This window comes from Mytilus galloprovincialis, chromosome 11 (assembly GCF_965363235.1).
Source record: "Mytilus galloprovincialis chromosome 11, xbMytGall1.hap1.1, whole genome shotgun sequence".
Lineage (NCBI taxonomy): Eukaryota > Metazoa > Mollusca > Bivalvia > Mytilida > Mytilidae > Mytilus > Mytilus galloprovincialis.
The window spans coordinates 30,066,961-30,139,049 of record NC_134848.1 but is presented as its reverse complement, the minus strand read 5'-3'; the positions used below and the strand labels follow the sequence as shown (position 1 = coordinate 30,139,049).

Sequence of the window (72,089 nt, the reverse complement as noted above, 5' to 3'; positions counted from 1 at the left end):
GCTTTTATATAAGCTTTGGATTTCAAATATTTTGGCCACGAGCATCACTGAAGAGACATGTATTGTCGAAATGCGCATCTGGTGCAAGAAAATTGATACCGTTAATTTTATTAATAATGATTTTTCAACATTTTACTGTATTTTGATATTTTTTTTGATAATTGTATTAGATGTAACAATAAATCGGTCATTTGATCAAGATAATTTTCTATTATGTATTGATAATTGTATTTGAAAAAACATGAACCAACCACAGCATTGACAATATATTACATTTTCAGTTTTACATTTTCAGTTAATGTTACCCCTTTTTTTTTAAAATAAAACATTAAGATGTTATATTAAATAGAATGTAACAACAAACCTGCTATCGGTTTAATACGGATTTTTTTTTACATTTAACTGTAAATTTGACCAAATATTTTTATTATTGTATTTGATATTACCTTAAAGCCGTCTTTTATTACAGATGTTTTATTAGATGTACTGAAAGTTGTATCAGATGTAAAAATGATCCAAACACAGCTTTGTTGAAAATATTACATTTTCAGTTAATTAACCACTTTTTGTATAATTGATTAAGATGAAACCTTTGATCGAACATATTTTGTAGATGGTTATAAAGAATGTGACACCAAACCTGCCAACGATTTTAATAATGATTTTTCTACATTTTACTGTAAATTTGACAACTTTTTTGATTCTTGTAATAAATATTATGTAAGTAGTCTTTAATGAAATGTTCATAAAACTATTAAGTGTATTTTCCTGTGTATTTTTAATAGTTACTAGAACACACCAATGATATCGCGGGTCCGTGACTGAATTAAAGTATTTAACTATGCGCAAGCCTTATTTAAGTATTAGTATTGTCATCTGATAAAGTCATGATGATTATAAGATGCACAGTTTTCTCTGCTTTCAAATCTAAATCTTTCTGTTTGAACCCGTAGAACTGGAACTTATCAATCATTGGTAATATTAATTACTTGGAAAACAAAAGGTCCTGGAACAAATATGGAATGGAGTATGTTTTAACCAACAGCATTGTCCTTTATTAGTTATAAATAAAGTTGAATTCTTTGATTCGCTGTTTTACATCATGCCCGCTAACAAATTGAAAACTGTACCTATACGCTTTATTTTTAAGTATTCCTATTGTTATCTTAAAAAGTCTTACTGATTAAAATACTATAATAGGTAACAATTTGACAATTTAGTAGGGCCAAAATTAAAAATATGTTTGTTTCCCCTCCCCCCACCCGGGTCAAAATATTATTTTCCACAAAAAAATCAAAATTATTTTTTTCCTGAAAATAATTTGTTTCCATTTTTGGAAAGTGCTTGAAAGCAGAAGGATTGATAATCTAAATAAATACACTCAAATTGAGCACAAACAACTGATAAGTGGCCTGGACTGGACAAATCAAACCATTCATGTGACCATGCAATGACAAGCACGTCCAGTAAAAAAAAAACCTGCCTTCCTGGTCTGTTTACAAAGGGTAGACCCGGGGAGGGGAAATACGTTCAACGTATCAAGGATGCGCTATAGCAGTGTCATGAAATCAATATCGTCCCCACCTATCGATAGAACAACGGCAAATGGTGATGTTCTCTGTTGCCTATAGCCTATAAATTTGACGTAATCTGCTGGCATACTGCTGTACCTGGTGAAGGGTCGGCATCGTACGGCCATCAAATGTCTGGACTCATTCTGTCCTGGATGATTGAGCAACAGATCTGTGAAATGGTGTTGTCCCGAATTTGCTGCGAAGCCTTCTCACGAATGAGTGACCACTACAATTTCTTTTTGCGATAAGTCTGTAAAGGAAGACATTTTTAATTTTGTATACTGTTCCAATATGTAAAAAATTATATCATTATACGTTTCGCTAAGTTTTTTTTCTATTTGGAGAATCAAAACTTGCATTTATTGGTCTGAATCGAAGCCACCAGCTATCAATTGGTTAACTTTTTTGACTGATGAGTCTTTTGTAGACGAAACGCGCGTCTGGCGTATATACAAAATTGAGTCCTGGTATCTCCTCTGATAGAACTCTTCTGATATAAAAGCACACATGGTGTACACAGAAAGTATATACAATGGAAGAAACTTGGCCGACGATAACAGTGATCAACAGTCAGGGTGTTAAAACATTGTGGTCAGTAAATAACCATGTCCCTCTTTAGCTTTAAAAGCTCAGATATGTGAAGGCGTAGGTGAAAATACCCACTGACTTCTTTGTCCTCAGAATTTTAGTCTAAGTAATTTAAAAAATATATTTTAACATTAACTGAGGGAAATATCTTGATACTGATTGCAAATTTAACTATTCAAATAGTAACTCAACAGTCCAATCAGTGTCCTTAAAATTTTAAGATGTAATTCATGACGATGCAAAGATCACTATTGATATTGTTTGTTTCTGCTGTACAGGAGCTAGGATTTTATGATTATACCCCAATGGTGAATGGGGTATAGAAATATGGTCACTTGGTATTCTCCCGACCGGCAGTAAAACGCTTGCCGAAGTGGGGCGTCCGTTTGGCTGTACGGGATGTATCAAGTTCGCAGTCACGTCCGGTCAGAAGGGGGACGTTAAATCCGATGCCTCGTGTAAAGAGAGCGCCACGCTCTTTGCACGTCAAGAACCCTTGCAACAACTCTTTGAGGGGCCTGTAGGTGGCCTGTTGCAAGGCAACATTTCTGTCCCTATCCAATATACCCTCATTTTCAAGTGGCAGTCCAAATTTCCCCGACCATTATCCTAGATGGCCTCTATTACAACAACCTACCTATTGTTAACTTGTTCTCGTCCTGAATATGCATGAAATATTTGCCACTGGACGTTAAGCAACCAACAATCAATCAATCAACTTTATGATTATATATTTGTTGGTTATAACTAATACTATCTGTCACCCATTGTTTTGGCGCCTAATCTAATCAGATGTGTATCATTAAATGACATGCATGTCTTCAGGTCAATCTTCTCTGTCTCGAAAGTAGGTATGACACTTTCTAAACCTAGTTTTTTCATAATGGTGGTTTTTTCCGTCACCATTATTCATTTGACCATCATTTATCGGACAATTTTCTACCCAAAAGGTGACTGGGGAATAGAAATATGGTCACTTGGTCTTCTTCCGACCGGCAGTAGAACGCTTGCCGAAGTGGGGCGTCCGTTTGGCTGTGCGGGATGTATCAAGTTCGCAGTCACGTCCGGTCAGATTGGGGACGTTAAATCCGATGCCTCGTGTAAGGAGAGTGCCACGCTCTTTGCACGTTAAGAACCCTTGCAACAACTCTTTGATGGGTCCGTAGGTGGCCTGTTGCAAAGCAAAATGTCTGTCCTTCAAGACCTACCTATAGTATTTATTGTGAACTTGTTCTCGTCCTGAGTATGCATGAAATACTTGCCACTGGACGTTAAGCTACCAACAATCAATCAATCGGACAATTTTCCTTTACAGATCTTAGATCAGCAGTTCAACCGTCACCATCATTCATCTGACCATCGTCTTTTCCAGAGCTCAAATCAGCAGTACAACCTTCACCATCATCATTTCCAGAGCTGAAATCAGCAGTACAACCTTCACCATCATCATTTCCAGAGCTCAAATCAGCAGTACAACCTTCACCATCATTCATCTGACCATCATCATTTCCAGAGCTCAAATCAGCAGTACAACCTTCACCATCATTCATCTGACCATCATCATTTCCAGAGCTCAAATCAGCAGTACAACCTTCACCATCATTAATCTGACCATCGTCTTTTCCAGAGCTCAAATCAGCAGTACAACCTTCACCATCATTCATCTGACCATCATCATTTCCAGAGCTCAAACCAGCAGTACAACCTTCACCATCGTTCATCTGACCATCATCATTTCCAGAGCTCAGATCATCAGTTCAACCTTCACCATCGTTCATCTGAACAGCGTCCTTTCCAGATCTCACAAGCAGCAGAATAATGAAGGAAAAAAAAAAACAAAACGTCAAAACATGACTAAGGCTAGAGTCCTAATCTCAAATGTAGGTCATCACTTGTGAATGCTCAGTACTATCCAGGGCACATCCATTGATGAAGTTTAATTGATGCAATATATTTAGTTCCAAAAGAATATCAGAACATAAACGCAAAACTTAACCAGAGCAGCTCAGGCATAAATTGTATTTAAAAGGTAAAGTCACAAAAATACTGAACTCAAATAACAAAACGCATCAAAAACGAATGGACAAGAACTGTCATATTCCTGACTTGGTACAGGCATTTTCAAATGTAGAAAATGGTGGATTGAACCTGGTTTTATAGCTAGCTAAACCTCTCACTTGTATGACAGTCGCATCAAATTCCATTATATAGTCACCGATGCGTGAACAAAACAAACAGACATAATAGGTAAAAATGTCAAAAATAGGGGAACAGCAGTCAACATTGTGTTATCATCTTAATCACTATAAAAACAACAAATGTAACGAAGAAGCACAAAAAAGCATACATCAAATTAACATCCTCATTTTGATTATATTATACGATTATATTTGTCTATGTAAAATGCACCCATCAAGGAAGGAGGGTATGGGTACTGGTGTAAAATTGCGCGTTTGAAATTCGCACAGGTAGACATGAAATAATTTTGTCGTTCAAAGTATGACGGGATGCATAAATACAGTCACGCAAAATAGATATAACAAACACTGACTTAGCAATTAAAGTCATTATGCTAAGTTTACACAAATGAATGTGAAGAATTGGGATTCCATGAGACGCATAAAATTCTTGGCATCTCAAGGCATAGTTGCAGGATAATTCATTTATTTGGAACTATATGTCATGTCTGTACTTCCCTTTTGGAATCATTATTTTATCATCATTTTCTAATTTAAGTTCACGGGTTCGAAATGATTATTAATGAACTGTGGATAAAAAAAAAAAACTTTTAGGCATGCTCAAGCTTTTCTGGTTCCATTATTGAACGATGAAATTGTTTGCCTTTTCGTTCATAGTGCATGTAAAGAGGCATATTGCATAGCCTCGTCAATCTTATACATTGTTAGTCCAGGTATCATATTTTGAAGTTAAGAATATTTTGCGCGTGAACAGTTATTTTCACGACAAAAATGTCACGTACAAATAAAGGCAACAAAGCGTCACAATACAGTCGTTCTTTTCTTTTCGTTTTTGTTAACGTTAATACTGCAAATATTGACATTAAAATGTCCAAAATGTTACTAATAATTGCAAAGTGAGGGAATATACATCCTTCAGTTATACTGCAACGGATATTCTAGATAGTATCAACAGATTTGACTCACAACAATATTTGATTGAAAAGACTTTCTGACGTTTGTTGTGGACATCGAAATAAAGATTGTTCAGGAGCACTTAAATACGTATCGTATGTTGTTTTTAGTTTAAGAAACACTTTTGATAATAAATACTTACAATCTAGTTGTTGAGCTCGGTATATTAGATGGAACTGTCGTAAGAGATCTGTATCTGCACTCGTAAGAGATCTGTATCTGCAATCAACAGTCTTACCCGAGCAACTACATGAGGTAGGGCATCCATTGACGGTGATGCAGGATGGATTTAAAAGTTAAAATGTCTAATTGTACTTGCATTTCTACCTAAATTTCCTTTATTTGTAAAATCATTTTGATTTTTTTTCTCCCCATAATCTGACATAGGTATTTGGGGGAGAACATCAAGGGGGAGACCATTCACTACTATTTTTCCATATCTAATCGTTTTTTCCCACTGCTTTTGCTAAAAAAAAATATAACAAACTATTTACTAAAATACATTTAAAAATTATTTTTGTTGAGCCTTTGAGTGAATACAAAAAAGAGAGACAGTGATCCTACATTCTGTTTCGTCAGCGTCCACAAATTCTGATTGAATTATCCAAAGAATGGTAAAATTTGTTGAAAAATGTTGCAAATTTTCAATAAACGTAGTTGGTTTAATTTTACTTATAATACAATTGTCTATACGTATAAGAAAATTATCTTGTTCAAATGACCGATTTAAGGTAACATGAAATACAATTATTATAAAGTTGTCAAATTTACAGTATAATGTGAAAAATTATTATTATACCGATGGCAGGTTTAAAACATATTCTGTACAATTATTTATAAAAAGTGGTCGATTTCGGTTTTATCTAATACAATTTTCCTAAAAATAGTTAAATTAACTGAAAAATGTAAATTTTGAACGAAGCTGTGGTTTGATCTTGTTTATATCTGACACAAATGTTAGAACATAAAAGAAAATTATCATAATCAAATGACCGATTAAAGGTAACATCAAATACAATTATAAAAAAAAGTTTTCAAATTTTCGGTAAAACATTTAAACTAGGTCCTACCATTTGTTTATCCTTATTATTATTTGTGGTAATTATTCAAGATTTTTTATCTTCCTTACCTGGCCAGATAAAATGTTTTTCTCAAAATTCAGAATCAAATATATTATTTCCGGAAGTAACATGCCTGTAAAATGGTCGGTCCGGGACACATGTTTTATTTGAATTATTTGTTAGATTTTCAGTTTACATGAAAGAGGGACGAAAGATACCAAAGGGACAGTCAAACTCGTAAATCTAAAACAAACAAACAACAGCACACATGACACAACATAGAAAACCGCCAAAATGCTTTGTTTATCTTCCGTCCGATCCCTCAATGAAAGTGGCAAATCTTCTATGTACCGGACACCCCAAGGGTGACTGGGGTATAGAAATATGGTCACTTGGTCTTCTCCCGACCGGCAGTAAAACGCTTGCTGAAGTGGGGCGTCCGTTTGGCTGTGCGGGATGTATCAAGTTCGCAGTCACGTCCGTCAGAAGGGGACGTTAAATCCGATGCCTCGTGTAAAGAGAGTGCCACGCTCTTTGCACGTTAAGAACCCTTGCAACAACTCTTTGAGAGGTCCGTAGGTGGCCTGTCCCTATCAAATATACCCTCATTTTCCAGTGGCAGTCCAAATTTCCCCGACCATCATCCTAGATGGCCTCTATTACAACAACCTACCTATTGTATTTATTGTGAACTTGTTCTCGTCCTGAATATGCATGAAATATTTGTCACTGGACGTTAAGCAACCAACAATCAATCAATCTATGTACCGGAAGTAGTCCGAACTCCTAACTCGCTTATTACACATTTTTGTGAGATATGAGTAATATCGTCACAATCATCTTCAACAAAATGTGTTTTAGTCGGACGCTGCTTAGGGTAGACTTTCCCTTGCTGTGTTTGTTGCTTTAATTTCGGCATTTTTTCGCTAAATGTCCCTTCTTATCGTAAACATAACACTTTGAGTCTTTCCATTCATTATCCGTTGCATGAGATTCTCCACATCGATAAATAAACTCGTCATAGATACCAGGACTAAATTTTATATATACGCCAGACGCGCGTTTCGTCTACAAAAGACTCATCAGTGACGCTTGAATCCAAAAAAGTTAAAAAAAAAAAAAAAAAAAAAAAAAAGCCAAATAAATTTCGAAGTTGCAGAGCATTGAGATTCAAAATTCCTAAAAGTGTTTCCAAATACAGCTTAAGTAATATATGCCTGAGGTAGAAAAGCTTTAGCATTCCTCATTACGAATTGTAACTTTGTGCACATGCTTAGGTTCCTGAACTTGCAGATCATGCAAAATATTGAGGTACTTCTAAATTCACATGAAAAGCATTGATAAACACATTATACAATGTTTTAATATATAATAGTGTTTAAAAGTTTATCATGCTTTGCTTTTATGCACTTTTCTGACAACCATCCAATTACTTTAACTGTATTTCAAAGCAAACCCGAATATATTCATGCACAGATATCCAAAAATGCAATTAAAATCCCATGAAGTTTTTCGGAAGAAAGTAGTTAAACTGGTCTCGAGCATCAAATCAATATCTAACACACGAGTCTGCAGCAAAGATTGCCAAATCAGTCGTACATCCATTAAATCCTGTATTCACAAGAGAGTTTCAGACAACATTTGAAGATTCTATGACCGAATCTCTCAACCTATCACCTAGAGAGACTCCTCAAGAAAAAATAAAATAAAATAAATCAAATTCTTACAGAAAATTCAAGATCAATAAACTATTCTAAAAAAAAAATTCTATCATCCGGAAAATCGTATGCTCAGTACGAAAGGGAAAGAAAAGATGAAGGACAATGTAGACAAATTAAAATAAAAATATATTAATAATAAAACTATTTATTCACAATAAAAAGATTGAAAACACTAAACGACGTAAGGTATAAGACACGTTCATTTACTTGTTAAAACCGGATAATATGCACGCGCTCTTTTCCTGATCCGACTTTGAAATCATGTTCATTTCTGTGTTTCAAAATGAACCCGAAAAGATGGAATGTTATTAAATTTTCAACATTTTTGACTAGCACAACCTTTTAACCTGATAAAAATGGTTTTAAATTTAGAAATTAAAATTCAGCGATGATCAACCTAAAACTGGCTGGGGGTTAGATGAATTCTCGTTCGTATTGTAATATGAGGAAGGTAAAGCTGTGAAAATCGCTTAAAAATTTCTCAAGTACTAATAATTTAACAAAACGGGTCAGACCCCCAGCACTTTTTAATCACTGTGAGGTATAGTCTACACACTGGTAAAATTTGGAAGGTATTGGTTGAGCGGAAAAGGTTGTGCTACCGCCAAATATTGGCAGTGGTTTCCGTCCTTTCAATTTGATGATACATCCAGACCCAGCCAAACATAAATTGTTTAACAGGTCATGAGGTCCAGTAACAAATATTTTTTACAGGACCTACTTATTATCACCGGTTAGCAGCGAACTTGCTAGGGGGGTCTGGGGGCATGCACCCCTGAAAAATAAGATGCAAAATCCTGCATTCTGAGTGCTTTGACTATGATAAATGAAGTAACCAAAACTATTATCCTGTACTACACTTTTGCATGTTTAATCTCATTTTTTAAGACTTTATTTAAATTTATTCCTCTTTAGCATAATCAAGTATTTTATTTGAATTCGTGGATTCATCCTGCACTTCATAGCTGAAATCATTTGCACACTCCTCATCTCCATACACAATGTTTATTAAATTAATGATTGTTTCTTCTTGGATGCTATCTTCAGTCCATACACAATGTTTATTAAATTAATGATTGTTTCTTCTTGGATGCTATCTTCAGTTTCAAGTTCTACACCCCCCAAGGGTGACTGGGGTATAGAAATATGGTCACTTGGGTCTTCTCCCGACCGGCAGTAAAACGCTTGCTGAAGTGGGGCGTCCGTTTGGCTGTGCGGGATGTATCAAGTTCGCAGTCACGTCCGTCAGAAGGGGACGTTAAATCCGATGCCTCGTGTAAAGAGAGTGCCACGCTCTTTACACGTTAAAAACCCTTGCAACAACTCTTTGAGGGGTCCGTAGGTGGCCTGTTGCAAGGCAAAATTTCTGTCTATCCAATATACCCTCATTTTGAATACTCTATGTACTTATAAATATGTTATTATTATTTTGAGGACTCTCAGGAAGATTAGTTTTAACTAATGGGATCATCCTCTTGAAATAAAGATTATTTATTTATTTATTTATTTTAGATGGCCTCTATTACAACAACCTACCTATTGTATTTATTGTGAACTTGTTCTCGTCCTGAATATGCATGAAATATTTGCCACTGGACGTTTAGCAACCAACAATCAATCATCAATCAAGTTCTACAGGGTCAGCTTCAGCTTCTTCAGATGTGCCATCTTATTGTGTTTCGTCTTGTTGTTTTTGACTTGTGTTGTTAGTTTCTATTGTAGTGAATCCTTCTGTGACCTTTTGGTTTAAATGATGTTGCCTATTGCAATAAAGAGAAAATGTTTCTTAAACACACATGAAAAAATGGCGCATTATTGTCATGAAAGTTTAGATACCAAGTTACCATGGACTCTTTAACAATTGATAAGGACTACGTACAATATAGCCAGTTCACTGAGCTGTAAATGGTTGGAAATATAGCAGTTTGACAAGTACTTATTTTGATAATTGAAAAGTTTAAAGTATTTCCTGAACAATACAACGTGATTAAAACGTATAGCTGATTTCACAGAGTTATCTCCCTGTAGGTAGTAATATATGTACCATCTTACTGTTTAGTGTTCAAACAACTAGTAAATATTGAATAGACTAAAAGTACACAAAATTATTATAGTTGGTTGTTTTTGAAGATTCAAATATATTGAATTTTGGTGAGAAAAGTATATATTTTGACATGTCGAATTTTTATTAAGGATGAGTTTTATTATTTAAAACGTAATACAATTTTAAATCAAGGATTCATAAGCTATTTAACAAATTGCTTATTGTTTTACATGTAGATGATATATGAAATGAAAAAGGTCATTCTGTAATTTGATAAATATTAAAAAACTTTAGCAGCTTACATCTTCAAGCAATGGATAAAAATATATCAATTGTTTATTACATTTGAAAACAGTTCATTGTATATGTATTCAGAATTAAAGTATTTTCTAACAAGACAGTTAAAAAAATGGTTGGTAGTATGTAAACAATGAATTTAAGTAAGCACATTTTAGGATGAGTTTAAATTTTGACTGAATATGTTCAAATTGTCATCAGTGTTTTGTTTTCTTACAGTTTTTAAGTATTTTGAGCTTTGTATAACAATTTAACACGAATGTGCTTTAAAAGACAATCAAAATCACTAACTTGAGATGTCTAACATCCATACTACAATGACAATAAAAAAAATGTTGTCTTCCTGACAAACGACTAAAATGTTGTCTTCCTGACAAACGACTAAAGACTACATAAATGTAGTGTAAAAGTCATTGGACATGTTCACTTGAATAAGTTTCTTGCATAAAGTTGTAGAACAATTTTACATGTATGTGCTTTGAGAACATCAAAATCACTAACTTAAGATATCTAACATCCATACTACAATGACAATATAAAAAAATAATCTGTCTTCCTGACAAATGACTAAAGAGTATATAAATGTACTGTAAAAGTCATTGGACATTCTTGCACAAAGTTGTTGAACAATTTAACATGAATGTGCTCTATAAGATAATCAAAATCACTAACTTAAGATGTCTATCCATACTACAATGACAATATAAAAAAATGTTTTGTCTTCCTGACAAATGACTAAAGACTATATAAATGTACTGTAAAAGTCATTGGACACGGTAACTTGAATAAGTTTCTTGCACAAAGTTGTTGAACAATTTTACATGTATGTGCTTTGAGAACATCAAAATCACTAACTTAAGATATCTAACATCCATACTACAATGACAATATAAAAAAAATAATCTGTCTTCCTGACAAATGACTAAAGAGTATATAAATGTACTGTAAAAGTCATTGGACATTCTTGCACAAAGTTGTTGAACAATTTAACATGAATGTGCTCTATAAGATAATCAAAATCACTAACTTAAGATGTCTAACATCCATACTACAATGACAATATAAAAAAATGTTTTGTCTTCCTGACAAACGACTAAAGACTATATAAATGTACTGTAAAAGTCATTGGACACGGTAACTTGAATAAGTTTCTTGCACAAAGTTGTTGAACAATTTTAAATGTATGTGCTTTGAGAACATCAAAATCACTAACTTAAGATATCTAACATCCATACTACAATGACAATATAAAAAAATAATCTGTCTTCCTGACAAATGACTAAAGACTATATAAATGTACTGTAAAAGTCATTGGACACATTAACTTTAATTAGTTTCTTGCACAAAGTTGTTTTTAGAATGGCGTCTTTTTTAGATGGTGTAAATATGTTTTTAAAGAAATGTATAATGCAGCTGTGCTATGCATCTTCCAGTATTTTTGTAATTATCAGATACTAAAATTTAAATAAATTACACATATATGAATAAGGATTGTCTATTTATATTTCTAAAAAAGGTTAACAGGTAATGATATTCATGCTTTTTTAAGAAATTTGGTACAAAAATGGTTAAAAGCGAATGTTTCTTCTAGAAAGAATTCTTCCATTTTGAGATGATCTTTAAGCAGTTCTTCTTTAAAGTGTAGTGTACAAAAGTTATTAATTTGACTATTAAAGATTGTTAGTTTAGAGGGTTTGGTTATCTTCAAGTTCATCTTCTGATTCTACGTTTAATGTAGCAGTCAGACAGGAAACAAAGTTGTCTGTTTTTTGTAACATTTTGCAGAATGTGCATCTATTGTACTTTTCTTCTGTTATTATCTCTGGCAATTTTCTTGTACATGATTTGCACATATAACTTTGTGTTATTTTAATTTCTGTTACAGTTCCAACAATAGTTGTTGGTATTACAGCAGCTGTTGCTTCATACTCTACAGCATTATTGAGATCTTCAGTTCTGTTGATCTTTGTGGATTTGGTTGTTGTGAGGCCATAGTTATTTTATTTTTAGTTTTACGAATCCGCCGACCCTAACTTTTGCCGAATTGGAAAAAAAAAATAAAATTGGAAAACACCATTTTTTTTTAAATTTTTATTCCGCCCGCCGCGGTGCTTTGCTGTAAAAAAAATGTTTGGTTTTTAGTTGTATTTTTTCGATCCGACTCTGTACAGCGCTTGAAAAAATACGATTTTACGCTTAGCGATCGATGTTAGAAAGGGCTTGAATGTTTTTGGCCACCATGTCCCAGTGGTTCTGTATAGTTGTTTTTGATGTTGATCTTGCGGTAATCAAGAACAAATTTGTAAAAGGGGAGTCTGGTACATTTATTGGCCAAATAATAACAAATGAACTTAAGGTTTAAGTGAGAAGCCAATCAAGAGTGCTTACGGCAGTGGATCGTATTTGCTTGGACAGGGCCATGGACATGGTGCGATTAGGTCCTCCACAGAACTTGACACGCATGTGCCGGTCGGAGTTATGTCATTGTCATTGTCAGGGAATCCTTGTCCTGTGAAAGTCTGATGGAGGTGACTTATTATGCAGGTATGTAGTTTTAAATTGGAATTTCATCAAGATGAAAAGCAATTCTTAAATATGAAAGTATGCAACATTTGTGTGTTGGTGAAATGCATGAAAACAATATTTATAGCTGTGATTTTGTAGTAGTTTCTATATGAGATTGTTTTCTTACATGTGAAAAAACATATAAGAGGCCAAAAGCAAACAGTGCACTCTGATTGAATCTTAGTTTCAATACTTAGGATAGTCTGTCCAACTTTGCCCGAGGATTTTAAATTGTTTTATTACAGAAGATTAACCTGTTATAGCATGTCTACTAGTTAATTGTACTTACTAGTACCTTGTGATTTTAAAGTAACTCTTTCATGTCTATCCACATTCTGGTTGAATTTATTTAAAATAATGTTCAGCCTTAACAAAGATATATAAAATAAGCTTGATAAAATGTGTCGGACATGTTATTCAATTGCTTTACATGATCGTGTGAGTGTTATTATTTGGTCCCGTGAGGTTGATTAGATGAAAGGGTTAAGTATCGGTGAACACTTATTCAGACTTTCTCAAAGTGAGAGGGTACCAATTCAGAAATAAGACAGTTCTTGTCCATTCGTTTTTGATGCGTTTTGTTATTTGACTTTGCCATGTGATTATGGACTTTCAGAATTGATTTTCCTCTAAGTTCAGTATTTTTGTGATTTTACTTTTCAGCTAAAGTATTCGTAAAGTCAATGGCAAAGGTTCAGGTACAAACTATACAAAAAAATCTTATCAGAGGCCAAATTAATAACTGTCATAGGTGATGAATCTACTGATAAAGCTGTTCTTGAATGTGATTTGCCAGGTCATGCTCACAAGGCTTTAATATTCTAGGAGAAAGAGCAGTTGATAGAGCAGATGCAGAAAACATTGTTAGTGGATTTACATTAATTGATGTTGGAGCTAAATTAAGGAGAGACTAACCAACATTAATATCTATTGAAAGTTGTCACCAAGATGCAGCTAAACACAACGGTTTCAAGGTGCTTTTTGAAGGCATGTATAATTTTTAACCGGATTTTTGTGACAAAAATGTCGGTTATTGATTTGGGGATGTACGGCGGTCGGGCGGGCGGCAACCAAATGTTGTCCGTGCATTTACTCGTGTACCGTTCAATCAAAGCTTTTCAAATTTTAATATGTTGTTACAGACAACAAAATGAAGGTCAAGTTCAATAATGACGATTTTAACTTTTACCGTTCAGGAGTTATGGTTCTAGACATTTTCTAAAAAAAAAAATGTTCATTTACCACCTTGTTTAATGGTGCTGTATTCAAGGTTGAGAAAAGAGCTGATTTTTCTGTCAAATCTGTAAAAAAAGAAAAATCACAAAAATACTGAACCCAGAGGAAAATCAAATCTGAAAATTTCTTTTCACATGACAAAACACATCAAAAACGAATGTACAAGAACTGTCATATTCCTGACTTGGTACAGGCATTTTCAAATGTAGAAAATGGTGGAATAAATCTGTAAAGAGTTCTTGATTCTGAGCTGGTTTACATGGCTCACTAATATCAGTATCTTTCGACAATGAAAAAATCTTATTTCTTCAATTTACCCATTGCTCAAATCTGATACTTCATTCAAATTTGAATTTTCAAAAGTTTCCATATAATTTCCTTTTGTATAATTTAATTCAATTTACTGTGTACTTTATTTAACCTTTTTAACTTTTTTATATTCGAGCGTCACTGATGAGTCTTATGTAGACGAAACGCGCGTCTGGCGTATATACTAAATTTAGTTCTGGTATCTATGATGAGTTTATTTATAGCAAGTTATTCTCGAGAATTATTCATTAAGCTCTCCGAAGTTGGGGCGTCCGTTTGGCTGTGCGGTATGTATCAAGTTAGCACTCACGTCCGGTCAGAATGGGGATGTTAAATCCGATGCCTCGTGTAAAAAGAGTCCCACGCTCTTTTGCACGTTGAGAACCCATGCAACAACTATTTGAGAGGTCCGTTGGTGACCTGTTGCAAGGCAAAACTTCTGTCCCTATCAAATATACCCTCATTTTCTAGTGGCAGTGCAAATTTCCCCGACCCTCATACCGAATGGCCTCTATTATGACAAGACCTACCTATTGTATTTATTGTTAATTTGTTCTCGTCCTGAACATGCTCTCAAGGACCTAAATCGTTCACCTGTTTTTCAGAGAAGACTTTTAAATGTTAGAAGACTTGATATTTATATACAACTATCGATAAACCGTGGTCGAATTTATTGTAAAATACAATAAAACAATCAATAAAAGCGACCGAATTAAGATAACATCTTATACACATATATAAAAATGGCTGATTTTAGGTAATTTCTAATACAATAGTTATAAAAGGTATTACTTTATTGTAAAATGTAGTTTTTTAAAAGATTAATAGAGAAAATGACCGATATAACGTGTTAAACATTATCTATATAAAAAAAAAAGTGATTTAATCTTGTCAGAATTAATTAAAATATAAATTAAGAACGTAATCATTTCAGTTAACATTTAAAAACAACAATTTAAGGTAGTCTAGTATTTTATTTCATTGAAGAACCTTTTAAAATTTAAATACATGGAGGAGTTATCCAAATACAGACAATTAATATTCAACAATAAGTGAAATATAAAAATATTATTAACTGTTAATTGTTAAAGCATACATATGCAGTTCTGTATACATGTAACAATGATAATGTCATAAAGGGTCCCAACCTTGACCTTTGACATACAGCTTGCCCGAAATTAAACTTATATTATCAAAGGTGTCTTTCTTATGCATGAAGCTGTTTACTGTGTAAGTTTTATGAAATCAATAAAGGCATTCTCAAGTCATGCTCTGGAAACTAATTTAAGAACAACGAACAGAGAAGTTCAATACCTCCTCTTTTGCAAAAAAGAAGGAAAAATAGTATGGTCTTGGCTTGGAGATTACATTATCAATTGATCCAGTTGTTTAAAGAAGTTGCAATTATAATCTTGCAGATAACTTATTTACATCTAATGGCTTGCATGACTGGCATTGTGGCAACCGCCTTGGATGCCGATAAATAAATAAACTCTTCTGGCTCAAAGAACCCATCAATAAACTTTTTTACACAGTAGGATTTGGATTTGCCCTTACAAATTTGTATTAACCATTTACGGGGCACTGCTACATCACTACAATGCGTTATTTTTTATAACCATTTGGCAAATTCTCCTCAGGTGAAATTATAACCTTAAAAAGGAACACATTATTATATGTATATGGCCAGGTCGGCAAGAGTTATATATATATATATATATATATATATAAATTGATAATATATTATATAGTGGTGTGAGCTGCATTATAAGTAGAAAACATATTTTCAAATGCTAATAGTGATAAAACAACATCTGTTTAAATCTGTTGACATGTAACATTTTTTTACATAAATAAGGCCGTTAGTTTTCTCCTTTCAATTGTTTTACATTGTCTTATCGGGGCCTTTTAGTTGTATAGAAAGTAACACCAAACCTGCCAACGGTTTTAATAATGATTTTTCTACATTTTACTGTAAATTTGAAAACTTATTTAATAATTGTATTAGATGTTACCTTATTTCGGTCATTTGGTCAAGATAATTTTCTATTATGTATTGACAATTGTATCTGAAGTAAACTTGAACCAAATTAATTTTTATTACAAATATTATATTTTTTTAGTAAATTTTACACCTTTTTGATAATCTATTCTGATGGTACCTTAAATTGACCACATTCTAAGGATAGTTGTATAGAATGTAACACCAAACCTGCCAACGGTTTTAAAAATGATTTTTCTACATTTTATTGTAAATTTGAAAACTTTTTTGATAATTGTATTACATGTTACCTTAATTCGGTCATTTGATCAAGATAATTTTCTATTATGTATTGACAATTGTATCTGAAGTAAACTTGAACCAAATTAATTTTTATTAAAAGCAATAAAAAAAAATTAGTAAATTTTACCCCTTTTTGATAATTTATTCTGATGGTACCTTAAATCGACCACATTCTAAGGATGAATGTGTAAAATGTAACACCGAACCTGCCAACAGTTTTAATAATGATTTTTCTACATTTTACTGTAAATTTGAAAACTTATTTGATAATTGTATTACATGTTACCTTAATTCGGTCATTTGATCAAGATAATTTTCTATTATGTATTGACAATTGTATCTGAAGTAAACTTGAACCAAATTAATTTTTATTAAAAGCAATAAAAAAAATTTAGTAAATTTTACCCCTTTTTGATAATTTCTTCTGATGGTACCTTAAATCGACTACATTCTAAGAATAGTTGTATAGAATGTAACACCAAACCTGCCAACGGTTTTAATAATGATTTTTCTACATTTTACATCCCCAAGGGTGACTGGGGTATAGAAATATGGTCACTTGGTCTTCTCCCGACCGGCAGTAAAACGCTTGCTGAAGTGTGGCGTCCGTTTGGCTGTGCGGGATGTATCAAGTTTGCAGTCACGTCCGGTCAGAAGGGGGACGTTAAATCCGATGCCTCGTGTAAAGAGAGTGCCACGCTCTTTGCACGTTAAGAACCCTTGCAACAACTCTTTGAGGGGTCCGTAGGTGGCCTGTTGCAAGGCAAAATTTCTGTCCGTATCCAATATACCCTCATTTTCCAGTGGCAGTCCAAATTTCCCCGACCATCATCCTAGATGGCCTCTATTATTTCAACCTACCTATTGTATTTATTGTGAACTTGTTCTCGTCCTGAATATGCATGAAATATTTGCCACTGGACGTTAAGCAACCAACAATCAATCAATCTACATTTTTCTGTCAATTTCAAAACTTTTTTAATAATTGTATTACATGTTAACTTAATTCGGTCATTTGATTAAGATACATTTCTAGTATGTTTTGACAATTGTATCTGAAGTAAACTTGAACCAACTTAATTTTTATCAAAAGTATTATATTTTTTTAGTAAATTTTACCCCTTTTTGATAATTTATTTTGATGGTACCTTAAATCGACCACATTCTAAGGATGAATGTGTAAAATGTAACACCGAACCTGCCAACAGTTTTAATAATGATTTTTCTACATTTTACTGTAAATTTGAAAACTTATTTAATAATTGTATTAGATGTTACCTTATTTCAGTCATTTGGTCAAGATAATTTTCTAATATGTATTGACAATTGTATCTGAAGTAAACTTGAACCAAATTAATTTTTATTAAAAGTAATTAATTGTTTTTAGTAAATTTTACCCCTTTTTGATAATTTATTCTGATGGTACCTTAAATCGACCACATTCTAAGGATGAATGTGTAAAATGTAACACCGAACCTGCCAACAGTTTTAATAATGATTTTTCTACATTTTACTGTAAATTTGAAAACTTATTTGATAATTGTATTAGATGTTACCTTATTTCAGTCATTTGGTCAAGATAATTTTCTAATATGTATTGACAATTGTATCTGAAGTAAACTTGAACTAAATTAATTTTTATTAAAAGCAATAAAAAGATTAAAGTAAATTTTACCCCTTTTTGATAATTTATTCTGATGGTACCTTAAATCGACCACATTCTCAGGATAGCTGTACAGAATGTAACACCAAACCTGCCAACGGTTTACATAATGATTTTTCTACATTTTACTGTAAAATTCAAAACTTTTTTAATAATTGTATCAGATGTTAACTTAATTTGGTCATTTGATCAAGATAAATTTCTAGTATGTTTGACAATTGTATCTGAAGTAAACTTGAACCAACTTAATTTTTTTTAAAAGAATTATATTTTTTTAGTAAATTTTACCCCTTTTTGATAATTTATTCTGATGGTACCTTAAATCGACCACATTCTAAGGATGAATGTGTAAAATGTAACACCAAACCTGCCAACGGTTTTAATAATGATTTTTCTACATTTTACTGTAAATTTGAAAACTTATTTAATAATTGTATTAGATGTTACCTTATTTCAGTCATTTGGTCAAGATAATTTTCTATTGTGTATTGACAATTGTATCTGAAGTAAACTTGAACCAAATTAATTTTTATTACAAATATTATATTTTTTTAGAAAATTTTACCCTTTTTTGATAATCTATTCTGATGGTACCTTAAATTAACCACATTCTAAAGATAGTTGTATAGAATGTAACACCAAACCTGCCAACGGTTTTAAAAATGATTTTTCTACATTTTATTGTAAATTTGAAAACTTTTTTGATAATTGTATTAGATGTTACCTTAATTCGGTCATTTGATCAAGATAATTTTCTATTATGTATTGACAATTGTATCTGAAGTAAACTTGAACCAAATTAATTTTTATTAAAAGCAATTAATTTTTTTTAGTAAATTTTACCCCTTTTTGATAATTTATTCTGATGGTACCTTAAATCGACCACATTCTAAGGATAGTTGTATAGAATGTAACAACCTGCCAACGGTTTTAATAATGATTTTTCTACATTTTACTGTAAATTTCAAAACATTTTTAATAATTGTATTAGATGTTAACTTAATTCGGTCATTTGATCAAGATAAATTTCTAGTATGTTTTGACAATTGTATCTGAAGTAAACTTGAACCAACTTAATTTTTTTTAAAAGAATTATATTATTTTATTAAATTTTACCCCTTTTTGATAATCTATTCTGATGGTACCTTAAATTGACCATATTCTAAGGATAGCTGTACAGAATGTAACACCAAACCTGCCAACGGTTTTAATAATGATTTTTCTACATTTTACTGTAAATTTCAAAACTTTTTTAATAATTGTATCAGATGTTAACTTAATTTGGTCATTTGATCAAGATAAATTTCTAGTATGTTTTGACAATTGTATCTGAAGTAAACTTGAACCAACTTAATTTTTTTTTAAAAGAATTATATTTTTTTAGTAAATTTTACCCCTTTTTGATAATTTATTCTGATGGTACCTTAAATCGACCGCATTCTAAGGATGAATGTGTAAAATGTAACACCAAACCTGCCAACGGTTTTAATAATGATTTTTCTACATTTTACTGTAAATTTGAAAGCTTATTTGATAATTGTATTAGATGATACCTTAATTCGGTCATTTGATCAAGATAATTTTATATTATCTATTGACAATTGTATCTGAAGTAAACTTGAACCAAATTAATTTTTATTAAAAGCAATAAAAAGATTTTAGTAAATTTTACCCCTTTTTGATAATTTATTCTGATGGTACCTTAAATCGACAACATTCTCAGGATAGCTGTACAGAATGTAACACCAAACCTGCCAACGGTTTACATAATGATTTTTCTACATTTTACTGTAAATTTCAAAACTTTTTTAATAATTGTATTAGATGTTAACTTAATTCGGTCATTTGATCAAGATAAATTTCTAGTATGTTTTGACAATTGTATCTGAAGTAAACTTGAACCAACTTAATTTTTATCAAAAGTATTATATTTTTTTATTAATTTTTATCCCTTTTTGATAATTTATTCTGATGGTACCTTAAATCGACCACATTCTAAGGATGAATGTGTAAAATGTAACACCAAACCTGCGAACGGTTTTAATAATGATTTTTCTACATTTTACTGTAAATTTGAAAACTTATTTAATAATTGTATTAGATGTTACCTTATTTCGGTCATTTGGTCAAGATAATTTTCTATTGTGTATTGACAATTGTATCTGAAGTTAACTTGAACCAAATTAATTTTTATTACAAATATTATATTTTTTTAGTAAATTTTACCCCTTTTTGATAATCTATTCTGATGGTACCTTAAATTAACCATATTCTAAGGCTAGTTGTATAGAATGTAACACCAAACCTGTCAACGGTTTTAATAATGATTTTTCTACATTTTACTGTAAATTTGAAAACTTTTTTGATAATTGAATTAGATGTTACCTTAAATCGGTCTTTTGATCAAGATAATTTTCTAAAATGTATTGACAATTGCATCTGAAGAAAACTTGAACCAACGTAATTTCTATTAAAAGTAATTAAATTTTTTTTTAGTAAATTTTACCCCTTTTTGATAATTTATTCTGATGGTACCTTAAATCGACCACATTCTAAGGATAGTTGTATAGAATGTAACACTAAACATGCCAACGGTTTTAATGAGGGTTTTTCTATATTTTACTGTAAATTTCAATACTTTTTTGATAATTGTATTAGATGTTAACTTAATTCGGTCATTTGATCAAGGTATAGTTTTCTAATATGCATTGACAATTGTATCTGAAGTAAACTTGAACCAACTTAATTTCTATTAAAAATATATTTTTTAGAAAATTTTACCTATTTTTGATAATTCAATAAGATGTCACAGTATATCGACCATATTCTACAGATAGTTGTATAAAATGTTACACCAAACCTGCCAACGGTTTTAATAATGATTTTTCTAGATTTTACTGTAAAATTTCAATACTTTTTTGATAATTGTATAAGATGTTAACTTAATTCGGTCATTTGATACAGGTAATTTTTAATATGTATTGACAATTGTATCTGAAGTAAACTTGAACCAAATTATTTTTTATTAAAAGTAATTAAATATTTTTAGTAAATTTTACCCCTTTTTGATAATTTATTCTGATGGTACCTTAAATTGACCACATTCTAAGGATTGTTGTATAGAATGTTACACTAAACCTGCCAACGGTTTTAATAATGATTTTTCTACATTTTACTGTTAATTTGAAAACTTATTTGATAATTGTATTAGATGTTACCTTATTTCGGTCATTTGGTCAAGATAATTTTCTATTATGTATTGACAATTGTATCTGAAGTAAACTTGAACCAAATTAATTTTTATTAAAAGCAATTAATTTTTTTTCGTAAATTTTACCCCTTATTGATAATTTATTCTGATGGTACCTTAAATCGACCACATTCTAAGGATAGTTGTATAGAATGTAACACCAAACCTGCCAACGGTTTTAATAATGATTTTTCTACATTTTACTGTAAATTTCAAAACATATTAAATAATTATTGTATTAGATGTTAACTTAATTCGGTCATTTGATCAAGATAAATTTCTAGTATGTTTTGACAATTGTATCTGAAGTAAACTTGAACCAACTTAATTTTCATTAAAAGTATTATATTGTTTTAGTAAATTTTACCCCTTTTTATACGACTGCAAAATTTGAAAAATTTTTCGTCGTATATTGCTATCACGTTGGCGTCGTCGTCTGCGTCGTCGTCGTCGTCCGAATACTTTTAGTTTTCGCACTCTAACTTTAGTAAAAGTGAATGGAAATCTATGAAATTTTAACACAAGGTTTATGACCACAAAAGGAAGGTTGGTATTGATTTTGGGAGTTTTGGTCCCAACATTTTAGGAATTAGGGGCCAAAAAGAGCCCAAATAAGCATTTTCTTGGTTTTCGCACTATAACTTTAGTTTAAGTTAATAGAAATCTATGAAATTTTGACACAATGTTTATGACCACAAAAAAAACGGTTGGGATTGATTTTGGGAGTTTTGGTTTCAACAGTTTAGGAATAAGGGGCCAAAAAAGGGCCCAAATAAGCATTATTCTTGGTTTTCGCACAATAACTTTAGTTTAAGTAAATAGAAATCTATGAAATTTAAACACAAGGTTTATGACCATAAAAGGAAGGTTGGTATTGATTTTGGGAGTTTTGGCCCCAACAGAATAAGGGGCCGAAAGGGTCCAAAATTAAACTTTGTTTGATTTCATCAAAATTGAATAATTGGGGTTCTTTGATATGCCGAATCTAACTGTCATGACTGTGTATGTAGATTCTTAACTGTTGGTCCCGTTTTCAAATTGGTCTACATTAAGGTCCAAAGGGTCCAAAATTAAAATTAGTTTGATTTTGACAAAAAATGAATCAGTTAGGTGTTTTGATATGCTGAATCTAAAAATGTACTTAGATTCTTGATTATTGGCCCAGTTTTCAAGTTGGTCCAAATCGGGGTCCAAAATTAAACTTTGTTTGATTTCATCAAAAATTGAATAAATGGGGTTCTTTGATATACCAAATCTAACTGTGTATGTTGATTCTTCATTTTTGGTCCTGTTTTCAAATTGGTCTACACTAAAGTCCAAAGGGTCCAAAATTAAACTTAGTCTGATTTTAACAAAAATTGAAATCTTGGGGTTCTTTGATATGCTGAATCCAAAAATGTACTTAGATTTTTTATTATAGGCCCAGTTTTCAAGTTGGTCCAAATCAGGATCTAAAATTATTATACTAAGTATTGTGCAATAGCAAGTCTTTTCAATTGCACAGTATTGCGCAATGGCAAGAAATATCTAATTGCACAATATTGTGAAATAGCAAATGTTTTTTTAATTAGAGTTATCTTTCTTTGTCCAGAATAGTAAGCAAGAAATATCTAATTGCGAAATATTGTGCAATAGCAAGATTTTTTTTTTAATTGGAGTTATCTTTCTTTGTCCAGAATCAACTTAAATCTTTGTTATATACAATATACAATGTATATTCACTTTTTACTACCAACTGATAAATTAAAATAATCTTTACCATTCAGTGATAACAAGCAGTTTTTTTACATCTTAATATTTTATGATGTATTTAAATGAGTAGTTATTGTTGCAAACTCCATTAGAAATTTTAATTGAGATTAGTTTTTGAATAAGGGAAAGGGGGATGTGATTAAAAAAATTGGGTTCAATTTTTCTCATTTGAAATTTCATAAATAAAAAAGAAAATTTCTTCAAACATTTTTTTGAGAGGATTAATATTCAACAGCATAGTGAATTGCTCTAAGAGAAAACAAAAATTTTAAGTTCATTAGAACACATTCATTCTGTGTCAGAAACCTATGCTGTGTCAACTATTTAATCACAATCCAAATTTAGAGCTGAATCCAGCTTGAATGTTGTGTCCATACTTGCCCCAACCGTTCAGGGTTCAACCTCTGCGGTCGTATAAAGCTACGCCCTGCGGAGCATCTGGTTGATAATGCATTCTGATGGTACCTTAAATCGACCACATTCTAAGGAGGATGTGTAAAATGTAACACCAAACCTGCCAACGGTTTTAATAATGATTTTTCTACATTTTACTGTAAATTTGAAAACTTTTTTGATAATTGAATTAGATGTTACCTTAAATCGGTCTTTTGATCAAGATAATTTTCTTAACTGTATTTACAATTGCATCTGAAGAAAACTTGAACCAACGTAATTTCTATGAAAAGTAATTAAAATTTTTTTTAGTAAATTTTACCCCTTTTTGATAATTTATTCTCATGGTACCTTAAATCGACCACATTCTAAGGATAGTTGTATAGAATGTAACACTAAACCTGCCAACGGTTTTAATGATGGTTTTTCTATATTTTACTGTAAATTTCAATACTTTTTTGATAATTGTATTAGATGTTAACTTAATTCGGTCATTTGATCAAGGTATAGTTTTCTAATATGCATTGACAATTGTATCTGAAGTAAACTTGAACCAACTTAATTTCTATTAAAAATATATTTTTTAGAAAATTTTACCTATTTTTGATAATTCAATAAGATGTCACAGTATATCGACCATATTCTACAGATAGTTGTATAGAATGTTACACCAAACCTGCCAACGGTTTTAATAATGATTTTTCTAGATTTTACTGTAAAATTTCAATACTTTTTTGTAATTGTATAAGATGTTAACTTAATTCGGTCATTTGATACAGGTAATTTTTAATATGTATTGACAATTGTATCTGAAGTAAACTTGAACCAAATTATTTTTTATTAAAAGTAATTAAATATTTTTAGTAAATTTTACCCCTTTTTGATAATTTATTCTGATGGTACCTTAAATTGACCACATTCTAAGGATTGTTGTATAGGATGTTACACCAAACCTGCCAACGGTTTTAATAATGATTTTTCTACATTTTACTGTAAATTTGAAAACTTATTTGATAATTGTATTAGATGTTACCTTATTTCGGTCATTTGGTCAAGATAATTTTCTATTATGTATTGACAATTGTATCTGAAGTAAACTTGAACCAAATTAATTTTTAGTAAAAGCAATTAAATTTTTTTAGTAAATTTTACCCCTTTTTGATAATTTATTCTGATGGTACCTTAAATCGACCACATTCTAAGGATAGTTGTATAGAATGTAACACCAAACCTGTCAACGGTTTTAATAATGATTTTTCTACATTTTACTGTAAATTTCAAAACATATTTAATAATTATTGTATTAGATGTTAACTTAATTCGGTCATTTGATCAAGATAAATTTCTAGTATGTTTTGACAATTGTATCTGAAGTAAACTTGAACCAACTTAATTTTCATTAAAAGTATTATATTGTTTTAGTAAATTTTACCCCTTTTTATACGACCGCAAAATTTGAAAAATTTTTCGTCGTATATTGCTATCACGTTGGCGTCGTCGTCTGCGTCGTCGTCGTCGTCCGAATACTTTTAGTTTTCGCACTCTAACTTTAGTAAAAGTGAATGGAAATCTATGAAATTTTAACACAAGGTTTATGACCACAAAAGGAAGGTTGGTATTGATTTTGGGAGTTTTGGTCCCAACATTTTAGGAATTAGGGGCCAAAAGGGCCCAAATAAGCATTTTCTTGGTTTTCGCACTATAACTTTAGTTTAAGTTAATAGAAATCTATGAAATTTTGACACAAGGTTTATGACCACAAAAGAACGGTTGGGATTGATTTTGGGAGTTTTGGTTTCAACAGTTTAGGAATAAGGGGCCAAAAAAGGGCCCAAATAAGCATTATTCTTGGTTTTCGCACAATAACTTTAGTTTAAGTAAATAGAAATCTATGAAATTTAAACACAAGGTTTATGACCATAAAAGGAAGGTTGGTATTGATTTTGGGAGTTTTGGTCCCAACAGAATAAGGGGCCCAAAGGGTCCAAAATTAAACTTTGTTTGATTTCATCAAAATTGAATAATTGGGGTTCTTTGATATGCCGAATCTAACTGTCATGACTGTGTATGTAGATTCTTATCTTTTGGTCCCGTTTTCAAATTGGTCTACATTAAGGTCCAAAGGGTCCAAAATTAAACTTAGTTTGATTTTGACAAAAAATGAATCAGTTAGGTGTTTTGATATGCTGAATCTAAAAATGTACTTAGATTCTTCAAGTTGGTCCAACGCAGTGATGTTAAGGCACTTTACGAGAAAAATACGTTAAAAAGCATATTATTTTTAAACAATTTTAACTTAATATTGCCAGAAAAAGATTTCTTAGCAGCGGTAATAGTGTTAATCATTAAAATCTAAATTTAATTTTTCACGGTTTGTTTACATCAAAAGTGAAAGTAGTCACGTGACCCGAGCAGCTACTGAAGGTGTTTATTTCATTTTAAACTCAAAAGTCCAGCGTGTTGCTGGAACCTTTCAACAAAAAATAAAGCATCAATGAAATCGTCTGAATGTATATTTTCTGAAAAATGCTATCCAAAGTTTAAGCTATACTGACAAAAGGTACAAACTGGTGTAAATCTGATGAAAAGAGGGATGTTTTTACGATTTTCCACGTTAACACCACTCGTTTTCATTAATATCAAGATATTTACGTGTTTGGATAGCAATTATCTGTTAAAAGAGACATTTCTCGTTTAAGAATGGTTACAATCCAGTAATTCTGTCTCCGGGAACACGCTGGACTTTTTAATAGTATTAATCGAGTTTTATTGTGTATCATTTCAGGGCCATTATCAAACGCTTGAAAGACGTTGTATGAGAACACCTTGAACATTTGCGGACAGATCCAATTTTCCGGATAAGTGTAAATACCGCGAAAACTTGAATTGATGGACAGTTTTGCGCTTTTAATACAATGTGTTATTTGTATTTATTTTTATTGTTTATATATTATATTATTTATTCATTTGATGTAGTAAACTTTTACTACTGCCAGAATTGAAAAAATAAATATTTTTGTGATCAAATATTTTTTCTGACAAGTCCAAGTACGCTTTTAGGGGTGCGATCTTTCAATACTTTGTAAATTATACCCGATTTTGTGATATAAAAGGCATCAAGTTGATAAATTTTAGAATAAATATTCAGATGTACAAATTCTAGTGTCCCTCATTTTTCATTGCCCTCTTTTAAAACTTCATATGGCACTTGCTACCTTCGGCCCCTCCTTGTATAGTAGAATATTATTTCCAGATTCATTTTTGAAGAGGACACCTCGAAATTTTCCACCAGCATATTTTGTTTAAATTTCAGTGTTTAAAGTTTAATTGATCGACTTAATTTCACAAAAATATTTATATTTGGCTTAGTTTTCCATCATTTGTGGAGAAACACCTACCTTATTCCAACCATACCTTCATTTATTCCTGAACATCAAGTTTACCTGCATCACCAACAGAAAGGTAATGTTCTGCATTTTTCAAATGAAAAAAATCTTCAACAAACAATCCACTCTCCAGTATTAAGTGTGGAATAGTTCATAAAAAATTCAGGAATTAAAACACAGGAAATGTAATGTTCTGCATTTTTTAATTCAAAAAAATCTTCAGCAAACAATCCACTCTACAGTATAAAGTTTGGAATAGTTCATAAAAATTCAGGAATTAAAACACGGGAAATTTTTGTTTGGAAAACAGGGGGAGTGTGTGCGTGTTCCAGAATCACAGAATACAAACACGATTTGATTTTTAATTCCTATCAAGGGGTGCTTCAGAAAATACTATGTCCCAACCAGGGACCGCACTAATTTTACACCCACCGCCCACAAAAATAATAGTAAATAAGAAGAATACTCCGTTTGCATTTAAAAAAAACCAAAAAAAACACCAATTATCCTTCCCTCGGGATGACATAGTATTTTCTGAAAAAAAATTTCTCTAAAAAGAAGTGGCCGTAAATTTTCAACTGTATTTGGATGTAACATGTCTTCTGATTGGCTGACGTTGTTCTGTTAATCAGCCCATAGACAAAATTTACCAACCACGCAAGGGCTGTATAGCCAGTCAAGTCGTTAATAACTTCCATTTGGCATAGACATAGTTTTGTCATGTGACTGTGATCTTCATCAACGTCTTTTCATGATTTATTCTGGTTAAAAATTGAATTAAGAATTAAATTATAGGAAATGACTAACTATATATTATTTTCTGCCTATTCTAAATGGCAGTTAACACTTTACACGTGTGCACCACATTTTTTTTTAATGTTATTTCTTCATAGACAAAAAAAAAATATAACAGTCATTCCTTAAATAAAGGGAGTTGAAGGTTTGACCCTGCCAAATTCTGTGTGACTGTTCTCAGTCAGGAGCCTGTACTTTAGCAGTTGTCTTTTGTTGCTGTACATCATATTTGTTTTTCATTCATTATTTGTCATTTCTGGGCTTTTTAGCATAGCAGACTATGCGGTTTTGTTTTTTTTTCTCATTTTTGAAGGCCATACCTTAAGTAGCTAATTTCTGTGTCGTATAAATGAAGATTATGAAGATTACATTGAGAATGGAAATGGGGAATGTGTCAAAGAGACAACAAACCGAACATAGAACAGACATAAAAGTTGTTTCATCATGTTCATTGGCATTTATATCATTTAAATTTTTTATAAATGCCTTACAACTTTTTTTTTCTTCTTAACAACTTGAGTCTGAGATTGCAATATCAGGACCTATCCCTCAATTTGGTCTTAATTTTTCTAAAGAAAACAAACAAACACTGTTTTTCTCTGTCATTTGTTTACATAATATTATAGCAATTGTGAAAAATTTAACCTTTGAGATACAATTTTTTATTCATATTTTTATATCACAAGTTCACTAAAATTGTATTAATACCAAATTCATTTTATATTTCACTAAAATTGTCTTACATGTATCAAAATTATTTCCCATTTCGCTGAAATTGTATTACCAAATTTGTAACACAAAGCTATAAAGCAATATACATGTACATCAAATGCAAACTTGGATGTCGGATTTAAACAATTCAGTTGTAGTGTTAGTTTTTGGTCCTTTTGTTACTTTTCTCTGTTGACTGCAACACATAAATACTACACTCTGGTTTCGAGAAAGTCTGAAATAAGAAATAAAATAATTACAGAATTGAGTGAATAACATAATACCTCAAGCTATACTGTATAATACATAAAATACAAAGTACAGCAGTCTAAACATAACACTTTATAAACTGCATCTATCATCATCATTCTATGCTATTTGTGCAGTCAAATTGCATGCCACTGATCTTATAATCGTGGTTTACACAAACAGCACAGTGATTTTTTCTTCACAAGAAATTACAGTATTCTTTTTTCTAGTGCCAATCCCAAGTCACAAATGCAATTTCTAAATAAGCAAATGAGAGGCTGAAAATAGGAAAGGTAAATTCAAACTTACTAGAAGACAACAATCAAACAACCAAAGAACATAACAACAAAAGACATCATAAATAACTTAAAGATTGAGAAACACGAACCAAACCCAAAATCAGGGACGATCTCATGAAATTTATATATATATATTTATCGGTAATTCGTATATTTTCCCTTTGATCTTACTGCCTAATATTTTCGAGTATCACCGTACTTGCTGTATCACTTAAAATATTAGGCAATACATTGTGTGACGTCTTAATTACCGATAAACAAAATAATAGGTAGTTTTGTTGTTGATACTGACTATATCATGTTGAATATCTTAACGGGCTCGTCTAGATATTCCATATGATATAGTCAGTATCAAAAACGAAACTACCTATTATTCTATATAGATTCTACCACTGCATGGAGTGTGATACTATAATTATCAACTCGAGACAGTTAAATTTTAAAATTTAAAACATGAGGCTCGCCGAGCATTGTAAATATTTAAAATTTAACTGTCGAGAGTTGATAAATATCATATTACACAAGATTTGGAGGTGGAATCTGTTTCTCTAATGATTTTTCAAACAATACGCAGACAAATTTATTCCTTCTTTGCGACTGATCTGCAAAAAGATATGTTAATTGTATGTGACGTCATCAGGCATGGTAGCCTTTTTTCATGCTGTCACAAAAGGAAATTCAGAGGAAAACTAGAAAATTCGACGTCATCATTTAGGAGATGACTGTATTGTATTTTAAGCTTGGCCTTCGTAAAACGTAGATATTACTGTCGCAAATTGAGTTTACATAGCGACACGGAGCGGAAATAGGTAAACGGTTATTTGCGACAGTAAAATCAAGTTTTACAAAGGCCAAGCTTAAAATACAATACAGTTATCTCCATTCTAATGCCACATTTTAAAATAAATTTCATTTAATAAATATTTTGGCTTAAAAATGCTATAAATGAAAAAGTCCACGAAACTGTTGCATCGTCATTGGCATCTAAACAATGTGACGTTAAATGTATACTCTGGATGCCAAACATGAATGCTTGAAGTATTTTTACTTTTCGTACGTTTCAGAGTGGTTTCAATATAGACAAAGAGAAGATTTTGAGGCTCAGAATGTGACTATTTTGTTTATTTTTTGAGAAATTGCATACCCCAAAAAATTAAAAATATCGGAATTCAAAATGGTGGCTTTCTTAGTTACAGACTGGTAGAACGTGGAATCTAACCCCTCAAAATATTTGTCAACGTCCAATGAAAAGTATCGTTATAAACTATTTGCATTAGAATGGATTTTAACCAATGAAGAACTGAAATCAATTGATTTCAGAATTGATTTCAGTTCTTCCAATTGAACCACACGTTGATTAATTTTTTTCATACAACTGGTGTAGAAAGGGATAAATTGACAAATTAGAAAAATATATATGACATGTATAACAAATGAAATTATCAAAAGCATCAAGTTGAATAGAAGCCTTTGATTCACAGTTAATAACCAACTGATGAATCTAAACAATTCACACAGTTTAACAATGTTGTATGAATTAAAAAATATACAAAATTTCATTAAGTGATTTATACATAGTTCATGAGAAAGATAGGACTGAACAGTGTATATATGTATTGTAGACAAACATTACTTTCTTTACCTTTAATAGCCCACCCACAATATGGTATGTGTTTTTCTCATTGTTGAAGGGCATACAGTTGCCAATATTTGCTTATTCCCATTTTTTTTATTTGTTTATGACAACTTGTGTACTTTTATCACCAAAATTCCATAAGCTATCACATGTATCTAAAATTGCATATTAAACCTTAACCTTCAAGACCTTCCCCCTAAAATATATACTTACAAAATGAATTAAATCAATTTTAGGATGAACTACTGTAACTTTGCAAAAGTGATCATCAGCAGATCCACCAAAGATATAGAGACAATAAACTGGTGGAATACCCAAAAAGATAAAGAAAATAAGAAGGAGAGACTGACAAATAATATCAACATGAAAGATAGATACTACAATTATTCAATTTTTATGGAAAAGTACCCAAAAATGTATTTGAATTTCGATCAATTTAGAAGCAAAACCACAAAACTACAATCATATCTCTCAGACAAGACATATTGGCAAAATCTTAACAAATCTGGACAGCAGCATTCTTTTCTTGGCCATTTTTCTCTTAAAAATTGGCTTTCACTTAGCTCCAATGAAAGGCTTCAACACCAGCTAGTCGACTGTAGACCTTGTTCAACTGTTCACTACAACTTTTCAACTCTTCATAAATCCATAGCACCTAATTTTGAAAATGCACACCAGCTTTACGAACAAGGCACAGAAAACATTTTAAAGATAACATCACCAAACAGCAATACCACTACCAAGGGAATGAAAGTCATAAAATCAATCGTCAACATCATCCAACCCATAGTAGAGCAACGTTTAGATATGAAATTTCCAAGACCCATTTCAGATTCCATCATGCTTTCCCCACCAGTAACACCAAAGGAATTGCAATCAACAAAAATTAAAGTTATGCAAGAAAGCAGGAAAAAAATCAATGAATCTTTCACCGACGGAGGAAATGACGTTAACAATTTCCTTTCTTCATCAATTTCCTTCCGTGAGCATGACAGGATTCGCCTCGGCAATTTTTTTGAAACCAAAGACAACGCCCAACAGAGAGTAAATAAGAGTCTAGAGAAAGAGAAAACTGGTAAGAGGAAACACAAAAACCACCATGGACAATTTGATTCTTACAGATTTGACAGAACAGAATTTTTAGCAGAGATTAAATCCAAAAATGAAGGGGACACGATCAACTGGACAGCTCTAGCCCGTAAATATCAAATGACCTGCAACGACAAATTTCCTGCAAACGGGGGGCAAATTATACAGGAATATGCTAGAAGCAAAGGAATAAACACCATCAAATTCAAATCAAAAGTTTATAAAAACCAAAGGGCATATTTTAGAAGGGTAAGGAGGGCAAAAAAGTGGTTACAGTCAGCAGAACAAAGATTTCCCTCCCTACTCCAAGGCAGTCATCCCACTTGAAGAAAGATATAAAGGTAAAGATAGCTTCCGGAGACTTGTATTTAGGAGAAGAAATAGCACCAAAGGACATAATTTCAACGACAATAACAGATGGAAAATTGCAGCAGAAAACAACAGTTATACATGGTAGAAAATCCCCCCTCGTTAGACTTAGAAGAATAGCTTTGCAGGAACAGGTAAGCAGTGGAGTATTACGATATTTCAGTGACCAGGAATATGACAGCTTAACCATGGACCAACTTACATCTCGTTATATCAGGATCGGACAAAAACCACTAGCAGGAACTCTTTCAGATAAAATAGAACATCTAAAACTCACTGAAAGAACAAGAAAAATTAAACTATGGCACGACCACAGCTGCATCTTAAACCATTCCTATGTATGTTTCACCATCTCATGGCTATATGATCCTGCCAACTATTTTACTGATAAAGAGTACCAAGAGAAGTATAAAGACCGTAAGCCAATTAATGTTCAAAGTATAGTAGAAAAACCAAAGTTATATATTTTCGGCCAATCAGGTAGCAGCGACGTAGAACAATCCAGTTACACTGCAGTTAGAATTGAAGACCTCCAAATTTTATCGGAACCTATCACAGCAGACAATGGTAATATTAAAATTTTTGATGTAATGCGCGTATTCAGCGGTGACGGTCCTGCAAGACAATTTGAAATCGGACAGCAGAGAGGTGGAAATTATCCCTGTGTATGTGGAGTTCACGGGAATGATCATGGAAATTTTGTTCTTTGTTATGGCATTTCACCTCTTACACTAGATGAACGAGTTGGTTTAATAAAATCCACACGATGTTTCGAAGAACTGAAAAAGGGAAATTTAAATCCATTCCAAAATTTAAAGAAAGACGACCTCATAGAAGAACTAGAAAGCAGAGATATTGATATTCACAACATGTTACGTCCTGAACTACAAGAAAATCTATCCGCCCTACTTCATGGAATTTGCATACCACCAGCTCTAATGACAACAACTATTCTTTCAACCCATCATCTTAACTTAAACAACTATAAAATATTTGGCATGGAACCATTACATGATCTTTCCAATTTTATACAGAACATTATAACTGAATTACCATCCCATATAAGCGACAAAAAACTTCAAAAAGAATTAGAGGAATTTTCAAAACACACCATCGGAGATAAAAATCAAATAAAGGGATCCGATGCGCGCCTATACTTAGTAAAATTATCCCATTTTTTAGCTTCTTCACAACAGACTGATCCAAACATAAGACAGATGATTGATTCGCTTCTTGAAATAACCAACATTTCGTATTCTAAGTACAACACCAGATCTCCAAAACAGATACTAAGGCTATATAATCAAAGCTTTCTTCTCGCGATAAATTGCAGAAACGTTGTCGGAGTCCCGTCTAAAATGACATCAAGGAAATTTTTTGGTAGTCATTTCCACAGTGTATCCATCCATCTTGCAGAAGTTCAAAGAATATTTAATTTAAGGTCCCTCGTAACAGAACAAGAAGAAAGATGTTTTGGAGATCTACGAAGAATTTCAGAAAACACCAGTAACCGTCAACCAAAAACCGTATGCGACAACGCAGTTCTTCGATTTACTTGTCAACAATCCAGCAAGCAAGACAGTATTTACATTCAAGAATCTATTATTCAAAAGCTCGCGAAACAAATTCAGGCCAAACCCAGAACTTTAATTCCTTCAACCATTCTCAATAAAAGACCTATTTTAATACAAAGCCATCTGGAGAGGATAAGTGATTACATCTTACCTGGCGAAGGAGTTTGGTGGCATATGGAAGATGGTAACATGATCTTCCATGATGGCCCTGATGATGAACCTTTTCACAATGAAGGTCCAGACATGCACCACTTCAGGTCATCCTCCTATAAAGAACAACATCAACAACTGAAAGACATCTGGGAAAAGGTTATAGAAAATTATAAAGGAAACATCATCACATTACCACTTCAAAGAATTAAGACGTTTGACAAAGATGGCAAAGTCGTGTATATGTTACAGTAAATAGGTGAAATTAGGAATTACATGTAATTACTAATATTTAGGAATTACATGTAATTCCCGATGCACTTAGTAAATACAAGTAATTCCTAAAAAGGCCCAGTAATTACCAGTAATTACTAATTTTAAAATGAATTTTTACACCTATTTACTAACTGATAAAACAATGTTGTAATATGGTCTACTGATCAAAATTTATGGTTATACTTACTAGAATATCAGCGAGTACTCTTACAAAAATGATCAGCATTAAATGTACCTTTTTGCTATAGGTGCATTACTTACGAGATTAAAAATTTATATGATTTTTGTTGTTGTTAAATCATTAATTAAAATCAGTTGTGCACTTGCAAGTTAATAATTGGACCTCATTGAATATATATTCATTTGACCTTCATGTCAACCCCTAGCTGGAGATGGGTTACCGATGTATTCAGCTATACAATTGTAAGGTTTTCACACAAGCCAGTGTCTCGCCTACTTTTGCGGTGAGTCGCAAGCCCAACAAAAATAGGAAAAAAAATATTAAAAATTTACCTCTATATACTACATGTCTAGTACAAGTTCTGTAAGAAGCTTCTGTCCAAATTTGGTAAAAAATCAGGATGGTTTAGAAACTTTAACTTCAGAGTGATTGTTTAATATGTAAACTGAATAAACAAACTAGTCCGTTTATAAATAATTGATGAAAAAAGGATAATTTTTTTTCAAACTTTACATTACTTCTTAATATTATCTTATAATCATAAGCAAGCTTCTGTCCAAGTTTGGTGGAAATCAAGGATATTTTGAGAAAGTTATCAAAGTTTAAAACATTTAAACACAGTGTGAATGTAATATTAACTGGCATAAAAAAAAAGTCCATTTATAAGTAAAATACGGAGAAATTTTGATTTTAATTTTAAAAAATTTTTTTCTTGAAATTTATCTTTTGATTATAAACAATCTTCTGTTCAAGTTTGGTAGAAATCCAGGATAATTTAGGAGAGTTATCAAAAACTTAAAAAGACTTTTAACCACATAGTGAATATTTGTGGACACTGCTGGTGACGGAATTAATGATGGATAGCAATGTCTGGATTTTTCGACAAAAGTTGCAGGCTCGACGAAAATGAAAAGAATGTCAACATTAAAAGTAAAAGGAAAGGAATGGACCATTTAGCTGACTTATTCAATCCACAAAAAGATCATTATAATACAGGTAGAAACGTTAATAAAATTTTGTTGCAGGTATATAAGCTTCAGTTTGGAGGTCTTGAAAAACTCATAAAAAGTGAAACACAGAAACATGAAAATGTGACTTTTAACGCCATCAATTTGTATAAATTTGTTTGTGAAGAATGTTAGCTTCATCGCAAATGTCTGCTAAAAGATCTGGCTAAGTTGCCTATTAACTTCTCAAAAATGTATTTCTCAATTTTGGATTGATATCATTGTCTTGCATGCTGAAAATGATTTTTAGGGAGTTTCAAAACTTATTAAGCAACATTTCCAAGTTCCAATTCAAAAACACTATGCACTTTGAAAGTGCCTTCTGATCCTTTGTACTTAAGTATTAACGCCCTAAAACTCCCTATCCCTTTACTTTCTTATTTGATATATTTTGAATTATGTCTTTAATTTTCAAACAAAAATATCAAGTTAGTAAATAGCTGTAAAAATGACAAAACAAATCAGTGAATACCAGTAATCACTGAAACAACTAGTAAATACATGTAATTACTAAATTGACTAGTGATTACGGGTATTTACTGAAATGTTCAGTAATTACGTGTAATTCCTAATTTCACCTATTTACTGTAACATATATAACACCAACTGAGACAGGTATGTATAAACTGTTTAAACCAATGTCAACTCCAAAATATCATATTATTGATGATATTTCAAGACTATTCATGAGAAATGCAATGAAAATTTCCCAAGCAACATCACAATTTAGATTATAATATTTTTGATAAATCAGGTCCAGACATAACTGAATACTCTTGCAAAAATTCTGAATTTTTTGTTATATACACCTTTCTAAACTGATAAACTTTTGTTTTTTGGCTGCATCTCTACTAATCAATCCAAAATAACTTTATTATTAATGATATAAAGAAAAGACGTGCTTGTTCATGTTTGGAATTAATTGTGTTCCTTGTTTACAAGCATGTTTAAAATCCAGCTCAGTATAACAATCGTGTACAAAGCAATGTACATTACTTTAGAATATTGCTTTGCATGTTCTCACTTTGAATTTGCAAATAGTTTGCTGCTGGAAGTTTTAAAGACCTTATATTATATATTCATCATCATACATATATTTGGAAATCTAGTTATTTTTTCGAATAACAATTTCACGATTTTTTTGTGAAAATCTGGTATTTGATACATTTTAATTCTTACTTGTTTGACAATATTTCAAGTCATGAAAGTTATGCCTTAAAGTAATAAATGTTAAGTGAAAAATAACTTAAAATTCTTTTTAGATGTTATTGTTTCATTCCTTAAAATTGCATCTTAATACTGTATAAACTTACCAGAAACTACATGTACTGATGTTTTTTTGTAGACTTGCCATCTGAGTCAACAGACAACTACCAACACAACATACCTGTACAAGGTAAATGACAGAGTAAAATGTTTCTCAATACTACAACAATCATGCTAATATCAATGATTAATCTTAAGGTAGATAGGGTGTCTTCTTCCATCTTGGATTTCGGAATACCAGAAAACAAGGTCTAGATCTTTAATAGAATGTGCAAATTTGAGAGTAGTAGGTAATTCATGTGCAAGAACTTTTATTTTAATATAGAAAATGACATGTTGTATCATATTTAGGGTTGTATTTTACAAAAAACAGTAAACTTTTGTTAAATTACTTTTTTTCTAATTTTGCCACATAAGGGGAGGCAACTCAAATGCAAGGGCAGATAATTCAGATTAAGGTACTTTAACAATGGAATGTTTTAGGAATTTACCTGTTTTATTATGTAGCAAGAAAACGGGTCTGGTGACCCCATTTTTTCTTTTTCTTTACTGAAAGCATACTATTAAAGTTATATTCTCATAGGTTATCTCAAAATTCTATGGCGTAGATTATGATTTATGGTCCAATTATTAAAAAATTCTATGAAATACAATTAAGACACCCCATCTACCTTAAGTTAAACTTGTTTTTCTCCATTCATGTTAGTTGATAGACAAATTTTATGAATCTGGGAAAAAAACAAACACAGAAATAGTTCTTTGTATAATAAGTTATAAATGTGTCTTTTTATCTTCTTATTTTGATATGGAGAAAGTAAACTTGATCGTTGGTTTTCCTGTTTGAATGGTTTTACACTAGTAATTTTTGGGGCCCTTATAGCTTGTTGTTCTGTGTGAGCCAAGGCTTCGTGTTGAAAGCCGTACATTGACCTATAATGGTTTACTTTTTTAAATTGTTATTTGGATGGAGAGTTGTCTCATTGGCACTCACACCACATCTTCCTATATCTATTTTCCAATTTGTGTACTGTCTTTCATGTCAATTGTATAGCATATGTATATATAATTATGTCTATCGAGTTTAGCAAGATCAACAAAATCAATATTGGACAGAAAAACTGTTCAGTATGATTATAAGCATCATATTATAATTCCTTACCTGCATTTTTTTGTTTATTTTTATTCTCCATAGAATTTCAAGGCAGTAGTGGCACCAAAGAACCTGCCAACGAGGATCAACCATCAATTTCGCCTGAAAAGAATTTAGAACAAGGTATATTACTACAAAGGAAATAATGTATTAATATGATGATTATGTTCTTAAAAGGTGCGTGTTAACTTCATTTGATTGTTTATCTAATATAAATTCAATCACCAATAAAGTTCATTTAGCATATTAAAAACACAGGATTATAAATACTTAAGATTCTTCAGGCAAGAAAGGTACAGCCTACAGGTTAATATCCTAATCATATTTTGCCCTTTTTTGTTGACACTTTAGTTTAACATTCCTTTCAGAAAATGTTATGTAATCTGCATAAATTTTATTTCAGTAATCTACATAAATTTTATTTCTTCTTAACATTTATCATAGATCCAGATCAAATTCCAGACATAGAAAATGAACTTGAGACCAGAGAGGAAAGAGAGAGAAAACTGCTTGAGAACAACAACATTAAACATTTGTACAAATCACATATTAAAGGTAATTAAATAATTCAAATCAAGTAGAGATTCAAATTGATGTGACCATTAAGTAACCTAGAACAAAATTGTATTTTACCACAAGAGAACAGATTCATACAGACACCCACACCAGGAACATGCCTACCTAATAATAGTGTAGGCATAGCATAAAAAAGACTTCTAAAATTCTTCTGCGCTTTTTTTTTTATTGATAGACATGATGGATTTATTCCTGCATCATTAACATACATACATTGTTCCTACATGATGCCTTTAATAAAACATTTTTTTTATATTCTTGTACAAATATATAAACAATAAGCAGCTGTTAATGACATATAATTTTATATATGTTCAAACTTCCTGGATTCGTATTACTTCATAACTCAACATCATATAGCATGTATAGTTTCTGTAAAGGCTACTCCATTAAAATGGTAGGAGGGTAGAAGTTTAATTATTCCATGGTTTTTTTGTTTACCATTATGCATAATCATCTTCCACCTACATGCATTTAATGAAATAGCCTTAATAATATCATAAATTTAATAACTATTTTAAAGGAATCTATTTAGTTATATCTATTGACAGGTTTCCAAATTAATATATGTTTAATTTCAGTTTTAAAGTGGACTATACAGCCTAGCAACATCAGTGTCCATGAAAGTGTTACCACCCAACGAAATATATTACCAGGTATATATAGTCATTTTACTTAAACTTCAGACTATCATTCTTTAGTGTCTTATTATTGTATATATATATAAATAAACCGAAATTACATGTATGCAAATACTTTTCTACTTTGTTTTGTTGGATTGCTGTCTCATCTGCCTTTTCCATACATGAAACCATTATTTTTAATTTTCAGTTAACCGAAAACCATCAACGTGCAAAAGAAAATTGTTCGAATCTGAAATTTCGAACACTGAGACTGGTAAGTAAAGGTTTCCTTATATAAACTTTCTCAGCTAAAATAAAGAAAATTGGCAATATTTTGTGACAAAACAGTAACTATAAATACAAAAATTAATCACTGATTAATATAATGCATGTTGTTAATTAATATTGTTACAAGCTTAAGTTGTGTGCTAAATTAAAGATTATTATTAGAATGATAGGTATGCAGCATCTAATATTTTAGGAATAAAACATACATTTTCATGTAGCTATTTTTGTAATTTGACTAAATTAAAAAATAAAAAAAAATAAAGAATACTTGTGAAAAGGGATGTACGTTAAAATTCAGTATAATTTTACTGTGATAGTATTTACCTTTTTATGCTTCAGCACCACGTAGAAAGAAGACAACATTCGATCTGGTTGTCCAACTACTCGGCCCATCATCAGATGTGGATGACTGCATTAAGTACAGGGTACAGGGAATTGAAGCTAAAACATCCTGGTCATAAATCCTTCGTATCAGCTTTTGATCAATCTTTCTCTAAGCTACAGATTGAGGTCAGCAAAGGGTATTTTGCCCTGAAAGATAAAACAGCAAAAGATGAGGGAAAGGAGAACAGGGAGAATCTGTTAGCCGACAAAGAGATTGCTCAAAAGCTGCTTGATCACTGGGGAGTGTACTACTTTTAATGTCCAGTGCACTACATAATAATTCTTAAAATGTTTAAATGTTGCATATAAAATAATATTACTAAATGCCATACCTACTTAAGTTTTAAAATAAAGAGATGTGGTATGATTGCCAATTGCTACAATGCAATGACTAAAAGGACATACATGTAGATGTAAGCAGCTATTGGTCACCATGGAGCACAAGAAATTCAAGAAAAGGCAATTTTCTAAATTCTACTTTATCATACTGCCTGTTTTATAGCATTTGACTTTTGTTATTTCTTAAAAACATCCAATGTAGGCACAATATATGTATCATAGCATGATTCAATTGGAATTTATATTTTAATAGATAGTGAGTGCCAATGAGACAACTCTCTCATCCAAGTCACAAATTGTAAAAGTATTTAAAGGTCAGTGATGTCTTCAACACAGAGCCTTTGCTCACACAAAACTGCAATCTATGAAGGGTCCAAAACATGATTTCAATGGTAAAACCAACGGTCTTAAAATAACAAGAGAAACTTAAAAACCACATCAACAAACGACTACTACTTAACATCAGGTTCCTGATTGAGAACAGGTGCAAATACATGGGTTTAAGTTCAGATAAATTCCATATTTCTTTAGCATCTTGGCAGTTGTTTAACCGCAAGTGGCAAATATCACATGCATATTAGGACTAGAACATATTAATGTTATATGCTTTAATTTATACTCAATAACCACTACATTAATGCACATTTAATAGTGAATTGACCAATCATACAATTATATAGAGTACTTTAATATGTAAAATGGTGCACTGGATATGTTTTGTATGTGCACCCTTAGTGGCTTGGATCATAAGGCTATTTTCATAAAGGCAACTTATATAAAAGGGGAAGGGGGCAGGTTGTTAAGAGCATACCCTGGTAACACTTTGAGAAACGGGGAATAATAACAAACTACTAAAATATGTGTGTTGAATCCTCAGAATAATTTCTACTGCAGATGTATCATGATAAGGGCTGGAAAGAGGCAAGGAATAAGGAAATGTGATATAATTGCAAATGACACAATTATTCTTGGTAGATTGACTGGAATGTAATTTCCCATTAATATTAGTATGATAAGAATAAGGTAATGTGATAGGATTGCAAATGACACAATTATTGTTCACAATACATGTATAGTCATAAAATCAGAATAGAATATAATTGTAGATTATTGTTTGGGAGGGCCTTTAACAATGTGCAAAACCTATACCAGGAAGCAAGATTCAAATCAAATCAGTAAATCTATTGCCCGATAAGTGCTATTTAAAGCAAAATATAAAAAAAATTAGGCCGACAGCATCCCATGTAAACAACAAAGAGACAAAACAAATGGTAGTTTTAATGGCTGCTCTTCTATGTGAACATTAATCACAAACTGACCTTCGATAGGAGCATTTACTTAAACCATGTTGCAACTATATTCATTTTCAAAGCCTGCCCCTGTATTTTTAAATAGATCTTGTGGTTAATATGAAAGGATTTATGATGAAGGGGAACTCTTCAATAGACAGACATGGCTGATACTGTATTCATCTGTAGTATAAACTGTTTGAAATTAATATATTTTGTAATTAAGTCCAGGAGACTGCATACCTGTAAATCTGAAGAACAACCTATCAAGAATATAATATTGAGACTTATAAGTGTAAGGAATAGAAGTCATTAACATGTTTGATTTCAATATAGTTTCATACAATTGAAAGTTTGATTCAAATACAATTTTCAAATACATGTATTTTAGGTGTATAATGAGAATGTTAAATTCAAGTTTGGTTTAATAATAAGCATGGTTGGAATCTTTTTCCTAAATTCCTTTTTAAAACAGTGAATACAGCATCAGCCTCATTACCTGTACTTAAGTTACTGCCATGAGTACAACCAGAGATTCGTATACCAAGCTTCCAATAACATCAGGATGATACCGCTGTCAGGATATGACAACAATTTACCTAATACATGTATGACTAATATACTTGATATGACAATGATTTACTCAATAATCCCAGGGGTGCAGAAATTCTCAGTTCAACCCATAGGACACATATATTCATGCAACAGGACAAGTATTTTTAAACAAGTTATAAGACAACATCTGAATTTAAGAGTCCTTCCTTTAACTATCAGATATGACTAGTATCCTATCGGTCAGTGTGGGATTCCGCGCTATACCATATATAGGAGAAGCTAGGTCATAGATAGGGTTCTGAAAGAAATTTGGGTCAGTGTGGGTTTTCTACGCTATACCCTTATTCAAATTCTTTGCTCAGAAGGAAATTTTGGAAGAGACACAAAGATCATGAAACACCTCATCAACCATGTATCTAGAATTTAGACAGAGACCCTTGTACATACTTGCTAGATGGATGCTGCATTAGACTTTCAGTACCAGACACCCCTGGGATACGACAACATAGTTTACCGAATATGACTTTTCTCTTGATTTGACAACAATTAATGGATATGACTTGACTCAATAATGTCAGAAAAGTGTTTTAACTTTTCATCTACGATTTCATAAATAATCTACTAAAATTTGATGTTTATAATCATTAAATAAAGTTTAAAGATGTTAATGTTTTGTACACAGTTCTTGTGTGCATTAAAAATTTCTCCTTTTGAATAGTTAAGTTTAAAATATTATCATATAAACAAATAACGATCGAAAAAATAATAAAATAAATCAAAGGACCAAGTATTACAAAAAAGGCCAACAATAAAATCAGAATGACTGGCAATATAGCAAAAATTTATGAATGATTTTTTTAAATTGCAAATTATTTAGTTTATTTGTTTCAAAGAAGCCTGAAGGTGCAATAAAAACAGTCGTTTCAAAAAAGAAGTAATAAAAACAGTGGTTTCAGAGAAGATGTGAGTGGCATTTAAGGGTTTACTTGCTGTGTAAAAATTCTCAATGCTACATTTCATGCTATATTTTGTCTTGCAATATTTCATCAGTCCAAGTCAAGCACTTTCAGGAACTTCGGATATTGAATCAAACTGATTTTTTTCTCTCCTCATATATAAAGTTTTATAAATACAATGTAGAGTAAATGATAAATATGAGAGTAAGTCATTTCTTTCTTATAAATTTAAATATAGGTCAATGTTTAAAAAATATCAATTATGTCTGCATGTAACCATATTCTTCAAATGATAGCAAGCAGATTAACTGCATTTAATTTGTTTAAAAAAACGTAAAAATAACAAGTACATTTTGTAATTGAAATCAGTATTGTTTCTTCAGACTAAAATAATAAAGGTCGGCTTCAAACATGGGAAAGTTATGTAATCATTTTGTTATAAAAATTACAATTAATACATATAGATAGAAAATTTAACTAATTTTTACACAGCCATTTTGATAAAAGTTAAAAGTATAAAATAAATTCTCTTGGACTGAATTTTGCAATGTGGTGGTGGGTGGGGAATGCAGCCAAGATATTTAAAAGCTTGCCAGTCACAAGACTGGAAGGAAGGTAGCTTCAATAGATATGGAAGTAACCTTCTGAATGCAGAGTGAACCACCATAAGAAGTTGAGTGTTATTTTTCAGATTATATAATAAATTTGTAAATAAAAAGAAGATTCTGTCTATCATCTTCATTATAGTTTACTTTAATATATAAATTTGCTTTAAAAATAAACTGAAATATATATTTATTTTATGATTCGATCTGTGATTCTTGAATATAATTTGAAACATGCTACTTTTAATGTAAAATTATATAGTGTATATGAATAACTAGATTTACATAACCTGACAATTCAAAGATTATTAGTGATAGGCAGACATCAATGAATATGTTAGTCATGTAGTGGTAAGTTATACTGTTAAAGAAATATCACATGACTAACTTATTAAAATAAAGTTAAGCACACAGAGACAAGAAATGTAAAGCCCTCATTGTTACAATATGTGGCAATAGGTCTTAAAAGAATAATATTCGATGTGTTTACTTCCATTAGGACACACTTGTGATGAATGGAATGATAGTGTTGTAAGCATATGCATAGTTAACCTTTTAAATGTGCATAATGTACAATTTGATTTATTCTCTATTAAATATTAATGTAACAAAACCTCTTATAAAAAATGAATATGATTTGTGTTTTTGAAAGGGTTGATCAGTTTTCTAGTTTGGAAGTATGTATATATTAGACATATGAAAAATATTATGGGTTTTTTGGTATATTCACCAAGTTGTATTCAGTTGTAAAAGTAATCTTTGGAAAAAATGGAATGTATATTCTGAAGAGTAAGAAATGACTGCAACCACCTAAAGTTTTTGAATAACCTTTTGTAAAAAATAAAAACAGACTTACCAGAATTTCTAGACAAAATACACTACAAATTACAGGACTATAACTAAACGTATGAGTCTGAGTTAAGATGTCATTCTTATAAAAAAAAATCCATTCGAACTAGAGGGTGCCATGCAAGAACAAATTTGTAAAGACATAGAACATACTTTACTTAACGATGAAAACAACAGACTTAAAAGCAGTTATAAAGAAACAGACTGTCCTACTAGATGTTTTTAGAGGAACCAATCGCCTGTACACTTATATCAGGATACAGATGTATACATTGTTCATGTACGACATTTACATCACTGGTAAGTATTAAGATCAATTGAATAAATAAATTATGACTGGGTTGCACAAACATCAGTTTGAATTCAATAATATATGATATTCAGAATTACTTAAATTTATATGATTTATTGACAATTCAATGTATACTTAACTATTTAAGCATTATTTACCAACATGAACTGAGTGGATGTACATTTACTTTAGATTTAAGAAGGAAGCATACATTGTTATTGACAGAGATATTCTGTTGATTCCTAACAAAGATAATTCTTTCTGTTTTAAGTCACAGTACAGACAGCAGTGTGGAAAGAAGCATGAATAAATAACAGCAATTTATCAAACTAGAAAAACTCTAAAGAAGGACCTAGATGAATGACATATGTATCTGTGTATTATATCATTTCCCGGTTATAAGAAGCTTTGCTCCAACAGAACATGTGAAGCTGACCTACTATGTGATGGCAGAGATGATTGCATTATAAATATGGGATCTATTTTAGTTCACTATGATGTTTCGAGAGACCTCATGTTCCTGTATCTGTACTCAAGGTATGATATTCATTGGATAGCATGAGTGCTGAAATGATCAGTTATGGATTTTTTAAAGTTCATAAGTGTATGAATCATTTAAGAACGGCAAGTAATAATAACAAAGAATACAACGGTTGACGAAAAGGCATGGCCCTGAGTCAATGATTAAAGTCTACAGATTGCTTAAAAGCAATTGTATCCCAAAAAACTTTGGTGTATTGGATTCCCCTGCATGTAGTTAATATCAATTTGTGCTCTTCAACTTCGTAGATGAGCTGGTCACAGTTTTATATTGAAGCATGTCTTGTTCGTTAAAAAGAGCAATATTTCGTATAAGATGAAGTAAACAGTATGCCTTGTATGTATGAAGAATATTGGCTTTGATATTTTAAGAAATTAAAAACTAAGTTTTACATGTTGTTTATTTCTCTAACACCAATTTAACAGTGGATTTTTGGAAAAACAGTTTTTGATGATAAAAAACAAATAATTCAAACTAAAGTCCTTTACCTTTTCAAGTGCTCTTATAATCATCCACATCACAGGATACATCCATAAACATAAACAAATGGAAGAGACCAATCCACAAATTATGTTAACTAACTGATGATTGAAATTACATCCCTCTATTGAAACTATGAACTTCTGATTTGGCTTCAATAAACAATTTCTAAGACCAAAACAATGCAACAGTAGTATGCTGCTGGTCGAATTTCATCAATCGATTGAGCTAACAAAAAAAAACCATCCGTGTTACACACTGAAACGCCTCAAATATAAGAGAACTACGACACAACAGAACCACAACACTTAAATTTAACACATACAGAAAAAGACATCAACTTTCTTGTTTTACCTGTACCTTGTCTTTTATTTAAAACATCTAATGCGCACGGTATGTGACACTGTCTCATAATCTTGTCAGCCATAGTAAACAATGCGTCTGATGTTCATGTGGTTAGAAGCGCCGACTCAGAAACACTTACAGAGATTACCTAGATGAAGATGAACCTTCCTATAATTGTATGGATTGGGGAAATAATCAACCTTGGAAGGTTTTAATTTTTTTGCATAAAGACAGATTTGAGATTATGTTTACTAGAACACACCCGCGAAATCGCGGGCATTCAGATCGTAGTTTAAAGTATGTAAAGTGTTGTTTGAAGAATTTTGTAAAATATTGAATGACTGGAGAATTTCAGCAAACGTATCATGAGTCATAGGTTATTGGGGATAGGAAAATGTTTTTTTTTATCCCTCCTATATTTCCTAAATTCCTAATTTTTGGTTTTCTATCAATTTTAATATGAACATACCTTTAGTATGTTGTGAACATTTAAGTAAGGAGCCTGTAATTCAGTGGTTGTCTTTTGTTGATGTGTTACATATTTGTTTTTCGCTCATTTTTTGTACACAAATAAGGCCGCTAGTTTTCTCGTTTGAATTGTTTTACATCGTCATTTCGGGGCCTTTTAAAGCTGAGTATGCGGTATGGGCTTTGCTCGTTGTTGAAGGCCGTATGGTGACCTATAGTTGTTGATTTCTGTGTCATTTTGGTCTCTTGTGGAGAGTTGTCTCGACATGGCGATCATACCACATCTTCTTTTTTTTTTGTAATCAATGAATTTTGTAAAAGATTTAATGACAGAGAATTTCAGAAAAGGTATCAAAAGTTAACATGAATAATTTTAGCGCTTATCTGTATATTATGAACATTCATTACTATATATAAATAAAGTGTATTTACTTTGAATTCTAAGTTTACTAATCGATTCATGGTGGTCATTGATATAGTATACAGACCCTCTATTTAATAAACTCTGTGACCGCCGTGGATAGGTATGGGCTTTGCTCGTTGTTGAAGGCCGTATGATGACCTATAGTTGTTAATTTCTGTGTCATTTTGGTCTCTTGTGGAGAGTTGTCTCAACATGGCAATCATACCACATCTTCTTTTTTTTTTTGTAATCAATGAATTTTGTAAAAGATTTAATGACGGAGAATTTCAGAAAAGGTATCAAAAGTTCACATGAATAATTTTAGCGCTTATCTGTATATTATGAACATTCATTACTATATAAATAAAGTGTATTTACTTTCAATTCTAAGTTTACTAATGGTCATTGATATAGTATACAGACCCTCTATTTGATAAACTCTGTGACCGCCGTGGATAGTAAACTTGAAAATGATAGCAGATAGAATTAAAATACATTTTATAAAGTTAAATTTGTAGTATATGTATGTTCAAAGTATACAGAAAAACGCAAACCGGAAGTCTAATCTGACTTAAAATTTAGTCCAATGACGGGACAATATCCGGATGCCTTTTTTCTCGTTTTTCTCCCAAAATAACTCAATCTGAATAATCATATGAATGGATGACAAATGCGACTATGCACTGTACCTATAGGACACAGAGGCGTGTTGATTAATTTATTGTGGAAAGAAGAGAAGCGACACCCAAAATGAGGTCTTTTCGTTTAATAGTATAGATACAATCAAGAAAAGAAGTCTTCCAAAAACTCAAGGTTAAAAAAACACGATGCCGTTGGAATTTATATAGAAAACAATCAGCAGTGCTAACATGCCTGTACCAAGTCAGGAATATGACAGTTCTTGTCCATTCGTTTTTGATGCGTTTTGTTATTTGTTTTTGCCATGTGAGATGGACTTTCCGAATTGATTTTGCTCTAAGTTCATTACTTTTGTGATTTTACTTTTGACTAGTTGGATATGGAATGTTTTACGAACGTAAAATGATTAAAGAAACCCCGGCAGTAGTTGAAAGTAATGAAGACACGAACTCCGAAATTAAAAGAGAATTATATGAATTGTTTACACAGATGACCCTGATAGTGATTACTACCGATTTAAAGTTATGGATTTTCCTCAAGTTCTTGGTGTCGACACAATAAATTCATGGGGCTCCATATTGCCAACTGAGACAAGTGTTATCAGTGGATTGCATTATGATAATAAAACATCATCACCCCTATCTTGTAAACTTGTATCGAAAAAGGCAATTGTTCCAACAGAATCGATAGTTTATTTATGTTCCGAAATTGACGCATCTAGAAATAGTCATGGCTCTCAGTTTTAAGTGTATTTTTCTCAAAATTAGTATCTCAGCTAATAATGTAAACAAAAAACACTACATCCACAGACCATGAAAGATTCAGAGATGTGACAGACGCTGAATTAGAATAATTAATATAGGAACAAGAAAGCAAAAATACATCTCACCACCTTTCAATCATATTTGAAAACTAAAAATAATAATATCAAAAAAATTTGATGAAATCCCTCCGCATGAATTGGACCGCTTTTTATGTTACTTTTTTTATGAGTGCCACAAAAGAAAGACAAACCAATAGCACAATGGAGTACGAACCAACATCGTTGAAATCCACCCAACAAAGTATCAGTCGGTATCTTAAAGACAGCAACTACCAGTGCAAAATCATGACGGATGATGAATTTAAAAAAAAAAAACACAATTTTTGAGTGCAAAATTAAAAAAAAAAAAAAGTCTCTGGGATTTTGAATTAAACAAAATGCTGCTGACCCATTAACAGATGATGACGTAAATAAGTTCTTCTCTCAAATTGTTATAGGTGCAACAACTCCGCGCTCTCTAATGAATACTATATATATATAAAACTACCACTTTGGTATACGGGGGGTAACAGAACATTACAATTTATGTTGGAGGGGATATAACATTGATTGTGGACACACATATCCTCAGCAACAAATTAAAACAAGACAACTTTCCAATTTACGAAAAACAGGACCCATTGCAACGTAGAATAAAAATGACAACTCTTGATGTCCAGTATTTGCATTCAAACTTTAATTTTTTTTTATCAGAAACAATGAAAAAGATGATTCCCAATTTTACAAACAATCAACAACATTTCAAGGTAATATTGATTGATTGATTGTTGGTTGCTTAACGTCCAGTGGCAAATATTTCATGCATATACAGGACGAGAACAAGTTCACAATAAATACAATGGGTAGGTAGATACAAGAGGCCATCTGGGATGATGGTCAAGGAAATTTGGACTGCCACTAGAAAATGAGGGTATGTGGATAGGGACAGAAATTGCCTTGCAACAGGCCAACTACGGACCCCTCAAAGAGTTGTTGCAAGGGTTTTTAACGTGCAAAGAGCGTGGCACTCTCTGTACACGAGGCATCGGATTTAACGTCCCCCTTCTGACCGGACGTGACTGCGAACTTGATACATCCCGCACGGCCAAACGGACGCCCCACTTCGGCAAGCGTTCCACTGCCAGTCGGGAGAAGACCAAATGACCATATTTCTATACCCCAGTCACCCTTGGGGGTTCAAGGTAAAAAGTATGGCTAAAAATTACTTTGGTATAAAGGTCAAAGGCTCGGTACAAAATCAATCTCAAAAATGATAAAAAGTATGGCAACTGAAACACTGCCTAATAACAGCAAGAGGCTCACAGGTCACAGTGCAAGGAAAGGGTCGAAAAAAAAAAAAACCAAAAGATGCAAGAGTTCAGGACATCAAAATTTGAACAGTCTCTCCTCATATTCAAAAAGTAGCTTAGAGCAGCAGAAAAGACTTCTTTCGTGATATCAAATTCATCCGCATTTGTGTCCCCACACATCTCGTCCCACTGCCTCTACTTGAACCTCCGCGATCTTCCTCCGCATTGTCGTAGATGAAATCGTTCGTATATATTCTCGTTTGGTTATAGTCTTTTGCAATATCGGAAGTACATGAGTTGACGTCAGACTTCGGTTTTTCTCCGGAAATTGCCGATCGATAAAATCGCCTTAGGTGTGATTACTAATACAAAACTCACTTGTGTGGAAATCTTTTTAATACGCGGAATTTTGAAAACGTTTTTTTTTTTTTGCAATCGATTACTAAATTTATTTGAAAGAGATAAAACCATAAAAAAAATATTTCGACATTTAGACTGATATGGCACTTTAATTACATCTTTGTTATATTGGCGTAATTATTGATTTTTGAGTAAAAGCCTGCCGAAGTGGGCGTCCGTTTGGCTGGTCATTAGTCTTCTCCCGACCGGCAGTAAAACGCTTGCCGAAGTGGGGGATGTATCAAGTTCGCAGTCACGTCCGGTCAGAAGGGGGGCGTTAAATCCGATGCCTCGTGTAAAGAGAGTGTCACGCTCTTTGCATGTTAAGAACCCTTGCAACAACTCTTTGAGGGGTCCGTAGGTGGCCTGTTGCAAGGTAAAATTTCTGTCCCTATCCAATATACCCTTATTTTCCAGTGGCAGTCCAAATTTCCCCGACCATCGTCCCAGATGGCCTCTATTGTATGAACCTACCTATTGTATTTATTGTGAAGTTATTGCAAAATTACAATTAGGAAAATCTAAAATTGAGATTGGAAGAATTGCATAACTGCGATGAAGCATGCTAGATAAAAGGAGAAGTTAGAAATCGACATTAATCTTTTAGCGATTCAACTGGACGCCATGGAGGCACAAGCGGAACTGCAAGTAATTGATGAAGAGTTCCATTCAGAAACAACAGGATCTACAAGTAGGTCAAGTTTTAAATTAGCATCAGAAAAACCACATCGAACGAAACAATACATTATTCAATTATCATCACTATCTTCAAGTGCACAAAACATTGAAACTGTGAACGAAAAAGGAAACAACACTTCTGAATTGATCACTAAAGACGAACACAATGTCTTAAAGAACAATCGACCACAAGAGCCTTAGGTGGCACAAGATACACCAAAGAGTAGTGAACAGAGGGTGATCTCTCAAGAGTTAGGTGCAAAATATAGATTGTTTAAGACTTTCTCTGCGAGACGTAACAAAGGGGTATGATTTCCAAGTAGACTTTTAGGCATAAGAAAATAAAACGACATGTCATGTATTCACCTGGTACTGACACCTAAATGATTATTTTTTTATAAACAAGACTATTCAACATTAACGTTTAAACTTTCAATACTATTTAACAAAAATCAGTTGGTATGACTTGTCTTAGATACAAATATCATTTTGTTAATACAATAACAAATGTATGCAGGTCGAGAGTTCTACCAACTGAAATGAGGACCAATTTCCTATTAATAAAAATTATAATAAAAATTTTCAAAATTAAATCTCTAGCCCTTCAACTTATTTGGTGAGGCGAATTTTAATCTGATATCTACTTCAGTATTTGTACATTAAATATGAAAAATAACAATGTCTACCGCACTTTTCAAAATGATTTATAAATTAATTGTCAATGATATATACATTTGTCTGAATAGTCTCTTAAATACTATAAATTTATAAAACTATTCCCGCAAATACATTGAAATGTTCAAAATACAAAAAGATCTGACATCTTATTAATAAACTGTACCTTCAATGCATGATAAAACCAAAATAAATAAAATGCAAAGAAGCGAGTTTCATTATCTGGACTAAAACGAGGCAAGACATGAGAAGGGATAATTGGGTACTCAACATTTCGTTGTTGACTACCAATGAAACAAACTGGACATAACGACTACAATGAAAACAGTACAGGCGTCATCCATGAGTCGGTTGCAGGTGACGGCATTTCTCCTGACAGAAGAGGTGAACTCATTAGTGGTAACGAAAAAAGTAAAATCACAAAAAAACTGAACTGAGGGATATCAATTCGGAAAGTCCATAATTACATGGCAAAATCAAATAACAAAACGCATCAAAAACGAATGGACAAGATCTGTCATTTTCCTGATTTGGTACAGGCATTTTCAAATGTAGAAAAATTGTGGATTACACCTGGTTCTATAGCGCTAACCCTCTCCCTCATGCAAAGCTCTGAATCCTTTCACGGATTTGGCTCTACTTTTTTTAGGAACTTTTGGATTAAAGATCTTCATCTTTTATAACAACTTTGGATATCAAGTATTTTGACCACGAGCATCACTGAATAGACATGAATTGTTGAAATGCCCATCTGGTGCGAGAACATTGGTACCGTTAATTTTATTAATGACAGACAGTCTCATCAAAATTCCGTTATATTTACATTGATGCGTTTAATAAATAAATATTCACAATAAATAAAATAGTCAAAATATGGGTACATCAGTCATCATCGTATAACAATTTTAAAAGTAACATTTTAACAGAACACAAAAACATTTACTATCTACGAACACATTGATTGATTTGAGTGTCTGACGTCAGAAAATTTTATACGTCACATAAATTTGTCATTCAATGTGAATACAAACAATTTTTAAATTTACATAGGCAATGTTAGCATACAGGGTTAAAAAATCAAAAGTATGTAAGAATAAATTTCAGAAATAGACCGAGATTTCAACTTGTCCAAAAGTTCAATATACTTGATAAATATATATATATATGAGTTGCCTTTTTCAACTGATTTTATAGTTCGTTCTTATGTTGTACTGTTATACCACTGTCCCAGGTTAGGGGGAGGGTTGGGATCCGGCTAACATGTTTAACCCCGCCACATTATTTATGTATGTGCCTGTCCCAAGTCAGGAACCTGTAACTCAGTGGTTGTCGTTTGTTTATTTGTTATATATTTGTTTTTCGTTCATTTTTTTTTACATAAATAAGGTTGTTAGTTTTCTCGTTTGAATTGTTTTACATTGTCTTATCGGGACCTTTTATAGCCGACTATGCGGTATGGGTTTATCATTATTTATTCATATATTCATCAATGGCGGAGGCTGCGTCTATCGATGAAAATGTATGAAATCAAATTACATACATGCCTGTTAACTAAAAACGGCTATTAATATGATGTCATTTATTTATCAAAATACAAATATTGTATGTTTGTGCCTGGATTATTATGAAAACAGTTACAATAGCTGTTTTTCTTGGCGAGATTGTCGGCTTTTGGACCCATCGGATCAACCAATGAGAAGACGATTGACGTCAAAGAGATGGAAAGAAATTGCAGCGAAAATTATTTTCACTTCTACGTAAAAATCTAGCCAGAAAAGTAAGTGTGAGCCACAAGACATGTATTTATTATGAAACATATGTTGCTTGTTGTGTTTCTCATTCGCCCCAGATGGCGAAAAACTGTATACTATTAGATAAAAACGAGTCCAATGAGGGCAAGCATGACATACACGTGGTCAAAACAAAACAAGACAGCAACAAATAGCTGAAATTTAAGTTATCTTTCGAGTCTCGTCAATAAATGAACAAGATATCGAATGAAACAAGTTCCCAGCATTATACCAAGGGCCCATTCTCATCGTTTACCCCGAAATTCGTTTCTAATTTTCGTTTCGCAGGTGTCCTGCCTACCTCAGTACCTGTCATTAATTTCCTGGTTGGGTACATATTGCTCTAATCCAAATAATAATGATATCGTGGAGCTATTAATTTGGAGCACAGGGGTGAATACATACATAACAGTCCTAAGTATGAAATAGTTCAAATTATTATCATTACCTTCCTCTGTACTAGACTCATGTTTTGTTTCATCTGCCTCTTTACTTAACCTATTTTATTATTCCTGTAAAAATATGAAATAAATTAGTTGACATCATTATACAGTCTATAAGAAATCAGTCCTGGAATCAAGAAAAAAGCATTTCCCTGGTAAACCCTTAACAATTGTTTCCCCTGGAAACAGAAACAATCATAAAATCAACAGAATGTAATACAAGTAAATGAGTTAGTCTTTAAAACAAAATCAGTCTAATATTGTCTGAAAGGTTTAGTTTTGAATCAATATTTCAATATTTTGTTTAAAAGATACAATAACACTAATATATTTCTTTGTATTGTTACTTTTTTATCATTTAATTTGTTTTTGTTTAAATTTCTGTTTCAATTAACAGATGGATTACCTTCCTCTGTACTTGAACTTTGCTTGTTTTCATTTACCTCCGTATCTGATCTCTTTTTCTTTCCTGTAAAAATATAAAAACAAACAAGCTGACGACATGATGCAGTCTATACGAAATCAGTATAAAAAGTTGCCCCTGGAAACAAGAAAAAAATATTTCCCAGGGAAAATTTTGTTCTTGTACAAATTACTTTTTCAATTAACAAACAGTCTATAAGAAATCAGTATAGAAATGTTTCCTAGGGAAACATGAAAATAGTATTTCCCATGGAAACACTAAGAACAAGACAAGAAAAATTTGCAGCCTGGTAACATGGAAATCAGGGGTCTGTTGTACAACTTGTCGTAAAAACTAATCATATGATTAATTTTAACGAGTCGTTAAAAGTTAATCACATGATTAGTAAATACAATGATTAAATTGTGTTGCTCAACTTATTTTAATCATTGTATTTATTAATCACTGTATTAATTTTTAATCATATGATTAATTTTTATCATATGATTAATTTTGGGTAATTAGCAAGTGCCTCCCACTATGCATTGTAAGTCAGGGCCTCTTCAACTTCCTGTTCTGCAATAATAATTATGGCTGACCAGACCATTGATAAGCCCTGCCCTGCAAAGCTCCCTCGACTCAGGAAAACCAAATATTCAGTTGCTGAAGAGAACCTGATACAGGAAGACGCAAGTAAATATCACTACATCTTACAAGAGAAGCATAGTAATGACATTACAAATAAAAAAAAAAAAAAAATATTTGGGATGGTATTGCAGTCAAAGTAAACTCCCTGGGTGTTGCCTACAGAACTGGAAATGAGATAAGGGATAAGTGGAGGAACACTGTTTCAAAAGCAAAGAAAGCTTTCACGGAGCAAAGGAGTTCAAGCTTCACGGGAATTGATGGAGGACTTGAAACAGACATATTTATTTCAGGTAAATAAATTTAAAGTTAAGAGCTTCCATAACTATTGAATTTTAATGATAGTTTTGTATTAACTTTCATCCCTTTGGTATCTTTCGTCCCTCTTTCATCAAATATAAACATAAAAATTTCGCCTTCAGCAAACGTTGTCTACCGGAAAACCCCTAGTCTCTTTTGATAAATGTACGACCTTCACCCCGTCTGGAATTTCTATTTATATAACGCAAGCATGGTCTCTGAAATTATACTGAATTTGACAATCAATGCATGAATACGAACTGTGCACACTTCTAATGGGACATCAAACATGCTTAAGAGGGGTTTATATGTCAGGACTCCTCAGTTCCTCATATTTATTCACAGCTTTAAAACGTGCGCCGGTATGTGTTTTCTGTTGCTGTTCTAAAATCTGGTACCGGAAATGCTTGGACCAATCGGATTCATATCACATTGCCAACTCGTACCCTATTTTAACGCACACGCACTTTCATCGTTCAGTTGTATTTGTTCTTTCAAATAAAAAAAACCCAACATTTTAATCAGAAAATTTGTTATATGTTAACCAAACGGCCAACAGAATGAGGAAAACAAATACCGTGTAATTCAGTATTCACTATGAAAGGCCGATTTCAGGAGTTTATATGAAACAATATCAGACATGGAGGAAAATAAATAACATTAACCAATTATATATATGTATACCGAAACTTTATTGTTATTTCTATTCTCTCTGAAAAAACCCACATGTGTATCTAAATATGTACAAACAAATTAAGCAAGATAAAATGAATATCTCAGTATCCCACTGATGGATACCGGCCGTTCAAATTCAATATATTTATTCCTAATACAAGAGCCTATAAAGAGTATATAAATCAGTACTTGTACATTTCGATCCGAAAAAGAAATTAATCTTAGCATGTGATGCATCTCCGTATGGATTAGGCACCGTACTTTCGCATAAAATGGACGACGGCAGCGACAAACCAATAGCTTATACATCTCGAACACTTACATCAGCAGAGAAGAATTATTCCGTTCTTGGGAAGAAGAGTCTGACCAGAATATTTGGTATCAAGAAATTTCATCAATATTTGTATGGACACCCCGTTACAATCATAACCGATCACAAGCCGCTCATAGGTTTATTTAAAGAAGATAAACCTATACCTACAATGGCCGCATCTCGAATTCAAAGGTGGGCACTGACTTTAGCTGCATATGAGTACACGATTATATACAAAGAAGGGATAATGCGGATGGACTAAGTAGACTACCACTGAAAACAAACATTGAAAAGACACCAACGCCAGGTTATACTATATTATTAATGGAACATTTAGCCACTACGCCAGTTGATGCTAAACAAATTCAAAAGTGGACACGCAAGGACACAATACTGTCTATGGTGCTTAGATACATTTTGAATGGATGGCCGTCAAAATGTCCCAGTGAAGACACAAGACCGTATTATAGTAGAACAAATTAACTGTGTAGTCAGGACGGATGCATATTGTGGGGAGGAATAGTAATTATGCTCAGTTGAAAGATCGACTTCACCATCTCATAAAACAGAGCTTTTTCTATAAAAATGGGAATCGTAGATACAAATTTCTTGTTTTGGGATACAATAATTCATATTTTGTGAAGAATCACACTGAATCTTCCAGAAAATATACTGAAGACGATATTATTAAAATGCTGGACTTTTTGATCGACAATATATTTGTTGAGTTTGAAGGATTTATATTTCAACAGACAGTCGGTATTCCAATGGGTACTAATTGTGCACCCCTGCTGGCTGATTTGTTTTGGTATTCGTATGAAGCAGAATTTATTCAGAACCTTCTTAAAGACAAAAAGAAAAAGCACCTTGCGAAATTCTTTAATTTTACTTTCCGATATATTGATGATGTTTTATCATTGAACAACCCATACTTCAGCCAATACTTACATCTCATATATCCCAGTGAACTTGAAATTAAGGATACTACTGATACTAGAAGGACTGCTTCATACATTGATCTTTTCCTCAATATTGACGTAGATGGACGACGTCACACGAAAATCTATGATAAACGGGACGATTTCAACTTCCCAATTATCAATTTCCCATTTCTCAGCAGTAACATACCCTCTGCCCCTTCGTATGGTGTTTACATATCACAATTGATACGTTATTCACGTGCTTGTTCACACTATACGGACTTCATATACAGGAGTGTGCTCCTTACGCAGAAACTGCTCCAACAAAGTTATGAGGAGGATAGATTAAAATTGACACTCCGTAAATTATATGGACACCATCACGAATTTGTGGATCCATATGATGTCTCTTTAACCAAACTAGCTAAGGACATTTTTACCACATGGTAGATTGTGGTTTGTCATTATGTCGTCTAATCTTTTAATTACCAAACGTGACTTATTCCCGATTGTGACTGTTTTGCTGAATGTGAATTCGCATTACTATAAGACGTGTTTCTGTACTTGTTTATCCCAAATTCATGTATTTAGTTTACATGTTTAATGTTATATTTGTAATTCTCATCGGATTTTGTCAATGTGTTGACGTCTTTTTATTATATTTAGGTGTTACGGATAGAAAAATTAATCACCGCCTTTCTTAATTATATTAAATTTTGTACGATTATTTACGTTTGAAGTTGGATTCATAACAAACTGGACATATATATATTACAGTTAATTGCTATTAATAAGTATTGCAATATGCATTTTGTTTAAATTAATTATCAGTATTTAGTTCTGATATAATCTTAAATCAATCCTAATTCTATCTCACTTTGATAGTTTTTCATATGTGACGTCATGCTGTTTCTAAATTTCATAAATTCAAATGTGGCATAACGTTTGTACCTTTTCGCCATCGTATGTGACGTCACATTTTTGTAATTACGTTGACGCCTGGACTGATTCGGGTGTGTCTATTCTGTGTTAAACTTTAATAGCATTATGTATTCGGGTTTAGTTTTCTGTAATTAGTTAATACTTCAGTTTCATTATGTATATCTCTTTCATATTCATTTGTTAAAATTTACTGTTTGCAATAGCATGAATTGTTCTATATAATAAGGATGTTCTTATCCCGGGCATAAATACAATGCCGTATTTGGCAAAACCTTTTCAACTTTTGATCGTCAGTGCTGTACAACTTTGTACCTTTTTCACTTTCGATCTTTTATATCTGGGCGTTATGTATTCGGGTTTAGTTTTCTGTAATTAGTTAATACTTCAGTTTCTTTATGTATATCTCTTTCATATTCATTTGATAAAATTTACTGTTTGCAATAGCATGAATTGTTCTATATAATAAGAATGTTCTTATCCCGGGCATAAAAACAATGCCGTATTTGGCGAAACCTTTTCAACTTTTTATCTCCAGTGCTGTACAACTTTGTACTTTTTTCTCTTTCGATCTTTTATATCTGGGCGTCGTCACTTGTAAGTCCTGTGTGGATAACAAATATGATAACATGTAATAATTTATGTGGCATGAATATATATGAATCGTGCTTTATTCAAGAGCCTGAAAAGGGACATTGTGTGTTAGTCTTAAACAAGCCATTTGTTGCATGAGGGAATAATTTAAATTAAAACGGTCGTGCCACCCTATACATCATATAAGACTCCAATATCATCAAACTTAGGCTGCCGTGTTATTCATACTCGTGCCATGCATACACACATTGTTTTTCTTCCAAATGTCGGATTCATATTGGTTCTTTGTACTATTTGAATAAGAGCCCAACTAACAATAAATACAATAAAAATGAGAAAACACTAACACATGAGAGAAACTTCATCAGCTAGCACATTTTTCTTTATTGTTTTAGCCTACTTAATGATTATACAAAGCTTGCAAAGTAACGGTTTATGTATATGTCTTTGCAGGGTTTGTTGTATCTGGTGAAATGGGAAGGTTTTCATGAAGATGATAGTACATGGGAACCGCAATCACATCTTGATGCAGAATCTATGTCCAATTTCTTTCCTGCCTTTATCAATTTTGATCGGTTAAACAGTGCTGCCAGATTATTTGAAGAAGTCATACAGCAGAGGCTAAGACCTAACAGCAGAACAATATCAACTAATCTCCGATTTGACCTGGATATGTATCGCTATTGTTTTAATACAGACGAATCCTTTCGGATAGATTCCGTAGACAGCCTGAAAAACCTTCCTCTTTCAAATGGATGGAACTATAAATTGAACAAACAGGGTTATGGGCAAATAATAACTTTTCCCTTTCGATTAAGACCAAAACTGCAGATGAGGAAAATTTTTTTGCGAAAAGATGACGGGTCAGTGGAAACAAAATACAGACCTATAGAAATTGTAAAAATAATTTCTGCCAGCGAGTCTTTCTGAAGTAGTAGTGTACATAAATTTATTTCATTATAATTAATTACATAATTCACTGGGGTAAATGTGATCTCCGTAACTGCAGTTACGTATATCCAAAGATGGCGGACGATGTTTCTGGGCAATATGTCTTTTGTCAATTTTGTAATAATAATGTATCATTTTTCAATATTTCGTGTCTTTTATAACGTATTACAATATTTGTAACTGAAATACTAAGTGTTTAATTCATAATTCAACCGCTAAATGGAGAAAACAGCCATTTAAAATATCGTCATGATATGGGTAACTGAAGTTAATAAATTTTTAATGATATACGTAACTGGAAATATTGATATCCGTAACTGATTTTATTTTTGAATAATTCAAACATAGATATAGGAAGATGTGGTGTGAGTGCCAATGAGACAACTCTCCATACAAATAACAATTTAAAAAGTAAACCATTATAGGTTAAAGTACGGCCTTCAACACGGAGCCTTAGCTCACACCGAACAACAAGCTATAAAGGGCCCCAAAATTACTAGTGTAAAACCATTCAAACGGGAAAACCAACGGTCTAATCTATATAAACAAAACGAGAAACGAGAAACACGTATATATTACATAAACAAACGACAACTACTGTACATCAGATTTGTTTGAAATGAAATAAATGTCTCCGGTTATTAAAAGTGTAGTAAATATGAATCAGAAATGATCTTCGAAGTCAGAAGTCTTAAATTATTATGGAAAAAATTGATCAGGCTTCCAATTCTGAATTTCTATATTGTCAGCAGGATGCATGCTTAGTGAGGTAAAGGATTTGATAGCTTATTATAGATGAAATATAAGTAAAATTGAGAACGGACAGTACTTAAGCAAATGAAAAAAAATAATCTCAAAAACACCAAACGAATTGATAACAACTGTCATATTCTTAATTTGACAGAAGCATTTCCTTAAGTAGAAAATGGTAGAGTATAAGCTGGTTGTATAACTAACTAAGCCCCTAACTTGTAGTATCTGCAGTATATATATAATTCATCATAGATACCAGGATAAAAATGGCATAAGAATTTATTTTTAAAAACAGGATAAAAATGCTCGAGCAACCTCCTTCACTGCTATTTCTAAGCTATGTTCAAATAAAATGTAAAATTTTAGACAATAAAATTGAAAATGAAAATAAGGAATGTGCCAAAGAGACAACAACCCAGCCAAAGGTCAACAATAAGGTATGGTGATTTTATATTTATTTTAAATACCATACATTTAGTTGAATCCATCTGGATGAAAGAGGAATATCTGGAATTTCTTCTTCATCATCAGTACCAACGTCTGCTTATAGATTCAAATTTTTTCTCGTTATCTACAGAAATATAACCTCTACCCAACCTACCTAGCAGCACATCCAAGTCAATGTCTATGTTAATTATATCTATATGAAGAAGGATGAGATGGTAAGTTAGGAAAACAAATTTTCGGCCATTATTAATTCAGAATGGTCTTTCCTCTCAGACTATCACTCACAACTTCGTGCTGCTTGTTGGTGGAACAACAGATGACATGACCATGCTACTTGAGGTATGATTAGTCACCACTGTCGGATAAATCTTGTACAGCAACATTAGTCGGATCTATAAAAGTTGAAATTAATTAAAGCAGTAACAAATGTAATAAATTGAGGCAACATTTGACAGGATGAATCGAAAACATTGGTTGATGATTTAGTATTCTTCTTTTCACAGGCTCAAACAACGGCTAATCTCTCTTTTTAGTTTGTTATTGAGAAAACACAGCACCAAGTCCTACATTACTTGTATGTGTTATTAGATGTATCTGATTACGATTTTGTGAGGTAGACGAAATTGACCTTAAAACGATCGTATTGACTTGGATACATTTCAATGTGACTGATATAAGCCTGTTATGTTATGATCAATATGAAATAGCACATGACCCGATTCAAATAAGCTTTTTAAAACTTCAACAAGGCTGTTGATTTTAAGACTAAATAATGTAACAGATAAAATACATCCATCTCTTGATCATACAGATCATACATTAAATTGTCTGTTAGAGAGAAAATTAGAAATAAAATTTCGCATATTGCCTTTCAACCCCATATCAAATAGATCTTTTAAAGTACAAAAATTACGGAGGTGTTTATTGATCAAAGTTTTCTTTTCCAAGATGCGTTGTCCGAGCTGATTCAATTAGACACCATTAGATATCCAATTAAAGTTGGATTTTATGATGAGGAGGTGGAAGCTTTTGCGAAGTAACTGCTGATGATGTTTATGAGCTACAGGTAAAAATTCACAATTACATTTATCTTGGAAATAATTGGGAATAATTTAGTAAATGACTCGGTGGCTAAGGTTCAAGACTGTCATAAGTCGGAAAGGTAAAAATCAATTATCAACACTATGACAAATTTACATTTTGAATCCCCATCGATTGGTATCTATAGAAAATGTAATACCGTGAATCGATCTTACATAATATTTTATCAACATTTCATTTTCAAATCTTGCAATTTTCATCATTATGATAATCTTTCAATATAAATAATCTAAATGTATGGTCTTCCGGCTTCTGGACAAAGCACATGTCTAACAGGTCATACATAATATCTTGAACTCTCGATTGCATGCAATACTTCTGTAAATACCACAAGAAATGTAATGTATATAAACACATATAAAGATATACATAATGTTTAAATTTACATGTAGAATTTTCATTTCATTTCAGGTAAAGTATTTGAATGGAGAAATGGCAAAGCAGACTAAAGAGATGAGGAAATTAAATCCATATCTCTGATATTATAAATAATAGGTCTAGTGTATTCGGCGTGTGGAAAGACTGTAAGGTGAACATATACAAATGGCACGTGTCATCTGACGTTGTCCTCATTTTTATGGTTCGTTGGTCAATGTTTAGTTTTCTTGGTTAATGTTAAGTAAATGTGACAGTTGTAATATAGCTTTATATTAAGGACTTTCAACATAATATCAACGATTAGTTAAGAAGGCTAAACATTTCAGCGTGTATACTCTTGTTTTAATTCTGGCTATGCATTTATATGGTATGTTATTATTCATTCTTATCGTTTGTCTGATTGAGAGTGAAAAAAATCTTTGTATTGTGCTACCTTAAAACTTTACAATTTTATCACTTTATATCCTTTCACGGATGCAGTTATTTTCTTCCCAGGTATGTATTTGTAGCCTGGAAACAGGGTCTCCATGATGTTATTATTGATATTATACAAGGTTCTATTGACAACTATCCACATATCATTTCTGAAAAAAATATGAAACATTGAAATCGTTTTTGTGAATCAAATATTTTTTTAACATGGTTGAAAGTACAGAAATCTTTAAAATCTGGGGAATAAATATAAAAAAAACTGTTGTTGTGTTGTTTTCCTCTTATATTCATGCGTTTCCGTCAGTTTTAGTTTGTTACCCCGATTTTGTTTTTTGCATCGGGGATCAAAAGTTCCAAAAAGTTGTGTCAAAAACGGCCAGGGTTTTCTGTTAGGCAGCAACCATTTGATTTTCTGAGGGGGGGGGGGGGGGGGGGGCTGTGCTATGAATTTTTTTGGAAAAAAAAGTTTGTTTCCAGTTTATGGAGACAAAAATAATTTGTTTTTGACCCTGAGGAAAAAAAATTGTTTGTTTGACCCTCAGCTGCCACTATATGTAATGCTAAATTTGAAAGAAAAAAATAGTTTTTTCGGTGAAGGCGAAAAAAAAGTATGTCCGGGGGGAAAAGACACCCCCCCCCCCCCCCCGAAAATCAACAAATGGTTGCCGCCTTAGGTACCAGAACATCCCTTCTATTTAAATAATTTATACTTTTGCAAACAGTGAATTTTATATGATTGATTGATTGATTGTTGGTTGCTTTACGCCGCATTAGCACAAAAAGGCTATATCGCGGCGAGAGCTAATTCGAATATTTTTACAATTTAAAGCATATTTTTAAAATAAGACAAAAAGTCCTTCAATATACTAAAATTCTTGACTAAAGCAAATTGAGTATATACAAATAAAAATCAACAGTAAAATAACGTGATAAAAATTAAAATCGATTTAAATATAATAACATTTTTATAATCTATAATAAATTCCAATTTCTTTTAAAAAAGCAACAATATTTGTAAATGGAACATTATTAAATAAATCATACATATTATTGACATTGAAATGCTTCTTACGAATATCAGCAAAGTCAATACAATTAATTAAAACATGTTTAATAGTATACTTGCAGTTGCAAGGAACACATTGTGGTTCATCTTCATTTTTTAAAAGATACTCGTGTGTTATTCTAGTATGACCAATACGACATCTAGTAATAACACACTGATCTTTTCTGCACATAATATTATCAAAAGGTTTGCCTAAACTAGGTTTAATTTCATGCAATTTATTATCATCTTTTTTACTCCATTTATTTTTCAATATATTAAAAACATATTCTCTAATATTAGATTTAAAATCAGTATATGGTATATCACAGTTAGATAGAGGGTCACCCAGGGCATTCTTTGCCTCAAGGTCTACAGCTGTGTTTCCAAGGATTCCAACACGACTCGGAACCCATAGAAATATTATTTCTTTCAGAAGAATTTTTAAATTCCTCATTACATATAAAATTTTCAGGATTGTTGGGTTTTTAATTTTAGTATTTCGTATAGCTTGTAAACATGAAAGTGAATCCGAACATAGGATAAATTTGGATTTATCTGAAGAAGCAATAAATTTCAAAGCCAAAATTATTGCTTCTGCTTCAGCAGTAAAGATGGATGCATCAGATGGCAAACGGAGGGTTGCAGCTCTGTCCCTGAAGACAGCAGCAGATGCAACTCTATCACCATCTTTTGATCCATCAGTATAGACAGTTGAAAAATCTAGATAATCGGCTTTAATTTTAGCATAGTGTTGCTGAATTAAAAGAGGATTTGTTTTATTTTTATTGTGTTCACGGAGATCAAATATCATTTTTGGTTTGGGAAGTTCCCATGGAGGACATTTGCAAGTTTGAACTTGAGCAACAGATTTTAAATCAAAAGAAGCTAAATGTGGTTTTAAACGTAAACCTAACGGAGGAATTTTATTTTCATGTTTTGCAAAAATATCTTCATAAATCGGATTAAAAACACAGCTGTAGGCAGGATTATCTGAATGGGCTTTTAGTTTGACAGCATATTGAAGTCCAAGCTTCAAACGTCTGTCAGTGAGCGAGTGCTCATCAGCCTCTACATACAGACTCTCAACTGGTGAGGTTTTAAATGCGCCAAGACAGAGACGCAAACCTTGGTGATGCACAGCATCGAGAATCTGTATGTAGGACTTCCTTGCAGAGCCATACACTATAGAGCCATAATCTAGTTTAGATCTAACAAGAGATCTATATAAATTGAGTAAAATGTTGCGATCAGCACCCCAGTCAGTGCTGCCGACAACTTTTAAAATATCTAAAGCTTTTAAACATCTCGCTTTTAACATTTTGATATGGGGTAGAAAGGTTAACTTTTTATCGAAAAGTAAACCAAGAAATTTGGTTTCATTAACCATTTTAATTGGGTTGCCGTACAAAGTTAGTTCTGGATCAAGATGCAATTTTCTTTTGTTACAAAAATGCATCCCGACCGTTTTTGAAGTGGAAAATTTAAAACCATTTTCCGAGGCCCATTTTTCAATTCTTCCAAGACATAATTGTAATTGTCTTTCAATGTTATTCATATTTTTGCCTCTGTAACATATTAAAAAATCATCAACGTACAATGAACCTTCAATATTACTTTTTAAAACTTCAACAAGGCTGTTGATTTTAAGACTAAATAATGTAACAGATAAAATACTTCCCTGAGGGACACCCATCTCTTGATCATAAAGATCAGACATGGTCGAATTAACTCTAACATTAAATTGTCTGTTAGAGAGAAAATTAGAAATAAAATTAGGCATATTGCCTTTCAACCCCATATCAAATAGATCTTTTAAAATACCATATTTCCATGCAGTATCATAGGCCTTCTCAAGGTCGAAAAAAACCGACACCACATGCTCATTTTTCGCAAAACCATTACGGACAAATGATTCGAATCGAACAAGATGATCAAGAGTACTGCGACCCTGTCGGAATCCACACTGGATATTTGCTAATAGTCCAGTGGATTCCAGGAACCAAACAAGGCGAGCATTGACCATCCGTTCGAGTGTTTTACAGACACAACTGGTAAGAGCAATTGGTCGATAATTAATAGGATCCGTATGATCTTTACTTGGTTTTGGAATAGGCACGACGGTTGCAAGCTTCCAGATTGATGGTAAATCACCAGATTCCCAGATGTTATTCATGAGCTGCAAGAGAGCTTCTAACGAGGAATCTGGCAAGTGTTTTAAGAGTTGGTAGTGAATATTATCAGGCCCACAAGCTGTATCATGGGCTTTTGACAGAGATGTTTTAAGTTCTTCAAGAGAAAATAGTTTATTATAATTTTCACCATTTTTTGATTTAAAGTTTAATTTAATTTTTTCTTTTTGTTTTTTCTAGTTGTTACAAGAAGAAGACTTCGCAAAAGTTTCACCAAGTTTGTTGGCAATATCCTTTTCAGATGTTAATAAACTATTGCCGTCTTTCAAATGTTTTACAGTGGCTTTAGAATTTTTACCTTTAATTTTATTTACCATATTCCAAATTTTGTCATCGGAGTGCGAGATGTAATCCCCGAGACAAATTTTTTCCAGGATGTTTGTCGGGCTTGCCTACAAGTCCGCCGTGCCTTAGCGCGAAAAATACGGAAATTACTCAAGTTTTCCGTCGTTGGTTGTTGATTGAACCACAACTCCAATTACATGATTTTGGATAAATTTTGCCCGGTTTCCGATAACTATAATGTAGCTTTTTTAACAACTGTTAGAAGACACATGTAATATAAACTTTCGTATTGCCCAATCTAACTTGTTATCCGTATATTCATCCTTATCACAGATATCCTTAATAATCTGTTTTGTACACGAAACCTTTTAACGTGCGAGGATAATATATTTAATTAACTAAATGTTTTCATCTATAAGCATCTACAGAAACATGCCAGTCTCCTTTTTCCGGTATTCATATAATGTCGCACACCTCCACGACTAAGGAAACAGAGCAGTCTAAATTTAAAGAACTTTTTTTTATTGATTTGACCTTTTCTTTCATTTCTTTTCAAGTAATATTAAACCCATATTGTTTATTTCAAATAATTTGAACCACACGGCAAAATGATAATTTAAAATACATTTACAACATCGGGTTTTTGACGTTATGTCACACAGATTATCGGGTGCAGTCAAATTGGTACTGTTGATGTTATCATTATCAATAATCAAGAAGTCAATTCAAATTATTACGACTTACAGTGAAATAAAATACTTCTAAAAGGTTCAGGAAATGTAAAACACTATAAGGATTCTGCAAACAACATGTACTTGTCTATGATAAGTAACTTAAAAAGAAAAATCACAAAAATACTGAACTTAGAGGAAAATCAATTCGGAAAGTCCATAATCACATGGCAAAATCAAATAACACAACGCATCAACAACGAATGGACAAGAACGGTGATATTCCTGACTTGGTACAGGCATTTTCAAATGTAAAAAAATGGTGGATTAAACCGCAGTGGGGCGTCCGTTTGGCTGCGCGGGATGTTTCAAGTTTGCAGTCGCGTCCGGTCAGATTGGGGACGTTAAATTCGATGCCTCATGTAAAGAGAGTGCCACGCTCTTTGCACGTTAAGAACTCTTGCTATTACTTTTTGAGAGGTCCGTAGGTGGCCTGTTGCAAGGCAAAATATCTGTCGCTATCCAATATACCCTCATTTTGCAGTGGCAGTCCAAATTTCCTCGACCATCATCCCGATGGCCTCTATTATTTCAAGAACTACCTATAGTATTTATTGTGAACTTCTTCTCGTCTGAATATGCATGAAATATTTGCCACTGGATGTTAAGCAATCAATCAATAATCTTAAAAAGATTGTTGTGTAACCAAAGGCATCAGGATTATAAACCAGCACTCAAAACGCGCGTTTCGTCCACACAAAACTCATCAGTGACGCTCATATCAATTCATTTTAGGTATAGTAATCATTCTCGTTCTCGTGTTGTTTGTTGATGCGGAAATCGTCATGTGGTTTACAATTAACGCGCTTGGTCGGGCTAGTAGGGTACCTGATTCCGGGATTCCCAAATTATTCACAATATAACGTCCCGTGTAACACACCTGCAGTCGTCGCTTCAAATGTACGACAAAAACTGCCTTTCTCTGACCAGCCCTTTACCTCGACCCACCAAAGGACCAACCTCGATGCAGTATTAATTGGTATATACTCAAAATTGCAAACCCTCTCCCAAACTTATTACAATCATTACCATCGATTGACGCAAAATTTGGTGGCATAGAAAACAAATTTTCTAAAATGGAGAATGAAATATTAATAGCCATTGTTTATCATTATTTCAGATCAGATTCAAGAATGGTAAAAGGTGGAAAATGCCTATCCATAGATAATTTTCTCTGGAGCTAGATATTGAAGGAAGGACGATGTGTGGAGAATATTTTTGTCAAAGTTAGACAAGAGGGATTCAAAATGGCAGACACAGCAATTCAAAAAGATATCAAATGCTGTCCCCAAAAGATGGGCAGTCATGTCTTTTAATTTTGCAAAGAACTTTATCTCCATGAAAAAATGAGGCACAGGGAGCAAACTGGTTCTCTGATATTTGATGCGTTTCCCTCATTTTTAGTTTGAAACCCGGATTTGTTTTTTCTCAATCGACTTATAATTTCGAACAGCGGTATACTACTGTTTCCTTAGGCATTATTATATATAACTGATATTAACAAGCAAACAGATCGATTATCACAAAATGCAATTACTTGAAAGACAACAGAAACATTCCAGTACTCCGTTAATACACACGATTATTATTGTAGATGGGATTAATATGTTTTTTTTTCAGGAAAAACACAGGTCTCTTAAATTGTACATTATTGCTTTTTTGATAATTTTCTCTAAGACATTCAATTAAAGAGCATGATTGCTCTGAGGGATACGATTGCCATTGTTTTCATTGATAAATGTGTTAGTATTATTCTCAAAAATAATTCAACTGCACATGTAAAATGTAATTTACGTAATCTGATAGTTTTTCAACTTTTTAAACAGCCAATCCTCATTACAAGTGTATGAACAATGTAATGACTGTGTTTTATTTTTGTACTATCAATTCCAAGCTTACTTTCCACAGCAGTCACTGCGAGTGAGAGAAGGTATTCACTAATTCGTACCTTATCACATATTTCTAGGAGGAACCCCATTTCTAACTTTTTTGTAAACATGCCCCAAAGGAAGCAGCGAATTGCGGTTTTGCCTGGACAAAAAATAACTTTTTTGTAGGTCGGGTTGTGTACAATAATTCAGGAAATTGTCTCGAACTTCCAACACATATACAGACATTTCGGAGCAAAATACGGCGGTCGACGAAGACCTAAAGGAACTTGATCATGACAAACACGATGATCCCGGTGAAGATACTAGTACTACTACTGTAAATAAAGATTCCCGCAACTATCGTCCGAATCAAGTAAATTGTTAACCAGGTACATAGGATCGCTGTACTTTTATAAAGCCAATTGAAAGAGTTCTGAATTGATTTTTTCTAGCATTGAGAACCAAAATTCCTAAAAGTTTTGCCAAAATACAGCTAAGGTTATATATGCCTGAAGTAGAAAAGCCTTAGTAATTCAAAAAAAATCAAAAATTGATAAGCAGTAAATTTATAAATATAACCATATCAATGATAATGCATGTCAACATCAACAGTGCTGACTACTGGACTTCTGATACATTCGGGAAAATAAATCTCCACCAGCAGTGGCATCGACCCAGTGGTTGTAAATAAACTTATCATAGATACTATGACTAAACTTAGTATATACGCCAGACGCGCGTTGAGTCTACAAAAAACTCATCAGTGACGCTCGAATAAAAAAAAGTTAAAAAGGCCAATGAGTTTTGCCAAATACAGCTTAGGTAATTTTTGCCTAGGTACAACTGTCATCTTTTCCGACGGCACTGAATCATCACATTTTCTTTTCTTATGTATTAAAGGTGATTTAGAGGGTTGCTTTTGTTGTGCCATATGAAAGGAGAAAGATTCACCATTCTCGTCATCCAACCACCTCGGAGTGCCTGCATGTAAACTTAATGTATTTGATATTCCTTTTTAAAACGTTTAAATGTTATGTTTTTTTTTAAAATAGACCCATTTTCCTCAAATACTGAAACTCTTTCAGGTCATAGAGATATATAACAACACAGGGCAGATACTGAGATGACCACTGGCTTTCCAACCGTAAATAATTGAGGATGCGCCGGAAGTGAGCTAGGTCCCTGTCCAAAAAGTACTTGGGACTTCCATACTCATTCTTCCGGAAGGGCCTCATGGTCGAATCTTCTTGGACCGTCTCTGCCAGCAGCTTGGTTCCATCTTCAGGGCGGCTTTACTCGTCACGAACCTCGTACCAACAATGTCTAACACCACCCTATCAGCTTGCACATCACACCACGCAGCCAACTTTACGTCAGTCACCCTCTGACTTGCAAGGTGATCCCAGACCACATGGCGGGCAGGCTCAATGGCTGGAGCAGCCTCTGCCCTATCCGGTGTGGGTCTGAGGTTGACAGCTGGTGACTGTGGTCTAGGTTCCTCAACCCTAATGAAAGGCAGAGGAATACTTGGGACGTCCAGTGTCTCTCGGGGGCCAACTTCAATGCTGACTTGGTCCACGACCTCTCCATCCTTGTCATCAGATGCTAAGAATGATTAAGGGCGGTGTCCCCAGCGACAATGTTGGCTGGCCCCTCTGCTTCTATTGGGGTGGGTGAGGGCACCCTAACTACAGTGTTTGTCATCTTACAGGGAGTAGGGCGTAGTCTGGAACTGCCTTGGGTGACTGAGATGGGTTTTCCACCCAGTGTTCTTGATGTAACATAACTGGGTAGGTTGGATGGTGCAACCCTAGCTAACGGCGAAGTGGTGGCGGTGGCTTGACCTTGCCACTTCTTGGTCTTACTTAAGCCTTGCTCGCTACTGGGACTCTTCTTTCGCTTTTGGTCAGGAACGACTGATCTCCTGGGTAAAAGCCTGGCCAAAACTTTATCTTCAACGGTCTGGCGAAAATCAATAAGAACCTGTTTGGCTTCCTCTCCTGTGATGCCAGACTGCCTTACCAACAATGTTGTATTGTAATAAGATACAATTGAGTGGAGTGTTACCTGGTCATAGGACCAGTATGCATCCTGCGTCTCATCTTGCCAAAGACAAGTAAAGTTTTCGGCAAAATCAGGACACATGACTGCCCATTTTTCTTGGACAGCCATTGTAATCTTTATAAATTGCTGCGCCTGTCATTTAGCATCGAAAATATGTTTAGCAAAGGGTTCAAGTTAAACTTTTAATATTGATAAAAAAGTTATTAAAATTTTCTTCTTTTGGAATTTTCATCATCTTCAAACTTTCCTTTCCTGCTGCGTGTTTATATTTAGTGCGTTCTCATGCTGACCATTTTATATTGTCATTTGCATAATCCTCAAGGAATACCAGCTTTTCATTTTGTTGGCTTGTGCCACATTGGACACATTTTCTATCAAATTTTTTTTTTGATAATTGAAATTTTGTTTTGGACATAAAGTCCAACTAAAGAGTTGGTATTTGTCCCTTGTAGCCAATATCTCAGGTGTTTCATTATTGTTTTCATTATTCTGTGCCCTTTCCTCATCTACAATCTCATTACGATCTGCAATTATTTGTCTGTGTTGTGTTCAGTGTTGTGTACAGTTCAGTCACACATGAAAAGAAGAAAAAAAGATATTTTGTAATGTTAATTTCTCTCTATTATAAGTAATAGATATATAGAATGACCATATTTTCATGGATCAGATCCTAAAAGAAATATATGGCTACTCTATTTGGTTAATAGAATTATTTTAAGGTGTAAATGTTCAAAGTTGAGTTTTGGTATTTTTTTTTCCTACCCCCGGTAATACAATGTATTCCTAGAATTGTTTTACAATGTACATGTCAATTGGATAGGTTTTATTTAACTCTGATCTCATTTCCATTGTTCATTGCTAAATATAAAGTTTGTGTGTTTGTTTAGTTTTTCATAAACAATTATAAGCATAACATATAAGTCAACTACATTTGGTGTATGGAATGATTGAACAGTGTACATGTACAATGTATTTTTGATTTTGGTTACCTTACCTTGACATATTTTCTTGGATCATGTTAAGATAAGTTGAAGCTTGCAATCAAGCTTTGTATTTTTAAGAACAATCACGTAAAATCAATTATCAGTTAAGTAAATGATACATTTTATGATTGGGTTCAGACTGAAAAAACTTTTATGCGACCGCAAAAGTTTAAAAAGTTTTGGTCATATATTGGTATCACATTGTCAGCGTCTTCCAAAAACACATGATTCCCTGATAATAACTTTAATTTAGTTTAAGTAATTAGAAATCAATAAAATGTTAGCACAAGGTTTATTATCACTAAAGGAAA

The 72,089-nt window shown here is 32.5% G+C and overlaps 1 protein-coding gene and 1 long non-coding RNA gene across 2 annotated transcripts; both read left to right on the top strand.

Moving 5' to 3' along the window:
* The first annotated feature begins 38,067 nt into the window (after positions 1-38,067).
* LOC143051944 (uncharacterized) lies at positions 38,068-39,930 on the top strand. The gene is made up of 4 exons (XR_012970960.1): positions 38,068-38,150; positions 38,472-38,582; positions 39,185-39,259; positions 39,435-39,930. It is a non-coding gene; the product is annotated as an uncharacterized LOC143051944 (long non-coding RNA).
* Positions 39,931-58,589: 18,659 nt separating this feature from the next.
* LOC143051097 (uncharacterized) lies at positions 58,590-59,493 on the top strand. Its single transcript, XM_076224126.1, has one exon. It carries the CDS (start codon positions 58,981-58,983, stop codon positions 59,473-59,475), a length of 495 nt encoding a protein of 164 aa, XP_076080241.1. The 5' UTR covers positions 58,590-58,980; the 3' UTR covers positions 59,476-59,493.
* Positions 59,494-72,089: the final 12,596 nt, after the last annotated feature.

Coding starts and splice junctions, on each gene's coding strand:
- LOC143051097 (XM_076224126.1), top strand. CDS start 58,981: ATGTATATGTCTTTGCAGGGTTTGTTGTATCTGGTGAAATGGGAAGGT.